The following is a 65,249-nucleotide window of genomic DNA, read 5'->3' as shown; positions in this document are numbered from 1 at the left end:
ACAAAGTGCCGAGGTATCAGGACTCTAATATAGACACGTCGCCAGGTGCGGCAAATTTACATTGATTGCGGCGTTGTCTGGCAACCATGTGTGTAAATGGCGTTGCCTTTGCCTGTCCACAACCCCGCGTGGTAGCTCCCAGCAGATCTACCCATTCTGAACAGTTTATGCGCGGTTCTGCCCCTCGCGCAACTTGCATCATTGCAATTTACCTATATGCGAATATATTTTACAATATATTGAGAACAATATATTTGTTTTTCAGTTTTGGATTATTTTATGTATGTTTCATATACTGTATAGTATGCGTGTGTATTTTCTGGTTTGCTGTGATGTTATCGAATGCTTCGCTGTGCTTTCATTCAGATAAATTTTGATATGAAATAACCACATGTACTGGACGTAATGTAACTTCCTTCTTTAATCACTGATTGAGTCACCTGTGACCAGTGGCGCCCTCTGTGTTATATAAATATACATAATAACATTCAGCAATAAATTGATATGAATAAATGAAAGTTTTTGTCTGTACATTAATCAACACTCACTCATGTAATGATATTTCTACATTTAAACATCAGGGTTTCATGTTTCTCATACAAAGATCGGATGCAGCTGCAGGTGCGAACACACAAGTTATTTATTTTCACCAAAACAAAAAAGGAACTAAGAAAAAACACAATGTAAAGTCTTTTTGTTAAGTCCTCCTGTGGAGTTTTCAGCAAGGTTCGAGACCTGTGACTTCAAAGTCTTATCAGTTCTAGGAAACAGGCAAACACACTTATTGTTGAGCAGGAGAGAAACAAACAACACATGTTAACACAACGGTGGATACACAGGGAGCTACGGGGTCAGCTGGTTTAAGTAGGGTAACACACAAGGGAAACACATGTGAATCTACTTTAGTGATATCAGTGAGACACTTACACATGCAGACACACTAGGGGGAGACAAAGTGGCGGCTCAGTAGTCCGGAGAACCAGATCTTTTTCCCTGAGGCCGCAGTGGCACAGGTGTTACACAGAGGACCAGAACCAGGTCTCAGATAATTTTCTGTCAAGCCAGATTTTGTCACAGCACCACGCAAAATTTACTAAACAGACTATTTTAAAACTTCGGCAGATTTACCTGCACCATAAATTGCATGTTGAGTGGAAGTAAAGTTATTATCAGTTATGTGCCAAATTATGTCACAGTGCTTTTTTTTTTTTATAAATTCAGCACTTTTTCCCCCAAGTGAGCATGGCTAAATGTGTGACTTCACAGAGCTGATTGACACAATAGTTAACTCTAGTATGCTGAAGACATGGAAACAACTATAAGGCACCTATAAGCCGCCAAAATCCTCAAGGAACAGATATAAAAGCATGACACAGCATGGACTGCCAAAAGAAGCCAAGTGGCCTCCTGTATAAAAACTGAACCTTTAAAGATAAATGGACAGATCAATGTATGTTTATTCTTCTTGCGGGATGTTTTAAACCAGTTTGTCTCCTATGTTCCAAAGCCCTGGCACTAATAAAAAGCAGTAATATGAAGCGAATATGAGCAAAGCTGCAAACTCTTATGCATTGAGCCTGAGACTCACACAATCACTCATCTTCACACACTCTCACACCACAATTGCAATTTCTTAATTTTCATATTCTTTTCAATTTCTTTCATATTCCAAACAATTGTTTGTGTAAGAGGCGAGCAACATCACGACTCTCTAGCCTCTTTTTGATGACTCAGTGGCTCCGCCACTTGATTTTCACCACATAAAGATAAATAATATTTGTATAATCCTATTGAAATTAACATTTATTTACAGCTGCATGAGGCATCAATCAGATGCGAAAGAAGGAATATTAATTAGAACAGTTATGAGTGAGAGTGTCCATTATTTTTTATTTACAGGAATTCACAATGATCTCAGTTTGCACCACATTTCAAAGATAATTTTAATATGTGAAATATACTTAGCTGAGGATGCAGCAGATAATATTAGCATGGACATTCTCTTTCTCCAGGGCTGGTTACTGTACAGGCCAGTTAGTTTTAGGCAGTAGCAGGAGAACGCAGTTAGTTTATTGCCAAGAACATGGACACTTACATCAGTACAGAAAATGCTGAATTGACACACATAATAGCTAAAACTGAAGCATAACAGAAACCAAACAGTTTAGCTGTGATGGTTTATGACTGCACTCACTCTGATAGTTTTAAAACTGAAATTGACACACACTTGTACCAGTATTAACTGTCTAAATTTACACTCAGATTGACTGTCTAAAGTCGCACTGCATAAGTGACTGGATGTGTTGCTGCTGTTAAAAGCTTATTTCCTGTTTTATTTATTTTAAAGCACAGTAATGACATTTCATCAGGAAGGCCTTAATGCAGTCACTACACAGTCATGTAACTACCAGACTCAACATACAACCTAAAAAAATTTAAAAGTTTACTAAAGGTTTTTTAGAATAACGTTAACCATGGATGCTGATTGTAAAATGATTTCACTCTGAAACTCTAGAATGATCTGCAGGTATAATTAGGTACTTAAGTGAAGCAGCTCCATCACACACCTGCCTGCTGCATCATCAGATGTTCATCAGAAAAAAAGGAAGACTGGTTAGTTAACAATATTGCGTAATATTGTGTAATATTACATTATTGCCATGTTTATTACATGTTATTACATTTAAAGAACAAATCATGCTGCTACAACTATTGTGCATAAACACTAAAGTCTCTGTTCAACAAGATGATTAGGAACTATTGCAGTTTTGTTATTGACTATTTTTATTATACTGAATGGATTTGCTATGTGTTTTGATGTAGATCCGACAGTAGTTTAAGCTGAATGCATGTGTATAGTAATGCACTTCTTATTGAACACTAATATGTTTTGTTCTTTTCACACTTTAAACACAGGAAGCTACTGCAGTTTGGTCTCTTCATTTACTGACAACATACAAAGCTAACCATTATTAGCAACAAATAAAGCTGCATTCCAGGGGGGCACAGGGCTGCTCCACAGTAATCAGGAGCAATGAGCTACACCTGACCTCCTGCTATTTAAAGCTGGGAGACACTGTATGAATTGTGTGCAATGTGTTAACTCACACTACTGTATACATTTTAATCAGCCTTCCTGTGTCACCTGAAGCTGCAACCTCTCTGCTTACACTGTATGTTTAAGCAACTAGGGAGATTCATGTGTACACTTGTTGTAAGCTGTGACAACAGTTTGAGGAGGTACATAAAGTGCTGGGCATGATAGTTAGAAGACCACATACTTTTAGACATATAGTCATTTTAAACAAGGCAACACAAGGGGCTTAGAGGTTAGCAATGTCCTCTTGCACCTCCAGGGTCTTGGTTTGATTCCCAAATTGGTTCTTTGCACATAGAGTTTGCATGTTCTTGGGTCCTTGGGTACCTCACCTCGTGCCCTAAGATGCCTGGAATAGGCTCCAGGCCCCCATGACCCTGTATACAGGATAAAGTGGTGTAGACAATGAACGAGAGTCTTTTTAAACTTTCCCAAGCTTCCAATATTGTTCCAATACTGTTGATGCCCACAGCTCATAATTCCAAATCCACAAAGCAGATCGTCCTGAAAAAGATGTTCTGCCTGTTGTAGCGACGAACAGGGCTCCCATAGAGAGAACAGTCAATGGATCACATTCCTGGATCCCCAGGAACTTAAAGCATAGGACCCGTTCCACTTTAGTTCCACTGCTGTAGATGGGAGAGTGTTCACTATTTTTGATTTTCAGAAATCCACAATCTCAGTTTGCACCACATTTCCAAGATAATTTTAATATGTGAAATATACTTAGCTAAAAATGCAGCAGACAATATTAGCATATGAAGCCCCTCTCCAGCCTGCATGTCGCCATCCCGATAATCTTATCTGATTCGATCATAAAGGTGCATCTGTGAAACAAAGCTGCAGGAAACTTCACAAGGTGCCTTGAAATAAACCCCAAAAACAAGGGTGAAAATTGGCGATCTAGTAAACAAAGCAGACAGTTTTACAGCTTCACCCCGTGTTGGGGGGAACCACCAAGTCACACCTGGACACTCATTGACCTCCAGAGCACATGCCTTTAAATGAACAAAGGCATACAGTATTTTAAACATCTTTAAGGTGTGCCAGTAGGGCAAAATGTATTTACATATATTTACTTAGTATCTTTTATTCCTGTGTATATGTTTGATTATTCTGCATAACTTTAAAGGTGTAATCAGAATTTACAAACCCCTTTTATTACAGTAAATAAAGGAAAAAAATAAGTGGGTAAAATATGTAATGTTAATGTGTTACATTAAATATGTAATGAACATGGGAAATTGGTAGCATGAACAGAGCTTTATTACATTATAAAAAGTATTAAAAACTTCAACTGGATGGCCCCCGAATCGATACAACTCTGACCCAAAGATAGAACATTACATATTAATGGTGAAGGATGCGTTGGCATTGTGTCCACATTAAAATTTCTACATTTATTGGTGAACAATGCGACCGTCAGTCGTTGCCTTTATTATGTAAACCCTACATATAATGGTGGAGAATGCCGGCAGTCCTTCGTTGTCATTATTACGTTAAAAAAAATAATTTAATTCAATTCAATTTTATTTGTATAGCGCTTTTAACAATTGGCATTGTCCCAAAGCAGCTTTTCGCAATCAAAAGAATTATTTAGGTTTGTATGGAATTTGAATGTGTATGAATCAAAATGATCAAATAGTCCCTGGTGAACAAGCCGAGGGCGACAGTGGCAAGGAAAAACTCCCTGAGATGGTAATAGGAAGAAACCTTGAGAGGAACCAGACTCAACAGGGAACCCATCCTCATTTGGGTAAAACAGAGAGCAGGAATTGATCTGCATTCATACTGTGTTTTAGTTGGCAGGCAGTTCAGCATAACAGTTGATGTTAATTGATGTTAATATGGAGTCCAGTTAGTTATTGAAAACTCAGGTAGACTTGTATAAAGTTCCAGATCTGAACTATTAAACAGTCAAGTCCTCAGAGAAACAGTTGCCAACACCAGTCGAGGGCAGAACCATCTTCTAGGTAGAGAGAACCATCCCCAGACATGAGACGCAACCCAAAGAGACACACGGGCATTCATGAAAAGACAGACATGAGGGCTCCCTAAGATGTAAAGCAACCAATCACCTCACTGTCAACAGACTTGAGTGATAAATCAGAGTGGGGAGGACAGGATCTAAACATACCAGTTCACCATAATACTCTACGTCTATGAGTACCCCAGATCTGCTCCTTTACCTAAGGCAAATCTATTTATAAAAATACTTGATTAAATAAAAAGGTTTTTAGCCTGGACTAAAACACTGAGACTGTGTCTGAGTCCCGAACACTAAATGGAAGACTATTCCATACTTTTGGGGCTTTGTAAGAAAAAGCTCTGCCCCCAGCTGTAGTTTTTATAATACGCGGTACTGATAAGCAGCCTGCATCCTTTGATCGAAGTAGGCGTGGTGGATCGTAAGACACTAGCAGTTCACTCAGATATTGCCGTGCGAGACCATTTAATGCTTTATATGTCAAAAGTAGTATTTTAAAATCAATGCGAAATTTCACAGGCAGCCAATGAAGTGAAGATAAAATAGGTGTGATGTGCTCGTATTTCCTGGTTCTAGTGAGGACTCTCGCTGCTGCATTCTGGACTAGCTGAAGCTTGTTAATGCACCTAGTTGAACAACCAGACAGTAGGGCATTACAATAGTCCAACCTGAAGGTAAAAAAAGTATGAACTAGTTTTTCTTGATTGGTTTAGCGACAATATATTTCTTATCTTGGCAATATTTCTGAGGTGAAAGAATGCTCCCACACGGAAAAAACCTATATAAAACATATATGTTTTAATATAGGTTTGATATAGGTTTTTAATATATGTGACATATATAAAATTGGCCGTTTTCCTATATTATATGTACATATATGTGTACATATATACGTTCATATATGTACCTATATATACACATGCATACATGTACCTATGTGCATATATATGCACCTATATTTTTACCTAGATATTAGTAAAATTATTAAAATCCATAGCTGTTAGACAACATAAATAAAAGCCCAAAATGTAGAAATTTTATTTTTTTTATTTTTTTTAAGAACAATCAAATAGTAAAAGAACAAAAATAAGACAAAAAAATTCAACAGGAAGAAAACATATATTTATTTTGAGGACCTTCTCAGCTTCGTGAGCTTTGAATTGATAGATGTGCCTGTCTGCCCTCGGGTGGCTGCCGGCCACTTCTTCAATGTAGCATCTAGAAAAGACAAAAATAATAAGACAGTATAATAATAATAAATTATTATTTATTAAAACGTTTATAAACATCTGTAAACTCCATAAGGCATTAGCTTAGCCACCGGGAAATATCATGTTTGTGCCACATACAGAAAGGCAGCATGTTAGCATGATTTACCTAAACTATGTAAATGGCATTGAAAGCCAATGTGTCACACAAGCTGACAAGAGCTAGCTGAAGTGAGGAAAATATTTACTAATATTAGTTTAATATTATCAGAATAAGAGTTTTATAAGACTTAATAACTTACCCAGTGTGTCCTCCTGGATTCTCTCTTCAAAATGCTCCCGTTCGTCGTCAGGGCCACACAGTCTTCTTCTGAGGTAAATGTAAACTCCTCCCACTTTCCAGAACATTGTGAAGAGTTTCCTTATCCGGGGGTGTGGCCTAGTATGTAAATTAGCTGACGGACTGATTTCCGTGTGATTGGCGTGTGGGCGTGTCCTGCCTCGGGTCATTAGCAGATAATGCTTCAGAAATTCTAAAATGTGTTTTTTATTTAGTTAGTTCCTAGTTATTGCCTTGATAATAGAAAATATGAGCGCATCATGTATGACAGTTGCCAAAGTGAGATATGAGCTAAAATGACCAGATCCTGCCATGAGCTATATAGGAGACATATCTTGTATGTACATATAGGGCTTATATGAGGATATAAAGAAGCAATACAGGAGACCTATATGGCCTGTATATGCACATATATGCACCTCAATTTTGCCTATATGCAGCATATATATATTATCATATATATGCATATATACTGCATATAGGCTTCATATATGCGCATATATCCCCATATAGGTGAGGATATATGTGCATATATACTGCATATAGGTGAGGATATATGCGCATATATCCTCATATAGGTAAGGATATATGTGCATATATACTGCATATAGGTTTCATATATGCGCATATATCCACATATAGGTTCTTTCCATGTGGGCTATCCTTGTAATATTATCAACATAAGCTTCAAATGAAATGCTGAAATCTATAATCACACCAAGGTCTTTTACTGTTGCACTTGATGGAACAGAAAGGCGATCTAAAGTTACAGAGTGATCTAGAATCTTACTTCTAGCTGTATGCAGTCCTATGACTAGAACTTTTGTCTTATCTGGATTAAGCAGAAGGAAGTTAATTAGCATCTAATTTCCTATGTCCTGCACACATTGCTCAACTTTAGTAAGCTGGTTTATCTCATCAGGTTTTCCTGAGACATATAACTGTGTGTCATCAGCATAACAGTAAAAAACTAATACCATGCTTATGCTGCCCAGCATGTAAAGAGGAAAAAAAGCAGTGGGCTTAAAACTGAACCCTGTGGAACACCAAACTCCACTAAAGAGCGTGCAGAATAATCACCATTTATGTCTACAGTACATACTGATAATGATCGGTCAAATAGGATCTGAGCCAGGAGAGGGCTGTACGCTTAATTCATACTACTTTTTCTAATCTGTGAAGAAGAATACTATGATCAGTGGTGTCAAAAGCTGCACTGAGGTCGAGTAATACAAGCATGGTTACACAACCTTGATCAGAGGCCAATAAGAGGTCATTTGCTACTTTAACGAGTGCTGTCTCTGTGATGTGATAAGGCCTAAATCCTGAATGATACAGTTCATGTATGCCATTTCTATGTAGATATGAGCATAGCTGCTCCGCTACTATCTTTTCCAGAATCTTAGAGATAACCCCAAGAAAAACTCACCACTGTAGAAAAATCCTTTACTGTTATAAAATGTATATTAAATAAAGGGGCTTCCCCCCTTTTCATGCCTGTGTGTAAGTGTGCAAGAGAGTGTGTGTGTGCATCATGTGTGTCTTATGCATTTGTTGATGCAAGCAATTTTTTTCACATACAGACGTGTGATAGAGTTCAGTGCTTAACGCTGATCTTAAATCGGTGAAACTTGTGTCGATCTTAAAAAATGCAGGCAAAAAGTCCTATATAACATTATATACAAATATATAAAATATAAATGATAACATTATTTTGGTATTTATATAACTGATGTACTTTTACAATGAAATATGAGTGAGTTTTGCAGCTCAAATGTCTTCACACTTCACAAGAAGTGACTGATGCTCCTCCTCTGATGTCTCACTTCCTCTAACTTACATTTCCAGACAGCAGCACATTTAATTCCCTACACATAGTACAGAGACTCAGCCTGTTAGTCACGCATTTGATGGTTTAGTGAGACTTTTATAGATAAAAGATGTCTTGGTGTTCTTCTGAGCAGGATGAGATGGTGGAGGTCATCTACAAGATTTCAGACAGTGTTGAAGGTCACGACTCTGACACAGAGGAGGAAAACGCTGATGCTGAGACTTGCCCAGAAGCACAACACACAGGTAATTCAGAGTTTTTGTAACATTCCTGCAGAAACCTGTTAAAGATTAGTTTAATGAGAAATGTGAAACTGTCTAAGTGTTGCCATTGAGAAGAGAGAGAGAGGAGTGGAGCAGAAGTGTAAATGGAGGAGTTGGAGGAGTGTAAATGGAGTGAATTCCAGACTGTTTAAGAGCTCTTTAATCCACTGGGTTAATTTTTATCATTTTTATATGTTGCTTTGGTGAATAAATCTTCAATATCATTTTAAAAAAATTCCTTATGAGCTAATTTTGAGTAGTCCACATGCATATTGCATGCGCCGAACTAGTTAGCATGATGGGCTAATGTTACCATGTGCAAAAGTGCTAAAGGGGTTATAAGATGTGATTTATGTGAAAGTGTGATTTAGGAGTGTTAAAGTACTTAAAAACTGTTAAAAAAGGTGGATTATTAATACATTTGAGACCTGTGTGTATGTTTTATAATAAAAGTGGTTAAATTAGAAGTTAATCATTTATATTGCCTTGTGTTTTGCACAAATGCATATATTGCCCTTATGTTTGTGTCTATGTGAACACGATGTCCTGTGAGAGTTTCTACTTTGTGCTAGTGTTGGGTCGTTCATGAAAGATTTGCTCTTTTTGAACGAGTCTTTAACGTGACTCAGGAGAATGAGTAATCTCGGAGGGTGATTCGTTCATCTTCCACTGGGCAAAAACTCCTTTTTTTATTAGGGAAAACTTCAGCCCTCTTTATATTTTGCCTGAGGTGGCTATTTAAAAAAAAGTTTAACCTTCCAAAGCAACAGATTATGGAGTTTCTTGACCTGCTTATACCTGCGCTTGCCAGACCAACGCGTAATTTTTACGCTCTACGTCCTGATGTCCAGCTGCTTGCTTTGCAAAAATTTTATGCTACATGGAGGTCGTGGGAGAAGGCTACGGCCTCAGCAAACTCTCCGTGTGGAGGTGTGTCCTCGCTGTTACCAACACCCTTCTGCACCATGCCGGGGATTGGATCCGACTGCCAGAAACATGCCAGGAGGTCCAGGAGGTGCACCAGAGCAGCCATGGCATTGCTGTCATTTAATGTTGCATACGAGTGTGCAATTGGACTCTAAAGGCTGCGATTTTGGTGTCTGCACAAGATCGCAGGTGGATTTGTCACATACACACATACACAGTAAGATATGCAGTGAAATGCTTAGACAACTGCTCGTGACCTTAAAATAAAAGATAAAGAATAGGAAATAAATCTTCTTCTTCTTCTTTGACTTTCAGCTGTTCCCTTTCAGGGGTCGCCACAGCGAATCATCTGCTTCCATCTAACCCTATCCTTTGCATCCTCTTCTTTTTCACAAACTAACTTCATGTCCTCTCTTACTGCATCCATAAATCTCCACTTTGGTCTTCCTTTAGATTTCCTGCCTGGCAGTTCCAACCTCAGCATCCTTCCTCTGAACATGTGCAAACCACCTCAATCTGGTCTCTCTGACTTTATCTCCAAAACATCTAACATCGGTTGTCCCTCTGATGAACTCATTCTTGATCCTATCCATCCTTGTCACTCCCAAAGAGAACCTCAACATCTTCAGCTCTGCTACCTCTAGCTCTGCCTTCTGTCATTTCTTCAGTGCTACTGTCTCTAAGCCGTAGAGCATTGCCGGTCTCACCACTGTCCTGTACACCTTTCCTTTCATTCTCGCTGATACTCTTTTATCGCACAACACACCAGACACTTTTCCCCACCCATTCCAATCTGCCTGTACCCGCCTCTTCACCTCCTTTCCACACTCTCCGTTGCTCTGGACCGTTGACCCTATGTACTTAAAATCCTCCACCCTCTTTATCTCTGCTCCTGTAGCCTCACCGTCCCTTTTGAGTCCCTTTTATTCACACACATGTATTCCGTCTTGCTGTGGCTAACCTTCATTCCTCTGCTTTCTAGAGCATACCTCCACCTCTCCACATTTTCCTCCACCTGTTCCCTGCTCTCGCTACAAAGCACAATATCATCTGCAAACATTATAGTCCATGGAGACTCCTATCTTACCTCATTAATCATCCTGCCCATTACCAGAGCAAACAAAAAGGGGCTCAAAGCCGATCCTTGATGCAGACCCACCTCCACCTTGAACTCTTCTGTTACACCTACAGCAAATCTCAACACTGTCTTAGCACTCTCATACATGTCCTGCACCACTCTAACATACTTCTCTGCCACTCCAGACTTCTTTATACAACACCACAGCTCCTGTAAGGATTTCTTGAATTTTGGTAGACCTCCTTTTGTCTACTCAGTGCTCAGCCTGTATTCTGTTTGTCCCGCCTGGTCAGGTGTTATAAGAACTTACACATGGTTTAACAGCACCCTGCTTGAGCAGTGAGCTTTAAATTTCACCTATTCCCAAGGCCTTGGCCTCAGAGAGTGGATATTGTTTGATGTACTGTACACAGGTTGCAAGTGATTTAATTTAGCTTTATTAGGAACACAGTGAACTAACCCCACCTCATCCTTATGTTCAGCCCACAGACTGCTTGGCCACATTTAAGGGCAGCAGGAAGAGAGCTACTTTGTGAAGAAAGGAAACAATTACTTACACGCATATTTGTGAGGTAGGAGAAAGGACCTGAAGCAGGCACTTCAACAGTGAGTTTCGCATGTCATGGACATGTGTAGTCTGCTCATTAAATCACGTCTTAGATTAAAAAGACAATCAGGCATACAGACAAAAACGGTGAGAGAGATGAATTCCCTTATCTAAAGGACATGATACAGTTACCTGAGGAGTGAAATAATTTTATTGAGCAACCCCTTCAATTAAAATTCTATGAAGGGCAATTCATTAACCTGAGATCACTCGAAAGTACAAAGTAACATCGCAGGGCTGGAACTCTGCGGGCATCCCTATGCATCATATGCTCCTACCTGCATCCCTGAAGGATTAGGAGAAAACACCTCGTTAGCATGATGCCACTGACCATCATTTAATTGAGTATACACATTTACTACATTTCTCATCCTGACAGTAATAACAATTACCAGACCTACAGGGTGTGCTCTGACCCTGTAGACCTCCTCTACCTCTTTATTCTTCACTCTCCACAAACAAACATGCAACTTGTTTGTTTTCTAAAATACAATCTCCTTCCAGTGTTCTAACACGCTTGCCTAATTTTTTAATAGACATTGTAGAACGATCTGAGAATTGCAACTTTAAAATTTTCATGATTTCAGGTAGACAATTATTCAAGAAGGTGGTAAAGAGAAGTGGGTTAGGGTTTTCTTCAGACACAGGCATACCACCCAAAAGAGTCTAGGTCTCTCAAAACCTCTCGAGAAACTTGAATGTAGTCTCACTCTTTTCTTGTCAACAATTACTTACCTGTGACAGATCCTAACTAGCTTGCTGACATGTGAGAGGATAAGTAGTTAGCTCATCTTTTAAGAGTTTCATAGCCTCATTAGAATTACCTCAAAGAAAGTGATATTCCTTCTTTTTCCGTCATCCTCCTTCATCCATGTCATAAATTTTTCCACTACAAATCAAATTCATATTCAAATTTTATTTGTCACATACACAGTCATACACAGTACGATATGCAGTGAAATGCTTAGACACCTGCTCGTGACCTAAGAATAAAAGAATATGAATAGGAAATAAATATGAAAATTAAAATAAAGGGTAAGTTTAACTAGGGAAGAATAAAATAAAAATATACAAATAATGTAAAAAAAAAAAAATGTAAAACGATAAGAGCAGCCGAATAAATGGTAATAAAAGAATGGTTATGTCCATGGTTGTGCAATCCACATCCACATATTAAAAGTGATTTGTGCAGTGCAAATATGCTTAAAGTGATTTGTGCTGGGGTGATTTAATGTGATTTGATGACCACGAAGTGTAGTTGTGCAGTGGCCAATAGTGTAAACAAATGTCCAGAATGTCCCGTGTGTGTGTAAAAAACATATGTGTGGGTCAGTACTGTGTGGTGGTGTGATTGTAATTGAGAGACCGTATTGCCTGCGGGAAGAAGCTCCTCCTCAGTCTCTCTGTGTTGGCCTTCAGGGAGCGGAATCGCTTTCCTGACCTCAACAGAGAGAACAGTCCATTGTTGGGATGGCTGAGGTCCTTCACTATCTTCCTGGCCTTAGTCCAGCACCGCCTGCTGTAGATTGAGTGCAGGTCAGGGAGCTCTGTGCGGATGGTGCGCTCAGCTGATCGCACAACCCTTTAAAAAGCTCGTCTGTCCTGCATGGTGCTGTTCCCGAACCAGGTTGAGATGTTTCCCGTCAGGATGCTCTCTATGGTGCAGGAGTAAAAGTTCCTGTGCACCTTGGAAGGCAGTCGGAAGTCTCTCAAGCCTGAGGTGGTAGAGACGCAGTCGGGCCTTTTTCACCACGGTGTTGATGTGACAGGACCATGACAGGTCCTGTGTGATGTGAACACAGAGGTATTTGAAGCTGTCCACTCTCTCCACTGGGCTCTCGTTGATGACAGGGGTCTGGTAGTTCCTCTCCCGCTTGGTGCTGAAGTCCACTACCAACTCCTTTGTCTTACTGACACCAGGCACCAGTTCTCTGGCACCAGTTCTCCAGATTCCTAATCTCCTTCAGGTAGGCCGTCTCGTTGTTATCAGAGATCAGGCCCACCACGACGGTGTCGTCAGCAAACTTAATGATGGTGGTGGAGCTGGTAGTGGCCACACAGTCATATGTGTACAAAGAGTACAGCAGGGGGCTCAGAACACAACCCTGGGGGGCTCTAGTGCTGAGAGTGATGGAGGCTGAGACGTGTCCGCCCATCCTTACTTCTCCTCACCTCTGTTCCCTTCCCCAACATGTTCCCTTCCCCATTGAAGTCTGCACCAATCACCACTCTCTCACATCTGGGGATGCTCTGCATCACTTCATCTAACTCACCCCAGAATTTCTCCTTCTCTTCTAACTCACATCCTACCTGTGGGGCATAACCACTAACAACATTGAACATCACCCCTTCAATTTACAGCTTCAGACTCATCACCCTATCTGATACTCTCTTCACCTCTGGAACATTCCTTAGAAACTCCTCTTTCAGAATAACTCCTACTCTATTTATTTTCCTATCCACACCATGGTAAAACAATTTGAACCCTGCTCCTAAGCTTCTGGCCTTTCTACCTTTCCACCTGGTCTCCTGGACACACAGTATATCCACCTTCCTTCTATGCATCATATCAACCAACTCTCTTCCTTTCCCTGTCATGGTCCCAACATTCAAAGTCCCTACTATCACTCCTAAACTCTTGCCTTTCCTTCTCTCTCTCTGCTTTCAGACACGCCTTCCTCCTCTCCTTCTTCGACCAACAATAGGCCAATTTCCACCAGCACCCTCTAGGTCAACAGCACCAGTGGCGGTGTTGTTAACCCAAGCCATGACCGATCTGATATGGGAATTGTATTTGTAATTCGCATCATTGATTTGGCAAATGTTTTACGTCGGATGCTCTTCCTGACACAACCCTCTGCATTTATCAAGACTTGGGACTGGCACAAGAAGACAATGGATTGCGTTTGCATTCATGAATAGGAATTTTTTTTTCTTAGTTAAATTTAGCTTTTATTTTATTATTTATATAAATAGGAAATAAATATGAAAAATTTAATAAAAGGTTAATTTTACTAGGAAAGAACAAAATAAAATATAAAATTAAGGTTCAAATAAAATAACTACAACAAAAATACAATACAGAAAATATATGAAGAATATATGAAAAAATATAGAACAATAAGAAGAGCTGTACAAGTAGGTATAGATTTATGTCATTTTTGTGTGTAATGAAGTTAGAATAAATGGTAATAATGGTTATCGCATCCATATTGATAAGTTAACCCATGTCGAAATAAACCTTACAGTATTGGAGGAATTTTGTGCAATGTTTAATTTGCATATAACGTGCTGTCCTTCTTAACGCTGTCATGCAAAAGGAGTAAAAAATTGATTCCTGAGCAATCAATGTCAGCAGTGCCGGTCCCAAGCTCGGATAAAATGAGAGGGTTGCGTCAGGGAGGGCATTTGGCGTAAAAAAGTTGTAGTGCGGACTGAATATTCCGCTGTGGCGACCCCTTGCCAGGAGCAGCCGAAAGACCAAAAATATAAGTCATTTAGTCATTAAAGTCGTTTTTTTACCAGAAAATAAAAACATCAGTAATTCTAGTGTTAATACATTCATATATACACAAAAATGCAGACTATTTTTACTCACTTTTTAACTCATTTTTACACATAGTGTTATTATATACAGTATAGCATTAATCGGTTTCCGTTTTGAGTAAAGTTTCGCTGCAGTCACCTGTCCTCACACAACTGTTTTCTCCACAGATGAGATGAACCGCTGTTTGCCAACATTAATGTAGTGTGTATTTTTGAAAACACTGTTACAACAACAAAAATATTATTATTATTATTATCATTATATAGATATTTGATTTATTTTACATTAGCCCATCGCATAAAACACTTAGGATTTACTGCAACAATTTTGGAAAAGCAAATAAAAATTGTCTATTCACCATTGTCCTTCAGTGTCTTAAAATGCACCTGGTGAAATTGGAACTTTACACCAAGTTTCTTCTTCAGGTTCGGTCAAAGTCGCGTACATTTCAGATAGATATCTATCTAATAGATAGAATTTTGCAATGAGCTTCATAATCTCAAAAATTTATTACCGTCTCTTTCACCCTTACATTTGATCCTTCACGTCTTTCTGCGCATTTTTTAATCAGCTTAGCAGACAGCAGCAGCGCAGAGTGAGAAACGGAGATCAAGGTGTGTGTTTATGGATAGATTGATCTGTTCAGTTCTTTGCTATAAATATAGTTAATAAAATATCATGAGGGAGTAATCGGTTTCCGTTTTGGTTTTTCCGTTAAAGTTTCGCTGCATTCACCTGTCCTCATACAACAGTTTCCTCCAGAGATGAGATTAAACGCTGTTACAACAACAACAACGATATTATTATATATAGATATTTGATTTATTTCACATCAGTCCGTCACATAAAACCTGCGCGGCTCCGCTTCCGCAGAACCCCAAAGAGGTGTAAAATTCTAAACAAATAGACACAGTTCTTATCTATCTATCTATCTATCTATCTATATATATATATATATATATATATATATATATATATATGGGTCATTCTAGAATGGCGGGTACATTTTGCGTCCCGGAGATAAACCTTTTATTATTTTTCAAAAACAAAAAAATTATTGAAAGAGTTTTAAAAAATTACACAAATTATTTTAAGCTATCACTAAAAATAATGTTTATAAGTGTATTTAGAAACATTGTGTCATAAAAATATTAAATTAAATACTCCCTCTTTACCAATTTTTGACTGTCTATGCCTCCTGAATCATACATTCAGCTTTAATTATTATGAAATAATTACGTCTAATTTTAATCTTTTTTGTGTCTTTACTCTACTAATTTATGTAAACAGTTGCATAAAACATCTATTTTCTGTATTATTTTTAATTTTAATAATAAAAAAAAAAAAAAATTGTGTCTGTCCCTACGTTCTGGTCAACTCTGTTAACTCTGTTATAAAAAGGCACAACAATCTTTAAAGCACTGATAAAAAAAGCATGTGACTTGCTCCAAGTGATGTCACTTCCTCTGGCGGGAAAATCTGGAAGGCACTGAGGTATGTCATTATTCCTTTCTCATTAATTTGTACAAAATGTGTAGGATACACCAATAGTACTGTAGATTAATTATTTGTCAAATCTGTTATTGTGATATTTTAGTGAATCTCTCATTCACTTTTTTAAAAACAATAATATTATGAAAATACATAAATTTCTGTTTTATACATGCCATGTGCTATCTGGTTTGACGTTAGCATCTTGAGCTAAAGCACAAAATGGTGGAAAATGTCAACTCTGTTATTGTCAACTCTGTTAGTGGTTAACAGATTTTTCTGTTCATACTTTGATTTTCAGAATAATTTCTAAAAATCTTACAAGTTTAAGATCAGCAAATATTGAAAATATTTATAATATATATATATATATATATATATATATATATATATATATATATGTGCATATAGAGTTTTTCCATGTGCCACCTGGTGGGAATTCTGTGAAGTAAAACACTTGGTTGAAAATTGCAAGGCGCGCACTTGCAGAATAGCGTGGAAGTCAGCGGGAAGAATTGCGTCATGTCACAAAAAAATCTCTCTTTTTTTAAATGCCCCATCTGTAAAATAAATGTCCTGCTCCCTTTTACACGTCCATGTGTGAGACTGCATATCCATGTGTGACGTACTGTCATTTTATGACAAAAAAAATTGTTGTTTTAAATAAAGTTACAGTAATTTTGTGTTTTGGTTCAGTGTTTTTTTGAGCGAATGAAAGTCCAGATGCAGTTAAAGGTTATGACCCTGACCCTAAACGCAGTGACAAAGAGATCCAGATACAGCCCTAAGTGAACATTCATGGCCATCAGTGCTTGTGTGTATATTTGGGTATCTGGAGTACTTACCCACAAACTAGGAAATTGAAACAACAGGCTGAATTCTATTCCACAGTGTACTTTAAAGTGAGCTCCCCTCCCTGCTCCCTGTGCCAGGATTGTCAGAACTTCCCTCAACAAAATTCCAGCATTCGGAGCACCCGGTGACGTCACCAATGGAAAGCTGTACATGTATGTGCTACTTTTAATGATACTTCTGAGCTGAGTTATTTACATAAATATTTACATATTAGTCTGTCCACTGGTGTTGCTCCAGAGACTTGTAAGCATGTAGCGATGCAACACTGAATAAAACTCCTAACCTGGTTTTGGGTTCTTCAGTGTATGAAATGTGAAGATATCAAAAAAAAAAAAAAAAAAAAAAGGGGAGTAAGACAGCATGCTGTATCTCTTTTCATTTTTTTTTTTTTTTTTGGTGTAGCTGTAGCTATTTCACTTCAGGACTAGCTGGAGGGACTTTTCATTTATTATTTTGAATCACTGCAGTAATTCTTAATTGAACTGACTTATTGCCTGGAACAATGCCTAAATAGTACAAAGTTTAGTCTTTTTTTATTTTATTGATTGGGGAGCCTGGGAAAAAATGTTGCCACAATTACTGGGATTTATTATATTCTGGTTTATGCTAATTCACTGCAAAAGTAATGCTAAATGAGAACTGACAACACATACTGTATAGGCTACACATTAACAAAAGATGGACAGAAAACAAGCTGAAATACAAATAAAAAATTGAAAAGGGGGGGGGTGAGAAAAACAGAATTAAAAGAAAGAAAAAAGAAAGAAAAGAAACAGTTTAGCTTCTAATCCCAACCCTTTGTATTTATACATCCACATGTTACATGCACATTAACCTACTACCTATCACACTGCCTTCATGCTCTTCCAGCTCAACACATATTGCAAAATAAACTAAGAAAAAAGTACAGACAAAAATGCACTTGGCTAAATCTGAGCGGTCACCTTTCCCCCCACTGCCCTCATGTGGCCAAAAATTGTGACCGCATGTAAGTGCAACATCTCAAATGTGAAACATAAATGTATTGCCTTTACACAAAATAACTACAACAAACGTCTCTATTAACTTTTTAGGAGTACATGATCTTTTAGAAACCTAAGTGAAAAATTCCTATAAATTTACCGCCTGGCTCCAACTGTTTTCCCCCCAGTACAGTCTGTGATTATAATAAAGTGACGCTAGATCTTATCATGTTGGATTTTAGTCATTAACAATTATTTTCTTTCCTAAACATGCCTGAGGTTTTTGAGACCTTGCTCCCCTGATAACTGGTTAAGCAGGTTCTAACAGCACAGTGCCATCATTCGTTTAGTTCATCTGCACTTTACATCTCGTTGCTGATGTTAATGACAGTCCAAAAGCTTTTAGATAATCCTTTTTGTTTTAATGTTAAGGAGTTAAGATCTTGATTTAATTTTACCTGCCTTAGCATTTTGGATAGTTTTAAAAACAAATGGCATCTGTTCTAAATCCCCAAAACATTTTTATCTTCTTGAAAGGTATGATTTATTTATTCAAGATATATTTAGGATTAAGTATACTAGAGCACTTATATAACCAATTTCACCAATATCAATACCAATATGAAGGAGATTATTGGGCAAATGAAATGTTTTTTGTCTGATTGATGTTATCCCTCCTCATTTTTTAAAAAGGTTTTTAACAAAGGGAAGTGTTTTTGCTTCAGAAAATGTAAAATATTATTCTGAACACTTGTGTTTTCAAATTTAAAGCATGCAGTGGTGCAACCCCAGATTTTAAAAAAATCTAAACTGGATCCCCTTATTCTGTCTAACGTCATTGCCATTTCTTTTAAAGTACAGGAGAAATTTATTTCTGTGCAGATAATTTTTTATTTCTGTGTATCCCTTTGCTTTTAGATCTCACAGCTGCATTTGATACTGTTAATTATTCCACCTTTATTTATCAGCTACTGTACATCACCAGGTGGGTATTACTGGTTCTGCTACAGGCTGGTTCAGATGGACCTGATGGACAGATGATGTTTTTGGTATTTGGACTCAGTGGAGCCTGTTTTAATGTGTTCCCTTAAATCATAAATAAAATCAACTGTTAGAAACCTGGGTGTTTTGCTGCACAGTGGTTTTAAACTGGACAAACAAATCAATTCTGTAATTAAATTTAGCTTTACTCAAATAAAGTATTTATCCAAGGTCAGGCTGTTTTAACAAAAAAAAAATCTATTGAAAAGGTTATATATGCTTTTATTTAAAGTCAGCTTGACTACTGTAATGTAATCTATAATGGTGTTGGCGAGGCCTCTCTTGCCCAGTCGCTGGTGGTCCAAAGTGCTGTTCTGTGTTTTTTTAAATAGCAACATGACATGAGTGCAATTTTTGAAAAAGAGAGATCAGATATGGATACTGGTTTGTCCTGTGGTTAGTGGGCAGGGCTTTAAATTTAACACTTCTGTTTCAAAATGCAAAATAAAAACCACCTTAAAGTTCAATGTGCTTAGACAACAAAGTCCCCAAGCATCCATCAAAGCTAGGTTGGAAATAAACATGAAAAAAAAAGTAAACCACACCTAAAAAAGTTATTACTATAGTCTAGGATTGTAATGTAAGCCCAGTGTAGCGCACTGCTGAAGGGCTTTGACAATATTGATGTTAATACTAAAGTGTTTGTGTTTTTGTGTCTATTTATCACAAGAAGGAGCCACTGCATGGAGCGGGTGTTGTACATTGACTGCAGTGTGTGAGCTGGGGCCTGTTTCAGAAAGGAGGTTAAGTGAAAACTCAGAGTTTGGTAACCCTGAGATAAGAGAAAGTCTGAGTTTTCCGTTTCAAAAAGGCAGACCCGAGAAAGCAGGGTAACTCAAGCCTGTTTCTAAAAGAGAGGTAACTATTACTCAGAGTCAGTTCCCATGGTAACATACTCTGTGAACCTAACCTGGTCGGGAGCAGGTTTTATTCTCTGAACTCGGAGTTTCTGTCTGGCTCCTCCCCTTTTTTAAAGACGCAGCGGTATTTCGCCGTAGCCTTAATCATCCATTGCCCACATTTCGGACACAAACCGAGAAGACAGTTAGGAGAATGGCTTGTCCTTTTTTGGAGGATCCCATAGATGAGGAGGCTGCATTAATACGAAGAGAATTACATTTACGTCGGGCAAGGATTTTGAGACCCAAAGTGGATTTTTTGTCTTTTTCCTGTACATTTTTGCTTGAACGTTACCGTTTTTCACCACCACAAAAAAAAAAATTAAAAAATAAATGAAATAAACACAAGTCACAACACTTTATTTGGTCTTCTTTATTTCCTAAAAATAAAAAAAATAAAAAACTGGTAAATTTCTATATTCTTTAAAAACTTTTATATAATCCACGAATCACAATACACCTTACCTGTAGCTTGTGTTTCAGGATCTCTATATCTGACTTTAGGATCTGTCAATCCAAGTATATCATTTCTTTATTGTTTTTTTTTATTTGCTTAAGTAGATGCAGTCTATATAACTCCTTTACGGGTAACTGAAAATACAGTAGTTTAGGGTTACATCATGTTGTACATTAAATAAAACTCATTTACTGTACATCACTGAACTGTGTTCATCTGTGCAGAAGAAGTTGATGGACCCTCCTCCTCCTCCTCCTCTTTCGCACTCTGGATAGTGGTGATGGGGAAGACAAGAATACGTTTATACTTGGATATACTTACATTCTATAGGTTACTGGACACAAAAATGTAAGGATTGTTTGATGTCTACAGACATAACATTATCTCTATAGGCCTCTCTGTATCAGCAGAAATAGTGTCATCATCCCCTACATCTTGAGAAGAGCATTTGGTTGAGCACACTTTATAATATTACTTAGCCTACTCAATACACCAGAAATTAGGACACTTACAACTGCCGGGGGTTCTGATAAGACAGGAGGCTCCAAAACACAGATATTGCCATCAGAATCTACTGACACCAATTTAAAAATGAAAGATATATATAAGAAATATAAGAAAGATATATACAGGCACTTGTGTCCTGTGGAGTGACTGGCTCTGATGAACACCCTGCAGGAATTCCCTCAGCCACTGGCCTTCCAGTGTTCAAATTCAGGGCCATCTCCTCAGCATTTGTGAGTGGTGGTGGTGCAGGGCCTCCCCCCCCTGTCTTGCGAGCCTCTGCCTTCTTTCTGTTGGCTGAAGAGACGTCAAATAAAACAAAAAAGAGCACGGTATGAAAACAGCATTACACATGTATTGTCATGTACATACTTAATGTCATTTGTAAAGAAAAACTACATCCATCACATGCTCAAACCTTACCTGATTGAATTATGTTTTTATATTTCATTTTCAGCTGCTGCAATGTTCTTTTAATACCTACAGGATTGCACCTACATGACAATTACAATTAGATTCAATAACATTTTAAGTTTTACCTTTGATATAACTGCAAAAAAAAAATAAAATAATTAGCTTTAATTAACTAACCTTCAACAGGAACATGTACTTTAACTAGAGTAATGGGATTATTACTTGTTCTAAAAACTATTTTTTAGTACTGCTAACATTCTAAAGGTTATATGTTGTATGCAGTCATATGCTATTCGTTTTTTCAAATTTGTTGTAGAAACTATGCAGTACCCTATTTTATGTAATTTAATGCAATTTCATCTGAAATTACTTTACAGTTATAGCCAGTTCCCAACATTTTCAAGTGAAAAGTCAATAAACGTCACACATTACTTATCTATTATACTGAATATTTAAATACTTTAAATGTAAACTTACGCATTAACTTGAGTAGCTATGTTTTCCCACGCTACCTGTCTCTGTTTCACCGATGCAGTGGTGTTACTTTTTTTTTTTTTTAATATGTGCTCATATTTGCTGTAAGTTTGCATGAGCATATAAAGTTCAAGTTTTTTCTGCTGTTGCCATGGTGACTCGTAATATCTGCGCTCCATTGATAATGGCTTTTTATAGTCACGGTGTACACGCTTAACTCTGAGTTAGTCCACTCTGAGTTGATTGACCTTACTCAGATTAGCTGTTCTGAAACCGAAAACTCTGAGTTTTTAATCTCTGGGTCAATCAACTCAGAGTTCAAGTTTTAACTCCGAGTTGTTTGAACCTCCTTTCTGAAACAGGCCCCAGGTGTTGTACATTGACTGCAGTGTGTGAGCTGGGGCCTGTTTCAGAAAGGAGGTTAAGTGAAAACTCAGAGTTTGGTAACCCTGAGATAAGAGAAAGTCTGAGTTTTCCGTTTCAAAAAGGCAGGTTTGTCAAACCCGAGAAAGCAGGGTAACTCAAGCCTGTTTCTGAAAGAGAGGTAACTATTACTCAGAGTCAGTTCCCATGGTAACTTACTCTGTGAACCTAACCTGGTCGGGAGCAGGTTTTATTCTCTGAACTCGGAGTTTCTGTCTGGCTCCTCCCCTTTTTTAAAGACGCAGCGGTATTTCGCCGTAGCCTTAATCATTCATTGCCCACATTTCGGACACAAACCGAGAAGACAGTTAGGAGAATGGCTTGTCCTTTTTTGGAGGATCCCATAGATGAGGAGGCTGCATTAATTCGAAGAGAATTACATTTACGTCGGGCAAGGATTTTGAGACCCAGAGTGGATTTTTTGTCTTTTTCCTGTACATTTTTGCTTGAACCTTACCGTTTTTCACCACCACAAAAAAAAAAAAAAAAAAATTAATGAAATAAACACAAGTCACAACACTTTATTTGGTCTTCTTTATTTCCTAAAAATAAAAAAAATAAAAAACTGGTAAATTTCTATATTCTTTAAAAACTTTTATATAATCCACGAATCACAATACACACCTTACCTGTAGCTTGTGTTTCAGGATCTCTATATCTGACTTTAGGATCTGTCAATCCAAGTATATCATTTCTTTATTGTTTTTTTTTATTTGCTTAAGTAGATGCAGTCTATATAACTCCTTTACGGGTAACTGAAAATACAGTAGTTTAGGGTTACATCATGTTGTACATTAAATAAAACTCTGGCATTTACTGTACATCACTGAACTGTGTTCATCTGTGCAGAAGAAGTTGATGGACCCTCCTCCTCCTCCTCCTCCTCCTCCTCTTCCACACTCTGGATAGTGGTGATGGGGGAAGACAAGAATACGTTTATACTTGGATATACTTACATTCTATAGGTTACTGGACACAAAAATGTAAGGATTGTTTGATGTCTACAGACATAACATTATCTCTATAGGCCTCTCTGTATCAGCAGAAATAGTGTCATCATCCCCTACATCTTGAGAAGAGCATTTGGTTGAGCACACTTTATAATATTACTTAGCCTACTCAATACACCAGAAATTAGGACACTTACAACTGCCGGGGGTTCAGATAAGACAGGAGGCTCCAAAACACAGATATTGCCATCAGAATCTACTGACACCAACTTAAAAATGAAAGATATATATAAGAAATATAAGAAAGATATATACAGGCACTTGTGTCCTGTGGAGTGACTGGCTCTGATGAACACCCTGCAGGAATTCCCTCAGCCACTGGCCTTCCAGTGTTCAAATTCAGGGCCATCTCCTCAGCATTTGTGAGTGGTAGCTTCAATTAACTGACCTTCAACAGGAACATGTACTGTAACTAGAGTAATGGGATTATTACTTGTTCTAAAAACTATTTTTTAGTACTGCTAACATTCTAAAGGTTATATGTTGTATGCAGTCATATGCTTTTCGTTTTTTCAAATTTGTTGTAGAAACTATGCAGTACCCTATTTTATGTAATTTAATGCAAGTTTATCTGAAATTACTTTACAGTTATAGCCAGTTTCCAACATTTTCAAGTGAAAAGTCAATAAACGTCACACATTACTTATTATCTATTATACTGAATATTTAAATACTTTAAATGTAAACTTACGCATTAACTTGAGCAGCTATGTTTTCCCACGCTACCTGTCTCCGTTTCGCCGATGCAGTGGTGTTACTTTTTTTTATTTTTTATATGTGCTCATATTTGCTGTAAGTTTGCATGAGCATATAAAGTTCAAGTTTTTTCTGCTGTTGCCATGGTGACTCGTAATATCTGCGCTCCATTGATAATGGCTTTTTATAGTCACGGTGTACACGCTTAACTCTGAGTTAGTCCACTCTGAGTTGATTGACCTTACTCAGATCAGCTGTTCTGAAACCGAAAACTCTGAGTTTTTAATCTCTGGGTCAATCAACTCAGAGTTCAAGTTTTAACTCCGAGTTGTTTGAACCTCCTTTCTGAAACAGGCCCCTGGTGTTGTGTGTTCTCCTGATGGCTGCTGTCACATTGTTGTGGATCAAATTCAACAACGTAGAACATGGACCCACTCACACTGCAAGACAGCCGAATTCATCCAATCATTGAGGAGCCAGTTTGTTGGTCATTCAGGTGATTAATCAGGTGCCGGGACGCTGCTCACACTGCATGTTAAATGACCGGTGATCAACCGCATCTGAAACTAAACTCTCACTCACTTACGTATTGTAAAAACCGCTTATCTTGTACAGGGTTACAGGAGGCCTGGAGCCTAGATTAGATTTTTGGGGTCATGGGGCCAGTACATCAGTGTCCTTTAACTTCCTCTCTCTCTCTCTCTCTCTCTCTCTGTGTGCATGCTGGGAGTGAGTCGGCGGAGTTGGATGTGTGTGGAGTGAAAGTGTTTGTCTGCGAACTGAGTGAGTCTTTTCTAACTTTTCTATCCTTCTCTTATTACCTGGTAAAGCTGTTGGTGATTGTTTTTGAAGGTTGCAATAGTAAAGGTAATAAACCGCGGTGAAGTTGGTTTGACGTTGGATATTCGAGCTCCGGCGACCAGATTTGTAGCGACGATTCGCTGATTTGTAGCGGGGATCGCTAACAGAGTCCGGCGAAAGCACGTCGCCTACTGCGCGACCGTCTGCAAAATACTGTCCGACTGAAATACGGATAATATTAATATTATAAACATTGATATTTAAAACAAATAAACGAATTATTGCTTCAAAATCTAATCTAAAATGTGTGTCCACTTGTCCTGCAAAAGGCACAACCTTTTTTTGTCAATATTATGACTTTTCATTTTGATTAACAATAAATATGTACTAATTCTGCATTTTATTTCAATACCTTCCAGGTCATGTGACCTATTGACTCAAAATTTATTCCAAAATGTGTGTCCACCTGTCCTGCAAAGGGCACAACCTTTTTTTTGTCAATATTATCACTTTTTACTTTTATTAATAATTAATATTTAATAATTCTACATTTTACTTCAATATCTTCCAAGTCATGTGACCTATTAACTCAAAATCCATTCTAAAATGTGTGTCCACCTGTCCTGCAGAGGGCACAACCTTTTTTCTGTCAATATTATCACTTTGCATATTTATTAATTTATTAATATTTATTAATTAACACTTTTTTCATACTTATTAATAATTAATATTTAATAATTCTGCATTTTACTTCAATACCTTCCAGGTCTTTTTTCAGTAGCAGTAGCAGTGATTAACCTTTTCATAGTGATGTGCCCACTCTTTAGGCTATAGCAAATGACATGTAGTCAAGCAGTACTTGCACAACTTCTTCAGTAGCAACCAGGGCTGGTTCATCTGTACGGTATAATGGAACTTGCAGGCATACAAAACTGAAGTACTGATCAAATGGTCGGTAGATCAAGCCACACCTCCACCAAGTTGCCATTGTTGAGCCCTTGAGCTAGGCCCTTAACCCTATCTGCTCCAGGGGTGCTATATCATAGCTGACCCTGCTCTCTGGTATGTGAAGAATTCTTTTTTGTGCGCAGTAATGTACAGTATGTGACAAATAAAGGCTTAACTTAAGTTAGGGTGTCTCAATGTGATACCCATGTACAGATTATTAGGGCCCAAGCACTATGACATCAGCCCTATTACAGTACATTACAGTGTGTAAAGGGCCATCTTGTTCTTCTAAAGATTGTTATTAGGAACCAAGCATATGAACATCAGCCCTACAGTTTGTCGTCTTAGTGTGTGAAGGGCCCCTTTTTTTTCTTATAAGAATTTTTTTTTTATTAGGGCCCAAGCACACTATATGTCGTCTGTATGTCGTCATGGTGTGTAAAGGAGCCCTATGTTCTTCTGTTGTCGTTGTTGGTCTTTTGGCTGCTCCCGGCAAGGGGTCGCCACAGCGGAATACCCTGTCCGCACTACAACTTGGCACAGGTTTTACTAGGATTATTATTTTTTAAGAGTCCGAGCACTATGATATCAGCCCTATTACATCATAGTGTATAAAGTTGTTTTTCTAAGGATTTTTTCCAGCCTCCAGGTCTTTTTGCTTTTCTAGCACGCCCTGAAAGTCATTAGTAACAGGTTAGAAACTGCTGCCATTAGGATGCAACTCCCAGGGCCCTTACACAAGATTTTGCTGCATAGCTTATGCACACTTGCATGTATACATGGAAAACCCCAAAACTTGATTCCAAAAATGTTGCGACACTGTACAAACTATGAATAAAAACAGAATGCAATGAAGTGGAAGTTTTAAATTTAAATATTTATTCCATAATAGAATATAGATAACATTTCAAATGTTGAAAGTGAGACATTTTTAAATGTCATGCCAAATATTGGCTCATTTTGGATTTTATGAGAGCTACATATTCCAAAAGTTGTGACAGGTAGCAATAAGATGCCGGAAAAGTAAAATGTACATATAAGAATCAGCTGGAGGACCAATTTGCAACTTATTAGGTCAATTGGAAACATGATTGGGTATAAAAAGAACCTCTTAGAGTGGCCGTGTCTCTCAGAAGACAAGATTGGGGGGGGGGTCTTGAAGGTCTTGACATAAAATTCCCCCCATTCTAAAATCATGTCATTATGTTATTGGTATGTCTTCTTTAAATGCATGTGTCCACTGTGTCTAATGTATTTCTGTGCAAGATGATTGGACCTGCTCATTATTGCTTGCAACTGTATTTCAACCTTAGTTATTAATAAATATAAGTATAAGTGACTTAGTGCAACCCTAGTGCAATTCAGTGTCTTCTTGTGCCAGTCCCAAGTCTGGAATGTAGAGGGTGGTGAACTTTGCAAAGAGGATGGAAATGGCAGTAGTAAATACCGGAAAATAGGGTGACATACAGTATAAGAGTGGAGGCAGAAGCACTCAGGTAGACTACATCTTGTGTTGACGTTGTAATCTGAAAGAGATCAGTGACTGCAAAGTGTTGGTAGGGGAGAGTGTAGTCAGACAACACAGAATGGTAGTGTGTAAAATAACCCTGGTGGTGAGGAAGGTGAAGAGGACAAAGGCAGAGCAGAGGACAAAGTGGTGGAAGCTAAGAAAGGAAGAATGTTGTGTAGTCTTCAGGGAGGAGTTGAGACAGGCTATGGGTGGTCAGAAGGTGCTTTTAGTTGACTGGACAACTACAGCCAATATTAGGGAGACAGGTAGGAGGGTACTTGGTGTATCATCAAGTTAAGGGAAAAGTTAAGGGAAAAGTGGACAAGGAGACTTGGTGGTGGAATGAGGAAGTCCAGGAGTGTATACAGGGAAAGAGGCTAGCTAAGAAAAAGTGGGAGACTGAGAGGACTGAAGAGAGTAGACAGGAGTACAGAGAGATGCAGCGTTAGGTGAAGGTAGAGGTGGCAAAGGCCAAACAAAGGGCATATGAGGACTTGTATGCTAGGCTAGACAGTAAGGAGGGAGAGGGGGATCTGTACAGGTTGGCAAGGCAGAGAGATAGAGATGGAAAGGATGTGCAGCAGGTTAGAGTGATTAAAGATAAAGATGGAAATGTACTGACAGATGCCAGGAGGGTGATGGGAAGATGGAAGGATTACTTTGAGGAGTTGAGGAATGAGGAAAACGAAAGAGAACAAAGAGTAGAAGAGGTGACTGTTGTGGAACAGGAAGTAGCAAATATTAGTAGAAGTGAGGTGAGAAGGGCATTGAAGAGGATGAAGAGTGGAAAGGCTGTTGGTCCTGATGACATACCTGTGGAGGTATGGAAGTGCTTAGGAGAGGTGGCAGTAGAGTTTTTGACAAGTTTGTTTACCAAAATCTTGGAGAGTGAGAGGATTTCAGAGGAATGGAGGAGAAGTGTATTGGTGCTGATTTTTAAGAACAAGGGAGATGTGCAAAGCTGTGGCAATTATAGAGGTATAAAGCTAATGAGCCAGACAATGAAGCTGTGGGAAAGAGTAGTGGAAGCTAGGTTAAGGGCAGAGGTGAGCATTTGTGAGCAGCAATATGGCTTTTTGCCTAGAAAGAGTACATCAGATGCAGTATTTGCTTTGAGGATGCTGGTGGAGAAGTACAGAGAAGGTAATGAAGAGTTGCATTGTGTCTTTGTAGATTTAGAAAAGGCGTACGACAGAGTGCCGAGAGAGGAGCTGTGGTGTTGTATGAGGAAGTCTGGAGTGGCAGAGAAGTACAGTAGTTGATCAATTGGAATGGTTATTACCGTCGCGCTCACCGCCGCGTAAAAACGTCAGCGGCCAAAATAAATCAGTTGCATTTCAAAGTAATTCGTAAATCGGCCGCCAGGTGGCGCAAAGTGACATTTTCGCTCGTTGCCGTAAATACAACAGTGACTGTTATACAGCGTATCTCTGTATCGGTTTATTGTTATTTAAGTTCTGGATTATTTCAGGTACTTTAAACACATTGTTGGGTTACTCATGTTGGCTCATATGAGATGTAGTTTACAAATGAACACCTGGTTGGGTTATTTTGACCCATCAACTGGTTTATTCATTATTCTTTCCTTTCTCCAAATATCAGCCTGCAGAATGTTTGAAATATTACTGTTTATTGTGTTACAGGTGTAGTTTTTAGAGTTGTTTAGGCAGGAATGCGTGTGTATACAGCTCAAAACCTCCATCAGTTATTAAAGATAGCGGCTATTTAGAAAACATGCCCAGTGATTTCTGAGCTTCAGGAAATCTCCTGGCGCTCTGCGCATAACACCGGGCCAACTCATGTCAGAAAGAATTTATAAACGGTTTCTAAACATGGGCTATTGTTTTTTTACTTATAATATTTGTTAATTTAATTTAAATCAGGTTTGGGCTCAGGACTTCGATTCGGCATCGTAATTCTCCTCTTTAATTTACTCCATAGTTTTAATCAGCGCTCAGCCGCATGCAGGGAGTTTTCCAGAGCGCACCGGCAGAAGTAGACTAATGATTATGAACACGTCGGGAAAACAGCAAGCAGACTGACTCTGACCATTTAAAAAAACGTTTGCGTTCATTTTCTGACGCGCTCAAGTTCATCAAAAACAATACAGAACAGCGCAGCTTACAACACTTACAAAATCACAACACTTACAAAATCACAACGTTTTTTCGTTATTGTGAGTGCGCTTAAATAAAAGTTGAGTCTTATAAAGGCCATGTAGTCTTATATAGTTTTATTATATAGTTTTTGCACATTAATCTGACACAGTTTTTTCAGGCTGTCACGGCGTGCGCCCAAATCAATATCGCTCCTCGCTCACTAGTTAGGCGGCCTCTCCTTCAGACATGCGAAGCAGCGGGACCGCAGAATTACACATGACTGGTGAGCTATCGTTGCTATCGATGCCCGGGCTTGCACCCCGCGCTATAAAATACTCGGGGTTTGTTGGGTTAAAGTGGATTTTAATACGCGCTGTGTATGCAGCGCGCGTGCAACAACGCGGAAGTGCGGCATGCAAGCAGGGCAAATGGAACGCGCCCCAGGAACTTCAAAGGAGCGAGAGGTGGGAGGGGGCGGTACGGCCATCCGCGGAGAGCAGAGTCAGCGCGAGCAGACGGATGGCCATTGCACTCACTCCTCGTAGTAAAATCCACTGTAACCCAACAAACCCCAATCATCACCAGCCGTGCCTTATTCCGTCATGTCATGTGGGCATTATAAGCTTTGTATTGAAAACTTCTAACTAAAAAGTGGCAGCTGGCACGCCTAAAAATAGACGCAGGTTATTTTTTTAATAGTCTAAATAAAAACCCTCCGATTTAATTTCCTATAGTCTAACCAGCGCTCAACCGCACGCATAGTTTTCCCGAGCGCGAGGAATTTTTTTGTGCTAAATAATGTTTATGCAGTATAAGAATTCCTATTAATCCTGGGTTGTTCTTTTAGTGTCACTATAGTGCTTTACAATGCCAGACAACATTCAAATACAAATTATTCACCCTCCCCAGGTGTGAATCGGCTGTTCTCACCTATACATTCAGAGGAACTGAAATGCACTTCTCCCCACTTTAAAAACCTCTTGAATCTGAGGCTCTTCTGGAGACTTTCAGTGATTTCAATTTGTGTAATTTTTATCTCCTGGATTCTAGATTCTAAAGTTGACATTGTTACCTTTTTTAATCATTGGAATGGAAGAACTTGTTATTTTCCTTATGATAGCATAAATTGCATTGTTTTTAATCAGTCTATACACAATAATATTCTTTGGGGTTTTTTTTTTAAACGGGTATGGGGGCTATCTTGGTTCAATAATCTCCGTGCCTGGTTTAGGTTTAGTATTCAGTGCGCATCTGTTATATTACAACTATCATAACACTCAAATACCTTTTATTGGGGGTTAAGTGACTGATGTGACATTTTTCAGCTGAGCCTTTGTTTCACTGAAAACGACCGCGACACCCCTCTCTCTCTCTCTCTCTCTCTCTCTCTCACACACACACACACACACACACACAGAGCCGACCAAATCATTAGCACGTCCCTCCCCCAAACAGCACAGACATTTACTTTCTATCCATTTACTTACACCTGAACTGAGTTGTTTGAGTAACATGGGTCGAACCTGTTACAAATCATAACAGTCTACTGCATTTCATTCTTATAATAACGCAAAAACACAAGCGGGGCTGAAAGACCGACATCTGCTGACGCAGTAGAACGTCCTAACACTGTTTTAATTTTATGGTAATTTATTTCAGTTAATAAATCTACTATAAATTTAAAGAACACAAGAAATAAGATGACACAAATCCATACACGCTTTTTTTCTAATTACAAGTGATAAAATCAAAAGGCTCACTGTGTTAACATTTATTGTGCTTAAATTTGATCCTAATAGGATTTGATTTAATTTGAATTTTAGAACAGTGGCAGCTGGAACACCTAAAACAGATGCAGGATAATTTTTTTATAATCTAAATAAAAATGCTTTTTTAAACGTGGGCTATTGTTATTTACATGCAATATTTGTTAATTTAATTTAAATGGGGTTTGGTCTCCGGAATGTTGAGCTTCAGGATCCTCTTCTTTACTTTCCTACGTAGAATCAGCGCTTAATCGCACGCGTTAAGTTTTGTAAATTCGTTTAATGTTTAATAGTAAATAATGACCCCCGTTGCGCTGTACCACCGCTCGGAAAACCTTATGAAATACAAGTTTAGGACAATTATGAGGATCTGCCACGGCGTGCGCGTGTGATGAGTGTACGCCCAAATCTACTATAACTACTCCCTCACTCCGTAGGCTCCCTGAATAGGCAGCAAATGGACGCAGCCGCCTATTTGTGCCGGCTGCCGATAATTAACGTTAATATGATCTCGGGCTTGCTCCGCATTATAAAAGCAAGGCGCGGAGGTTTGTCTGAGGTCTGGGAAGTACGTGATGTAATGGAGAATATAAAAAAAAAGCATGTCAGTGGGGAGATGTGACGCGGCCCAGGCGCTTTAAACAAGGACACTAGAATTCCGCCCTTTGATCTCCGCGCTGAGGACAGCGCGAGAAAGAGCTGCGCGAGCTCCCGCGGCATCTTCATTCCCGCACCGTGCCCGCCCTCGCAGCCCCGCTGCCGAAGAGGAAAAGTGTGGTTAGGTTTTTGCGTCAGCGAGAACTCGCGCCGGCCATCGACAGCAGGAGAAGCGCCGTCACGAGGGAGCGTGCAGGAGCGCTTCCTCCGCGTGCTCAGTTCTGCCACTCGCACCAACCCTCAGCATCAGCTGTGTGCCCGCATGCCAGTGTGGCACAGCCCCCGGAACTGCACATGCACAACCGTTATCCCATTCTTTCCATTCTCCCTCCTTCAACACTTTCCTTCCCCATTTTACCTAAATAAATTACCCTTTTCCCGTAAGACCTCGCCTCGTGTCCGTGCTTTATGGTGCCGCCCGTGCAACATGGGTCGAATCCGTTACAGATCATAACAGTCTACTGCATTTCATTCTTATAATAACGCACAAACACAAGCGGGGCTGAATGACCAACATCAGCTGACGCAGTAGAACGTCCTGACAATGTTATAATTTTTATGGTCATTTATTTTAGTTAATAAATCTACTATAAATTTAAAGAACACAAGATATAAGACGACACAAAACCCTACACGCGTCTTTTCTAATTACACGTGATAAAATTTAAAGGCTCACTGTGTTAACATTTATTTGGTTTAAATTTGATCCTAATAAGATTTAATTTAATTTAAATTCTACATTTGTATCGTCATTTTAGTTCTGTGATTATAAATTTGTTTAACTACAATGTTTTACTTGATTTTATCCGCTACTACCTGCAGTTCTAAAACTCTGTCTCATTAATCCAGCAGAGAATGAACTAAGGCATGAGGCGTCAGCCTGTAGTTATATAGCGCCACTCAACGGTAAAAGCCAGCAAACGCACAAAGCCAAACGGTACCGCCGAGCGCGGCGACGGTAGGACCTACATTCCGATTGATTAACCACTGTATGAGCAAGACGGAATACATGTGTGTGAATAAGAGGAGTCCAAGAGGAACGGTGAGGCTACAGGGAGCAGAGCTGAAGATGTTGAGGTTCTCTTTGGGAGTGACAAGGATGGATAGGATCAAGAATGAGTTCATCAGAGGGACAACCCATGTTAGATGTTTTGGAGATGAAGTCAGAGAGGGCAGATTGAGGTGGTTTGGAAATGTTCAGAGGAGAGATTGTGAATATATCGGTAGAAGGATGCTAAGGTTGGACCTGCCAGGCAGGAGGTCTAAAGAAAGATTTACGGATGCAGTTACAGAAGACATGAAGTTAGTTGGTGTAAGAGAAGAGGATGCAGAGGATAGGGTTAGATGGAGGACCGCGGTGAAGTTGGTTTGACGTTGGACGTTGGATATTCGAGCTCCGGCATCCAGATTTCCAAATTGTGGCGGAGATTCGCTGATTTGTAGCGGGGATTCGCTAACAGAGGCCGGCCAAAGCAGCTCGCCTTCTGCGCTCGTTAGGGACCGTCTGCAAATTACTGTCCGACTGAAATACGGATATTATTAATATTATACACATATTTAAAATAAATAAATAATCTATTGCCTCAAAATCCATTCTAAAATGTGTGTCCACTTGTTCTGGAGAGGGCACAACCTTTTTTTGGCAATATTATGACTTTTCATATTGAGTAATAATTAATATTTAATAATTCTGCATTTTACTTCAATATCTTCCAAGTCATGTGACCTATTAACTCAAAATCCATTCTAAAATGTGTGTCCACCTGTCCTGCAGATGGCACAACCTTTTTTTGTCAATATTATCACTTTAAATTTTTATTAATAATTAATATTTAATAATTATGCATTTTACTTCAATACCGTTCAGGTCATAAGACCTATTCCCTCAAAATCTATTCCAAAATGTGTGTCCACCTGTCCTGCAAAGGGCACAACCTTTTTTTCTGTCAATATTATCACTTTGCATATTTGTTAATAAATAATATTCAATAATTCTGCATTTTACTTCAATATCTTCCAAGTCATGTGACCTATTAACTCAAAATCCATTCTACAATGTGTGTCCACCTGTCCTGCAGATGGCACAACCTTTTTTTGTTAATATTATCACTTTAATTTTTTATTAATAATTAATATTTAATAATTATGCATTTTACTTCAATACCGTTCAGGTCATAAGACCTATTGCCTCAAAATCTATTCTATAAGAGATGTCCACCTGTCCTGCAGAGGGCACAACCTTTTTTTGTCAATATGATCACTTTAAATTTTTATTAATAATTAATATTTAATAATTATGCATTTTACTTCAATACCGTTCAGGTCATAAGACCTATTCCCTCAAAATCTATTCCAAAATGTGTGTCCACCTGTCCTGCAAAGGGCACAACCTTTTTTCTGTCAATATTATCACTTTGCATATTTGTTAATAAATAATATTCAAAAATTCTGCATTTTACTTCAATACCTTCCAGGTCATGTGACCTATTGACTCAAAATCTATTCTAAAATGTGTGTCCACCTGAGCTGCAGAGGACAAGTGGACACATTAAATTATCAATATTATCACTTACATTTAAGTCACTTATACTTCTTCTTTGTCTTTCGGCTGTTCCCTTTCAGGGGTCGCCACAGCGAATCATCTGCCTCCATCTACCGCGGTGAAGTTGGTTTTATATTGGACATTCGCCACACATTCAAGATTATCTCATCTGTTTATAAAGAAATAAATACCCCAAAACGACAATTCGCATATTTTCTTACTTTCTTAGTAGACAGAGAAGTTATTACAAATAAATGTATTTTTTATCTTCTCCTGTTACAGCCTGCTGGACCTAAATCTTTCAGAAACGCAGCTTATCGCCGCTTTATAGCGATGGATTCACTAAGGGACCGTCTAAAAAGTGCATGACCAAGACCTAACCGTACAAAGGAATACACAAAATTACACAGAAATACCTCACAGGACATCAAACATATTACACTGTTAGGCTATAGTATGGATTATTTGTTTATTTATTTATTTGTTTGTTTAATTGATTAATAATTATTTTAAGGTACATTATGAAACAAATGATTATACAGACAATTCCTGTGCCAAAAAAGAGATTTTGTTAAATGAGAGTCGGGTGTGTTTTATTATAAAAATAATAATAATAATAATTGGAAAGGTATGTATGAAAATGAATGCACTTTGGTACAGTCTAATATGAGTTGCAAAAAATGACAATTAAATGAAAAAAAATTCAATAACTTTTTTGCTATAAAAATTTCACATGTAAAATCAACTGTACTATAATCCACTTCATCATTGCTAATAACTACAACCATCTCCTTTGCAATATTCAGTTTGATAATTTTTTTATTAATTTCTTACATAAAAATATGAATTTTCAATAGCTTTTTCGTTAAGTGGATTACACATGTAAAACCAGTTGTACTAAAATTCACCCTATTATTGCTAAGAACTACAACCAATCCCTTCGCAATATTCAGTTTAATATTTTTTATAAAAAAAATTTCTATAATATATATTAATTTTCATTTTTTAAAATTATGAATTTTCAATAGCTTTTTCGTTAAGTGGGTTACACATGTAAAACCAGTTGTACTATAATCCACTCCATCATTGCCAATAACTACAACCATTCGTTTTACAATATTCAGTTTAATATTTTTTAAATTATTTTTTTATTTAAAAAACTATGAATTTTCAATAGCTTTTTCATTATGTTGATTACACATGTAAAACCAATTGTATTATAATCCACCCTATCATTGCTAATAACTACAACCATTGGTTTTACATGTGTAATCCACATAACGAAAAAGCTATTGAAAATTCATAAATAAATAAAAATAAAAAATTTATATACATTATAAAAAATTTATAAAAAAAAATATTAAACTGAATATTGTGAAGGGGATGGTTGTAGTTATTAGCAATGATAGGGTGGATTAAAGTACAATTGGTTTTACATGTGTAACCCACTTAACGAAAAAGCTATTAAAAATTCATATTTTTTATGTAAAAAATTAATAAAAAAATTATCAAACTGAATATTGCAAAGTGAATGGTTGTAGTTATTAGCAATGATAGAGTGGATTATAGTACAGTTGATTTTACATGTGAAATTTACATAGCAAAAAAGTTATTGAATATTTTTCATTTAATTGTCATTTTTTGCAACTCATATTAGACTGTACCAAAGTGCATTCATTTTGATACATAACGTTCCAATAATAATAATAATTATTATTATTATTATTATTTTTATAATAAAACAGGAATTGTCTGTATAATCATTTGTTTCATAATGTACCTTAAAATAATTATTAATCAATTAAACAAACAAATAAATAAGTAAACAAATAATCCATACTATAGCCTAACAGTGTAATATGTTTGATGTCCTGTGAGGTATTTCTGTGTAATTTTGTGTATTCCTTTGTACGGTTAGGTCTTGGTCATGCACCGGAAAGCTCCGGGGATTGATGGTATCCCTGTAGAGTTTTATAAGTCATTCTGGGCTGTTTTACGGGATGACCTGCTAGATGTGCTCAATGACAGCTTGACCAGAGAGTTGCTGCCTATGAGCTGCAGGAGAGCAGTAATCTCCCTGTTGCCAAAAAAAGGTGACCTCAGAGATATAAAGAACTGGCGGCCTGTGTCACTCCTTTGCTCTGATTTGAAAATTTTATCCAAAGCTTTGGCAATCAGATTAAGGGAGGCACTTGGTTGGATCATCCACGCGGACCAGACATACTGTGTACCTAAAAGATCTATTTTTGATAATATATACTTAATAAGAGATATTTTAGATATCTCTAAAGTATTGGGTGTTAATTTTGGTCTCATCTCTTTGGACCAAGAAAAAGCCTTTGATCAGGTTGAGCACAATCACCTCTGGCAGACGCTAAGAGAGTTTGGTTTCAGCCCGAGTTTTATTAAAATGATCGGCGTGTTGTATAATAACATTGAGAGTGTACTTAAAATCAGTGGTGGCCTGAGTGCTCCTTTTAAGATCACAAGGGGCATAAGGCAGGGATGTGCCTTGTCAGGCATGTTGTATGCCTTAGCGATTGAACAATTGTTAGTGAGGTTAAGAGAAAAAATGGAAGGTTGGAGTGTACCACAACGTAATTTTAAAGTTAAGTTGTCGGCTTATGATGATGATGTTATTGTTATTGTGAATAACCAAGAAGAAGTTGATAATCTTAGTGTCACGAGCCAGTCCGATCGCCCTAGTACCTCCAGGTCATAACTTCCATTCATGTTGTTTCTCACTCTTCCAGCCAATTACCTGAGCCACCTGTCACTAATCAAACTACTCCCCTGCCGCTTTAAAAGAGAACTGGAGACTTTACTCGCCGCCGATGTATCTTACATGCGTGCCTCCAGTCCTGTCTTGATGTTACCTTTTGATCTGCATATTCAGTGTTTGACCCTGCCTGTTTTTTGGACTTCGTTCTTGTCTTGCCCTTTGGATTGACGCCTGCAGTTCGGATCTCTCCCTCTGCATCTCTGGATTTACGTCACCCCTGCTTGTGTGTGTGTGTGTGTGTGTGTGTGCGCGTCCATGCATTCGCAGCACTTCCGCGTTCACGGACAACGGACAAGTGTGCTTACACCAACAATTCAAACCTCTCTCACCTCATGCCGAAATACTTAATCAAGCATTAGTTACTGCCACTGCATATGCTCTGTGTTCGTACAAAAGCGCATTCATCACAAGCGATTCTTTGTCGGACTTTGCTTCCGGGTTTTTCGGGATTCCGCCTACGTCATCGACCAGCCCCTCCACGTCATCAGGGATTCCCCTTCTGTACCCGGAACTCCCCAAACACTCGCTGAGTTACCACAGCAACACACTGCCAGTTCTACTAGCATTACCAGGTGCTTTATCTTTTACATTAAAAGAACTTTAAGCCACTTAGTGTGTTTTGAGTCTGCTTTTGGGTTCATTATTCCCTAGCCCTGACAGTATACATCGGCCATGACGAACCCAGCGGATTTGGAACAACTCAGACAGACACTTTCACAACAAGGAGCCCTGCTAGGGTTCCACCAGCAAAGCATCAAACAAGTCACTCAAACACTCTCCTCTATCTCCTCACAATTGGAACAACTCCTAGCTCCATCTTCCTCTATGCTTTCACCCACCATTTGCCAAGAGCCAAACCTCCCGCATCCACCGGCATACGATGGCAAACCCGGAACCTGCCGCTCTTTTGTCTCTCAGTGTTCCCTGTTTCTGGAACTCCAAGCATCATCTTTTCCCACAGAGCGGTCTAGAGTGGCATTCATGATCACACTCCTGACCGACCGGGCACGCGAGTGGGGAACTGCTGTTTGGGATGCCAACGACCTATGTTGTTCTACTTTCAAGATGTTCACAGAAGAGATGAAAAGAGTGTTCGACCGCTCCAACTCTGGCAGGGACGCCGCCAGGCAACTACTGAAACTCCGCCAAGACTCTTGCTCTGCTTATGATTATGCAATTGAGTTCCGCACACTGGCTGCATCCACGAATTGGGACACCCAGGCGCTCTATGATGTCTTTCTTTATGGTCTTTCTGAGGAGATCAAAGATCACCTGCTCGTCCAGGAGCTGCCCAGCGATCTAAATGGTCTCATGGAGCTAGCAGGACGTACCGATGCTCGGTTATCTTGCAGACGCCACACTCAGTCTCTATTCTCGCCCAGATCCAGGTCCTCAGCCTCACCTCGGCCTCTTTTTCCACAGCCTTCCAGGTCTGACCCTGAAACCATGCAAGTGAATCCAATCCGCATCTCTTCAGAGGAGCACCAGCGAAGGCTCCTATCTGGTTCCTGTCTTTATTGTGGACAGCCTGGTCACTACCGCCTCCAATGCCCGTTAAAAAGCCAGACTCCTCCGGTTAAACTGGGGACACTGGAGGGGCCGGGCTGTAACCTTTCCCCTAACTCATGCTCACTTTTGCCAGCCATCGTTGTAACACATGGCAAGCCTCATATGGTTTCTGCTCTAATTGACTCCGGTTCGGACCAGAATCTCATTTCTGCATCAATGGTTAAGGACATCAATCTTCCAACAACCCTCCTTGACAATCCACTTGCCGTCCGGGCCCTGGATGGGACCTCTCTGCCTGCCATTACCCATCGTACCATCCCAGTTACTCTACAGGTTTCCGGTAACCATACCGAAGATCTTCCCTTCCTAGTCATGCACAACACCCATGCACCCCTTGTCCTCAGACGACCCTGGCTTACTCGTCACAATCCCCGCATTGACTGGATAAAGAATACTATCCAGGAATGGAGCCCTTCATGTTTGACATCCTGTCTCAAGTCAGCCCGTTACCCATCTACTACAGATTCCACCGACAAGGACTTCCCTGACCTATCTACCGTCCCTGCTGAATACATAGATCTCAAACTGGTTTTCAGCAAGTCACGAGCCCTCTCGCTACCACCTCACAGACCCTATGATTGTGCTATTGATCTCCTTCCAGGCACCACTCCCCCCAGGGGAAGGCTATATTCGCTCTCTTCAAAGGAAAGAGAGGTTATGGACAAATATATTTCAGAGTCTCTTGCTGCTGGGATCATCCGCCCGTCTTCATCTCCTGCTGGGGCTGGTTTCTTTTTTGTAGTTAAGAAGGACAAGACGCTACGGCCATGTATTGATTACCGCGGTTTAAACGAGATCACAATCAAGAATCGGTACCCGCTTCCCCTTATGTCAACGGCGTTTGATCTTCTACAGGGAGCCAATTTCTTTACAAAGCTTGACCTACGCAACGCTTATCACTTAGTCAGAATCAAGGAGGGAGACGAGTGGAAGACAGCATTCAACACGCCATCCGGTCATTACGAATACCTGGTAGTGCCGTTCGGCCTAGCCAACGCTCCAGCTGTTTTTCAGTCATTGGTTAACGACGTGCTCAGGGACTTTCTTAACATCTTTGTGTTTGTCTACTTAGATGACATCTTAATTTTCTCTCGGTCCCTAGAGGAGCACAGATCGCACGTCCGCCAAGTCCTCCAGAGGCTCCTAAAGAACCAACTATATGTGAAAGCAGAGAAGTGTGAGTTTCACTCTCAGTCGACTACCTTCCTTGGTTTTATTATCGCCCCATCAAAAATCCAAATGGACCCAACCAAAGTAAGGGCAGTAACTGACTGGCCTAGGCCAGGGACCCGAAAGGACCTTCAGCGCTTCCTGGGATTTGCTAACTTTTACCGTAGGTTCATCAGGAACTATAGTTCAGTAGCTGCTCCACTCACTTCTCTAACATCCTCTAAAAGACCCTTTCAGTGGTCTAGTCAGGCAGAAGAGGCCTTTTTCAAACTCAAAGATCGATTCACTTCAGCACCCATCCTCACACAGCCAGATCCCGCCCTCCAATTCATAGTGGAGGTTGATGCCTCGGACTCAGGCATAGGGGCGGTACTCTCTCAGAGGTCACCAGCTGATGATAAAGTGCATCCTTGCTGTTTCTTCTCCCGTCGCCTCTCTGTCCCCGAAAGAAATTATGGGATCGGTGACCGGGAGCTTCTGGCTATAAAATTAGCATTAGAGGAGTGGAGACACTGGCTTGAAGGGGCAGAAATCCCGTTTCTCGTCTGGACGGACCATAAAAATCTTGAATACCTCAAGTCGGCAAAGCGTCTGAATTCCCGCCAAGCTAGGTGGTCACTGTTCTTCTCCCGCTTTAATTTCTCCTTGTCCTACCGACCGGGTAATAAAAACACCAAGCCCGACGCCCTCTCTCGTCAATTTGCCTCGGTTACAGATGATTCCCCTATATCAACCATTTTGCCACCCCACTGCCTAGTTGGTGCTACTTCCCTGGACATCGAGACTCAAGTCAAGCAGGCATTGAATCAAGATCCCGGCGCACCAGAGGCACCACCAGGCCGGCTCTTTGTTCCACCCACAGTACGCTCTCAGGTCTTAGAATGGGGCCATAACTCACGATTGGCCTGTCATCCTGGTGGGTCCCGGACTTTGGCACTTATCCGGCAGCGTTTTTGGTTGCCTTCCATCAGAGAAGATACAGTGGTTAATCAATCGGAATGTAGGTCCTACCGTCGCGGCGCTCGGCGGTACCGTTTGGCTTTGTGCGTTTGCTGGCTTTTACCATTGAGTGGCGCTATATAACTACAGGCTGACGCCTCATGCCTTAGTTCATTCTCTGCTGGATTAATGAGACACAGAGTTTTAGAACTGCACGTAGTAGCGGATAAAATCAAGTAAAACATTGTAGTTAAACAAATTTATAATCACAGAACTAAAATGACGATACAAATGTAGAATTTAAATTAAATTAAATCTTATTAGGATCAAATTTAAACAAAATAAATGTTAACACAGTGAGCCTTTAAATTTTATCACGTGTAATTAGAAAAGACGCGTGTAGGGTTTTGTGTCGTCTTATATCTTGTGTTCTTTAAATTTATAGTAGATTTATTAACTAAAATAAATGACCATAAAAATTATAACATTGTCAGGACGTTCTACTGCGTCAGCTGATGTTGGTCATTCAGCCCCGCTTGTGTTTGTGCGTTATTATAAGAATGAAATGCAGTAGACTGTTATGATCTGTAACGGATTCGACCCATGTTGCACGGGCGGCACCATAAAGCACGGACACGAGGCGAGGTCTTACGGGAAAAGGGTAATTTATTTAGGTAAAATGGGGAAGGAAAGTGTTGAAGGAGGGAGAATGGAAAGAAAAGGATAAAGGTTGTGCATGTGCAGTTCCGGGGGCTGTGCCACACTGGCATGCGGGCACACAGCTGACGATAAGTGTTGGTGCGAGTGGCAGAACTGAGCACGCGGAGGCAGCGCTCCTGCACGCTCCCTCGTGATGGCGCTTCTCCCGCTGTCGATGGCAGAAAAAACCTAACCACACTTTTCCTCTTTGGCAGCGAGGCTGCGAGGACGGGCACGGTGCGGGAGTGAAGGTGCCGCGGGAGCTCGCGCAGCTCTTTCTCGCGCTGTCCTCAGCGCGGAGATCAAAGGGCGGAATTCTAGTGTCCTTGTTTAAAGCCCCTCGGGCGCGTCACATCTCCCCACTGACATGCTTTTTTTTATATTCTCCATTACATCACGTACTTCCCAGACCTCAGACAAACCTCCGCGCCTTGCTTTTATAATGCGGAGCAAGCCCGAGATCATATTAACGTTAATTATCGCCAGCCGGCACAAATAGGCGGCTCCTGTCCCTTTGCTGCCTATTCAGGGAGCCTACGGAGTGAAGGAGTAGTTATAGTAGATTTGGGCGTACACCCATCGCACGCGCACGCCGTGGCAGATCATCATAATTGTCCTAAACTTGTATTTCATAAGGTTTTCCGAGCGGTGGTACAGCGCAACGGGGGTCATTATTTACTATTAAACATTAAACGAATTTACAAAACTTAATGCGTGCGATTAAGCGCTGATTCCACGTAGGAAAGTAAAGAAGAGGATCCTGATGCTCAACATTCCGGAGACCAAACCCCATTTAAATTAAATTAACAAATATTGCATGTAAATAACAATAGCCCACGTTTAAAAAAGCATTTTTATTTAGATTATAAAAAAATAATCCTGCATCTGTTTTAGGTGTTCCAGCTGCCACTGTTCTAAAATTCAAATTAAATCAAATCTTATTAGGATAAAATTTAAGCACAAAAAATGTTAACACAGTGAGCCTTTTGATTTTATCACTTGTAATTAGAAAAAAAGCGTGTATGGATTTGTGTCATCTTATTTCTTGTGTTCTTTAAATTTATAGTAGATTTATTAACTGAAATAAATGACCATAACATTAAAACAGTGTTAGGACGTTCTACTGCGTCAGCAGATGTCGGTCTTTCAGCCCCGCTTGTGTTTTTGCGTTATTATAAGAATGAAATGCAGTAGACTGTTATGATTTGTAACGGGTTCGACCCATGTTACCCAAACGACTCAGTTCAGGTGTAAGTAAATGTCTGTGCTGTTTGAGGGAGGGACGTGCTAATGATTTGGTCGGCTCTGTGTGTGTGTGTGTGTGTGTGAGAGAGAGAGAGAGAGGGGTGTCGCGGTCGTTTTCAGTGAAACAAAGGCTCAGCTGAAAAATGTTAGGCACATCAGTCACTTAACCACCAATAAAAGGTATTTGAGTGTTATGATAGTTGTAATATAACAGATGCGCACTGAATACTAAACCTAAACCAGGCACGGAGATTAATGAACCAAGATAGCCCCCATACCCGTTTAAAAAAAATAAATAAATAAAAATACCAAAGAATATTATTGTGTATAGACTGATTAAAAACAATGCAATTTATGCTATCATAAGGAAAATAAGTTCTTCCATTCCAATGATTAAAAAAGGTAACAATGTCAACTTTAGAATCTAGAATCCAGGAGATTAAAATTACACAAATTGAAATCAATGAAAGTCTCCAGAAGAGCCTCAGATTCAAGAGGTTTTTAAAGTGGGGAGAAGTGCATTTCAGTTCCTCTGAATGTATAGGTGAGAACAGCCGATTCACACCTGGGGAGGGTGAATAATTTGCATTTGAATGTTGTCTGGCATTGTAAAGCACTATAGTGACACTAAAAGAACAACCCAGGATTAATAGGAATTCTTATACTGCATAAACATTATTTAGCACAAAAAAATTCCTCGCGCTCGGGAAAACTATGCGTGCGGTTGAGCGCTTTTTAGACTATAGGAAATTAAATCGGAGGGGTTTTATTTAGACTATTAAAAAAATAACCTGCGTCTATTTTTAGGCGTGCCAGCTGCCACTTTTTAGTTAGAAGTTTTCAATACAAAGCTTATAATGCCCACATGACATGACGGAATAAGGCACGGCTGGTGATGATTGGGATGATTGGGAGGAGTGGATTTTACTACGCGGTGTGAGTGCAATGGCCATCCGTCTGCTCGCGCTGACTCTGCTCTCCGCGGATGGTACCGCCCCCCTCCCACCTCTCGCTCCTTTGAAGTCCATGGGGCGCGTTCCATTTGCCCTGCTTGCATGCCGCACTTCCGCGTTGTTGCACGCGCGCTGCATACACAGCGCGTATTAAAATCCACTGTAGCCCAACAAACCCCGAGTATTTTATAGCGCAGGGTGCAAGCCCGGGCAACGATAGCAACGATAGCTCACCAGTCATGTGTAATTCTGCGGTCCCGCTGCTTCGCATGTCTGAAGGGGAGGCCGCCTAACTAGTGCGCGAGGAGCGATATTGATTTGGGCGCACGCCGTGACAGGCTGAAAAAACTGTGTCAGATTAATGTGCAAAAACTATATAATAAAACTATATAAGACTACATGCCTTTATAAGACTCAACTTTTATTTAAGCGCACTCACAATAACGAAAAAACGTTGTGATTTTGTAAGTGTTGTAAGCTGCGCTGCTCTGTATTGTTTTTGGTGAACTTGAGCGCGTCAGAAAATGAACGCAAACGTTTTTTTAAATGGTCAGAGTCAGTCTGCTTGCTGTTTTCCCGACGCGTTCATAATCATTAGTCTACTTCTGCCGGTGCGCTCTGGAAAACTCCCTGCATGCGGCTGAGCGCTGATTAAAACTATGGAGTAAATTAAAGAGGAGAATCATGATGCCGAGTCGAAGTCCTGAGCCCAAACCTCATTTAAATTGAATTAACAAATATTATAAGTAAAAAACAATAGCCCATGTTTAGAAACCGTTTATAAATTCTTTCCGACATGAGTTGGTCCGGTGTTATGCGCAGAGCGCCGGGAGATTTCCTGAAGCTCCGAAATCACTGGGCATGTTTTCTAAATAGCCGCTATCTTTAATAACTGATGGAGGTTTTAAGCTGTATACACACGCATTCCTGCCTAAACAACTCTTAAAACTACACCTGTAACACAATAAACAGTAATATTTCAAACATTCTGCAGGCTGATATTTGGAGAAAGGAAAGAATAATGAATAAACCAGTTGTTGGGTCAAAATAACCCAACCAGGTGTTCATTTGTAAACTACATCTCATATGAGCCAACATGAGCAACCCAACAATGTGTTTAAAGTACCTGAAATAATGCAGAACTTAAATAACAATAAACCGATACAGAGATACGCTGTATAACGGTCACTGTTGTATTTACGGCAACGAGCGAAAATGTCACTTTGCGCCACCTGGCGGCCATTTTACGAATGACTTTGAAATGCAACTGATTTATTTTGGCCGCTGACGTTTTTACGCGGCGGTGAGCGCGACGGTAATAACCATTCCAATTGTTCAACTACTGTACACGCCAGTTTGTCAGTGCCTGTGACACCTGCGCTCGGAACAAGTCTAGTAATAAACCACCAGCAGGCCTTCTCAGACCGCTCCCGGTTCCCCATAGACCATGGTCTCATATCGCGTTGGACTTTGTCACAGGACTCCCAGAATCCGAGGGTCACACCTGCGTCCTAACTGTTGTGGATCGCCTCTCTAAGGCCGCTCACTTTGTTCCCCTACTCAAGCTCCCCTCAGCCAAGGAGACGGCTGAGCTACTCATCCGCCATGTCTTTCGCCTCCACGGCCTGCCCACAGATATTGTCTCTGATCGTGGTCCCCAGTTCTCTGCCCGGTTCTGGACAGCATTCTGTAGACTCATCGGGGCTACCCCTAGCCTTTCATCGGGCTACCATCCTCAGACCAATGGTCAGACTGAAAGAGCCAACCAAGATCTTGAAACGGCCATTCGCTGTATGACCTCCCAAGATCCACGTTCCTGGAGTCAAATGTTGCCATGGATTGAGTATGCACACAATTCGTTACCCACAGCCTCCACTGGGCTCTCACCGTTCCAGTGCAGTCTGGGCTATCAGCCCCCCCTATTTCCCACCCAAGAAGAAGAAGTGGCAGTTCCGTCAGCCCAGGCCTTTGTTCGCCGTTGCAAGAGGACCTGGCTGCGGGCTAGGACCAGACTCCGCCACTCGACATCCCTCTTCAAACTTCACGCAGATCGCCGACGTTCAGCTGCTCCAAACTACCGTGTTGGGCAAAGAGTCATGCTTTCCACCCGCAATGTTCCCATTAACACTGTCTCCCATAAGATCTCGCCCAGGTTCATCGGACCATTTACCATATCCAAGATCATCAACCCATGCACAGTCAGACTACTCCTACCATCCACCATGCGACGCATTAACCCCTCGTTTCACGTCTCCCAGATAAAGCCTATAGTCTCATGCCCATTAAATCCACCCACCCGCCCTCCTCCTCCCCCTCGGCTTATCAATGGCGGTCAGGCATTTACAGTTCGCAAGTTGCTGAGGGCACGATGCCGCGGTAAGGGGCTCCAATACCTAGTGGATTGGGAGGGCTACGGTCCCGAAGAGAGGAGCTGGGTACCATCTAGGTTTATCTTGGACCCCACTCTTATTTCTGAATTCCATCAAAAACACCCGGAAGCTCCTTTAGTAACGCCAGGTGGCGTTCGTAGGAGGGGGGGTACTGTCACGAGCCAGTCCGATCGCCCTAGTACCTCCAGGTCATAACTTCCATTCATGTTGTTTCTCACTCTTCCAGCCAATTACCTGAGCCACCTGTCACTAATCAAACTACTCCCCTGCCGCTTTAAAAGAGAACTGGAGACTTTACTCGCCGCCGATGTATCTTACATGCGTGCCTCCAGTCCTGTCTTGATGTTACCTTTTGATCTGCATATTCAGTGTTTGACCCTGCCTGTTTTTTGGACTTCGTTCTTGTCTTGCCCTTTGGATTGACGCCTGCAGTTCGGATCTCTCCCTCTGCATCTCTGGATTTACGTCACCCCTGCTTGTGTGTGTGTGTGTGTGTGTGTGTGCGCGTCCATGCATTCGCGGCACTTCCGCGTTCACGGACAACGGACAAGTGTGCTTACACCAACAATTCAAACCTCTCTCACCTCATGCCGAAATACTTAATCAAGCATTAGTTACTGCCACTGCATATGCTCTGTGTTCGTACAAAAGCGCATTCATCACAAGCGATTCTTTGTCGGACTTTGCTTCCGGGTTTTTCGGGATTCCGCCCACGTCATCGACCAGCCCCTCCACGTCATCAGGGATTCCCCTTCTGTACCCGGAACTCCCCAAACACTCGCCGAGTTACCACAGCAACACACTGCCAGTTCTACTAGCATTACCAGGTGCTTTATCTTTTACATTAAAAGAACTTTAAGCCACTTAGTGTGTTTTGAGTCTGCTTTTGGGTTCATTATTCCCTAGCCCTGACACTTAGACTATTAATTGATGATTTTGGAAAGCTGTCTTCAGCCAAGATTAATTAGACTAAAAGTGAAGCAATTATTTGTTGGGAATGGAAAGCTAAACACCTTCCTAATCTGCCTGCTGGTCTTGAATGGAAGAAAAAAGTCTTCAAATATTTAGGAGTATACCTTGGAGAAGATTCAGTTTTGCGAAAAAACTGGGAAGGTGTTTTAGAAAAAACAAAAGGAAGACTGGACAAATGGAAATGGCTGTGGCCTAAAATGTCATTTAGAGGACGTGTTATAGTCATCAATAATTTGGTGGCTTCAACTCTCTGGCATCGCTTGCCATGTATTGAGCCACAAGTGGTCTTCTTGCGAGACTACAAGCTCTCATTGTTGACTTCTTTTGGACCAAGTTTCACTGGGTACCACAGAGTGTGCTTTATCTCCCTAGGGAGGAAGGAGGACATGGACTAGTACACCTAGCCAGCAGAGGAGCTGCTTTTCGTTTACTGTTCATTCAAAGACTCTTAAATGGACCAGAAGATCTTGTATGGAGAGGTGTTGCTAATCTTATTTTGAGTCAAGCTGGGAGCCTAGGAGTGGATTCTGCTCTGTTTTTAATGGATGCAAACAGGATTCAGCTAAATGGACCAACACCTTTTTATAAAGGTGTTTTTAAAATATGGAGCTCATTCAAAAAAAGAAGAGGGGATCTTAGTTTGTTATTATACTGGTTATTAGAAGAGCCAATTGTATTTGGAGGTAGACTTGATGTATTAAGTGAGATTGGAACCGTATTTCCTTCACCATAACTTACAGCAGAAGAAAAGTCCCTACTTGTAAGTTTACAATGTGTACAATTACATCTGGAATATGCAGGAGTTTTGCAGTTCAAATGCCTCACACTTTGAAAACAAGAAGTGACTGATGCTCCTCTGATGTGTTATTTCCTCTAACTTTATTTATTGGCAGCAGCACATTTAATTTAATTTCATGTTTCATTGAGACTTTTTTAGATTAAAGATGTCTTGGTGTTCTTCTAAGAGGATGAGAGATCGCACGATTGCAGACGATGATGAAGGTCACGACCCAGAGGAGGAAGACACTGATGCTGAGACACACCCAGAAGCACAACACACAGGTAATGCAGTGTTTTATTACAGGGAGTGGAGATGATGGTGGATATCTGTGAGAATGTAAACACTGTTAAAGGGAACACAGAGAGGGAAAAAAAAACTAATGTTAATTCTTATTTAACTGTTTTCATTGCATTTGGCTCTGAGCTCCCAGTACACAGGTGATCTGCACTCTGTACTGCACACACACACAGCACTGCTGCTACTGAGTCATTGCTCAACACACACCACAAGCTGCTGCTGTACCTCAGGCTGAAGTAAGAGCTCCTCTTTGTCAAGTTGTATGGGTCACATCAGTTACATTATCTGACTATGTGACAATAATGGGGGCATGCGTGTTGTGTTAGCCAAAAATAAAGTCGCTGCTTATGAATCATGGAACAAATGCCCCACAAGCATTCTTTAAAAAAAAATAAAAGATAAAAAAAAACATCTAAAATCACAGGACTCAATGACTACAGACCAGTTGCCCCAACATCTATGGCCATGAAGTCTTTAAAAGAATATTGTAGGCTTATCTAAAGGACATCACTGGACCCTTACTGGACCACCTGCAGCTTGCTTAAGGTCTGTGGATGATGCAGTCAACATTGGACTGCACTTTATCCTGCATCGTCTGGACAAACTAGGGACTTATGCAAGGGTCTTGTTTGTAGATTTCACATCAACTTTTAATACAATCATCCCAGCACTGCTCCAAACTAAACTAACCCAGCTCTCTGTTCCTAGCTCTGTCTGTCAGTTGATCACCGGCTTTCTGACAGACAGGCAACAACTAGTGAGACTGGAGAAATTCATGTCCAACAGCCACCGGAGCCCTCCAGGGATGCATTCTCCCCCCACTGCTCTTCTTTTTCTACACAAATTGATGAATTGATTGGAAAAGAAAAGTCAAAGTGTGAGAATATCCATCTCAAAATAAATGGAAAATTTATTGATGACTCCTTTGCAATAGCAACCAATTTTAATGAATATTTTTTAAACATTGTCCAAAAACTGGCTCAGAATTTTCAAAATGTTCATCCCACTTTCATAATTAGTGGCAAATCAGATTTTAACCTTAGTCCAATAACTACAACTAAAGTTGAAAAAATAATTGCTGCGCTAAATAGCAGCAAAGCAAAAGATATTTATGGACTTGATACTTCTTTTCTTAAACAATATAGGGACATCTCTGATCCGGTGACAACAATAATAAATCAGTCAATTAGTGAGGGGATTTTCCCAGCAGCTTTAAAACCTGCGATTGTCACCCCTATATTTAAGTTTGGTGACAAACAAGAAATGAACAATTATCGTCCAATAAGCATCCTTCCAGCAGTATCAAAAGTGCTCGAGAAGACGGTGGCGGAGCAACTTATTTTCCACTCTGACTCGCAAGAGCTCTTAAATCCAATGCAATTTGGTTTTAGACAGAAGTATTCAACAGACTCTGCCTGTTGCTACTTCCTGGAAACTGTCAGGGCATATGTGGATCAGGGAAGGGTGGTGGGAGCGGTCTTCCTTGATCTGTGTAAAGCTTTTGACACAGTCAATTATCAAATACTCTACAGTAAATTAAATCAATATAGTCTCTCTGAGCACACCCAAAAATGGATAAGATCTTATCTGAGTGATCGAAAAACAGTGTGTACGAGTAAATAACATTCAAATAAGATAAGTTCACATAAATAAGATACAAATAATAGAAACAGCAACATGGTGGCATAGTTCATGGTGGACTTGCACCTCAAGTGATGAGGGATCAAGTCCTACCTTGGGTCTCTGTGTTCATCATGTTTGGTGGGTTTCCTTTGAGAACTCCTACAGTCCTGTATGTCCCTGACATGTATTGACACCCTATACAGGTTATACTCAGCCTCATGCCCAAAGTCTCCTGGGATAGGCTTCAACATCACCCTGCCTACGTGCTCTTCCAGCTTAACATACATGTGCAGTAGAATCAAAGTAAAAAGTGTTGTGCAATGCCAGACTTTTTAGCATGTAGTTGTGCAAAAACTTTTGAGGCCTCTTAGATGCCTTAAAAGTACTGGAAAAATTGTTTCTGTACAGCTTCAGTCTTACTTAGATACACATGGTGCCCTTAAAGTGTTCCAGTCTGGTGTTAAAGGCCTCAACAGTACTTAATTCACCATCCTAAATGTTTTTTATGACCTCTTCAAATCTCCTCACGATTTTTTTGCCTTTAGATCTTTAGACATTTTTGCATTTGACCCTGTAGATAATTCCAGCGTCATTTATCATCTGCAGCAGATTATAGCTGATAGACAGAAGTTTTTCTGCTGGTGTACTGCTCTCTTTATATGTTTTGCTTTCTCAGCGTGTAATATAAATAAACAGCAAGCCAAACTCTGTTCAAGAGCCAGGATATGAGCGTCTTGCTCCTTTAATAGTTCAATGTGTGGTTTACACAATCACTCTACGGCCAATGAACCGAGTAAAACTGTAAATAAAATGAAAGAAATACAGAAAATTATTTAACCGTAGCAACTTATCTGTTTAGCAAGTAAAACACAGATACATCGCTGGTTGGAAACATTCTCCATGCAGATCACTAGTGCAATGTGAGATTGGCAATCACAACATAGTTGATTATACCATCCTTAAACTGAACATACAATTCTGCAATATAAACTGGACATAATAATGATTCAAATGAACTTACAACCAGTGCTTTCAAAAGGATTTAGAAGAAAGGTGCGGCACAAACATGTCAAGGTTCGCTGTATCTAGAGCTCGCTGTTTCGCTAGTTTGCCGTTTTCTTTTACCTAACATGCGTCACTCATGAAAACACCTCAAATTAAGAGTCCACACTGCCACCTAGTGGTCGGCGAAAATAAACTTATACTGAACATTAAAGTATCACAAAATACAACATTGGTCAATGCAAACGTCCATTATAAATTGCCCACACCCTCTAACAGAGGCAGAACAGCTGGCCTTGGTGACTCTGTGGGTCTATCCTCAGCCTTTATTATTTTCACTTTACTTACCGCCACTAGGATCCTTTATTAGGAAGTAAAGGTTTTAATTTCATGAAATAGAGTCAAGCCAGAGTTACATCACCATGAACTGAAAGGCTGACGTCAAAGAATTAAGTCCCTGGTCCAAAATCCACACCTTTATCCTCAATTATAATGTGGCTACAATTCAACTGACCTTTGAAAAAAGCTAAGTTTGAAAGGGTACAGGTGAAGTATTCAACAACAAGAACACTGTAACAACAACAGTTAAGCATGGTGGTGGTGGTGGTTTAGCTGCCAGTGGAGATGCAGAAATGCACAAAGTGGATGAAATAATGAGGAAGAAGAATGACCTCGGAATTATCTAGAGGAACTCGAACTATTAGGTGCTTTGGACAAACCTATGGGACAATGGCTCCAAACACACAGTAAAGCTAATTTTGGAATGTACACAGCTACAGTATCTCACAAACGTAAGTACACCCCTTAAATTTCAGAACCCACTTTATTATATGTTCTTAAGAGACGATACTGTAGAAATGAAAATTGAATATACTTTAAAGTAGTCAATATGCAGCTTGTATAGCAGTACAGATTTGCTGTCTTCTAAGAATAACTTAACAAGCTGACTTTACTGTCTAAATAACTGGCAATGAAATTTATTACATCCCAAGTGAACATGTCAAAACTGTGTCCAGAATGTCAATACTTGTGTGATATCAGGAAGCTGCTGGATGTTAGACACATGGTGTTTCGCCACCTTCCGCTTGAGGATGTCCCACAGGTGCTCAAAAGGGTTCAGTTCTGGAGACAAACTTGGCCACTGACAAACACATGAACATGATAAATAGAACATGTGAATTTGCATGGCTAAATATATACAGCTTTTATCACTTAGGGTGTACTTTTGTTGCCAACAATTTTGACAATAATGTATATTAATAATAATGTAATGTATGTTGAGTTATTTTCTGAGGACAGTATATTTGTACTGTTATACAAGCTGCACATTGACAACTTTAAAATATATCAGTTTCATTTCTAAAGTATTGTCCTTTGAGGAGATATACTAAAATGTTTGCTGAAATTAAACCGTGCTATTAAGGTAGCACGGTGGTGTAGTGGTTAGCACTGTCGGTTCAATCCTTACCCTTGGTGTGTGTGCATGGAGTTTGCATGTTGTTCCTGTGCTTAATCTGTTTTCTCTACATGCTCTATAATTGTCATTTCCAATCTACTAATTTTGTGTGTGTTAATGTGTATATGTGTGCCTTGTGATGGATTAGCACCTTGTCCCATATCCCGCTTTAAGCGTTCCGTGATAAAGCAGTATAGACGATAAGTGAGTGAGTGACTGAGTATTGCAAGCCCAGTATTACCAAGACTCTCATGTTCAAGTCAGTACATTTTAAGCCAATCCAAAGCCACGCCCATCACTGTATGCATTTAATAAATAAACTTACTGAGATATCCAGCTCACTGCTGAATAGCTTTCATATTACTGTGAGACTAAACAAATGCTAGATGTATATGAGAAAAGACATTAATGTGTGTTTGTGTACATTTACCTCTAGGAGGAGACACTGCATGGAGCTGGTGTTACAGAGTGACTGCAGTGTGTGCGGTGCTGCTGTGTGTTCTCCTACTGGCTGCCGTCACAGTGCTGTGGATCAAATTCAACATCCTAAATACAGAATACAGTCAGTTACATATCAATAACCTCAACCTGACTATAGAGAGATGCCAGTTACAGACCAGTTACAACAACCTGACTATAGGGAGAAACCAATTACAGACCAGTTACAACAAACTGACTATAAAGAGAAACCAGTTACAGACCAGTTACAACAAACTGACTAGAGAGAGAGACCAGTTACAGACCAGTTACAACAAACTGACTAGAGAGAGAGACCAGTTACAGACCAGTTACAACAAACTGACTATAGAGAGAGACCAGTTACAGACCAGTTACATCAACCTGACTATAGAGAAATGCCAGTTACAGGAGGAGAGGACACTCTGTGATTTGAGTAAGTAGATTTATTATTACATTTTCTGCCCAACAGTTAAATGTTCTCAGTGGAAACTCATGAGACGTCTTAAAACAAGAGCATCGAGATTTAACTCACATCCTCTCACATGTTCCTCCGTAAAACTTTCACCAAGATCTTAGAATGAAAACATCTCATTATTATCGGTGATATTTTACAATCCTGATCTATAACTCAAAGGTAACTGTGTAATGAGTAAGAAAAAATTAATGAATAGTTCTTTATTAACACACAGATTACTAACATTAATTACTACTTCTGTAACTAATTAGTAAACATGCTTGTATTAGTTGACTATTACCTGTGCAGTAATTACTGAGTATTAATCAGTCTTACATTTCTCCTGGAGAACTAATAGCTAACTTTGTCTGTATTGTAATAACACCTGATTAATTACTGATCACCTCAACATTAATTCCCAATCACTAAACCTTACCTTCCTCCTGGAGATAATATACGTACCGCCGCCGTTTCCACACCCAGTGTCTAAAATATAAATGTCTATATAAGTGCTTATTGTCCATACATAGAGTTCTCTTTAGAGGGAATGCATGTAAAAACACAGTGTGCATAGTCAAAGTGCAATATGTTATATATTATAGATAATAAAATTAATCATGTTAGCTCTCCTTTCAACTCGGCAAACCAAAGTGCAAGAGAAACTTTTCTTATCTTACATACTAATAAAGTAAAGACATGAAAGGTCGAATCCCAAATATTTTTCTCACATAGTATACCCTATGTGGTACAAAAATAAATTATAGCTGTACACAAGTAATAGATCAGAAACTATGATCTCTTACTTGATCTATTAATAATAATAATAATAATAATAATAATAATAATAATTTTTATTTATATAGCGCCTTTCCAGAGCTCAAGGACACTTTACAATGAGTAAAAACAAAAGAAGATAATACAAACAGACATTTAAGTACTGTAGTAAAAAAAAAAAGAGGCAACAAACAGACAAAAAAATAATAATAATAAAGTAAATAAATTATTATTACTTGATCTGATCTCTGTAAATTCTCTATTTATCTCCACAGCCAAAGGAAAGTGTTTTATCTTTAGCTCCAGTCTTTATTTCATGTCTAATGAGATTAAGAGCTGGACTGAGAGCAGACAGGACTGCAGGGACAAAGGAGCAGACCTGGTGATCATAAACAGCAGAGAGGAACAGGTCTGTGTGTGTGTGTGTGTGTGTGTGTGTGTGTGTGTGTGTGTGTGTGTGTGTGTGTGTGTGTGTGTGAGAGCGAGAGAGAGAGAGACAGAGAGTAAACGCTTTTTATTATGTTGTTATTTACAGGAGTTCATCAGTAAACAAAAGGTGAATGGTCAAATTTATGTTTGGATTGGTCTGAGTGACAGAGAGACAGAAGGAGAGTGGAAATGGGTGGACGGTACACCACTAAACACTGTGTAAGAAACTGAGATTATTCTGTGTCTCATTTTAGGTGCAGTACAATTAACAATGTTAAAAATGTTCTCCTGCTGGGAAACTACAAAGATTATTCCTTATTATATTTTTATTGATGTCGTGTCCCAATGTACATCTCAGTAAACAGAGGCTGAGAGGATTCAGTTAAATGTGTGGAATTGAAGGAAACTGAACACTGATCTGAGTCTGATTCTCTGGGTTTCAGGTTCTGGGCTTCTGGGGAACCGAATAATATACATGGTGATGAGGACTGTGTTGTGATTTATAGTGATGACAGTGGGAACTTCTGGAATGACAACAAATGCTCTGTGAAATTAAACTGGATCTGTGAGAAACATATTTCACAGTAAACTTTTTTTTTTACAGTGAAAAGACATTTCTATATGAATTAAGGTAAATATATACAGTTAAATAGTATCTTTTTACCTTTAAATATTTTAATGACGGTTGCGTCTCAGTGTATGTTATTGTTGTTTTGTTAGAGTGAACTCAGTAATCAGTCACATGGCTCTACAATTTTCTGTACAGATATTATATTATAGATATTACAGATATTATATCTATACAGTATTAATTATGGATATAAAAATAATATTTTACTCATATGTTAAAATATTTTAAATATATATTAAGGAAAATACATTTGTTTTTCTTTTTTTTCGGATTTATAATCATCTTGTTATTGCATGTTTTGCTATAATTTCATTTTGATGTGGTCAACCTCATTTGCTGGACTAATGTAACTGCCCTCTTTAATCACTGATTGAGTCACCTGTGGTTCCCTCAATCAGTCATATACATAATAACGTACAGCAATAAATATATATGAACAAAAATACAGTTGTGTATACATTGATCAGAATTTACATTTTTTTAAAGATATCTTTACATTTCATTGTCATGGTTCCTCAGTCGGCGTGAGTGTTTTGGTGGCATAACTGCAGAGGCAAGCTGGCGGTTCAATAAAGACTTTTATTCAACTTAAACACAAGCACAAAAGTAAAGCTCTTCTTTAGGAGCGCGTATGAAGCTTAAATGTACAGCTTAACAAAAACACACCCGACATGAACCATAAATATAATAACAACAACAAAAGCTAGACGCCTGACTGATGTTCAGTCAGGCTATTTATAATTAACTTTTTTATCTTCCTCGGTTCAGGTGAATGCCTACGTGACCTGACCGAGGTGTAACCTGGTTACAGAAGTTCAACCTAGACAAACTACAAAACATGAACCAACACAAAAAACAGACTTTGGGCACTTTGGCGCCCTCTAGGGGTTTACCCTTACAATCATAAAGTTCCAGAAAAAAAATCTGTCTGTCTGTATGTCTGTCCAGCCAGATTTTTTTCACAGCATCATGCAAAAGTGGCTGGACAGAATTTAATGGGACTTTGGCATCACTTGTACTATAAATTGCATCAAAATGTTAAGTAGAAATAAAATTATGAGCAGTTATGTGCCAATTATGTCACAGCATCTAGCACCTTTTTACTAATTTAGCACTTTTTTCCTCAAGTTGGGCATGGGCATATACATGTCACTTAACAGAACCAATTAGCACAATAGTTTACTGTGTACAGTATAGACAGAATATGCTAAAGACAATAAAAATGACTGTAATGCATTTGCAAGCCACTAAAATCCTCAAGGAACAGATAAAAAAGTGTGACACAGCATGGCCTACTCCAAAAAAAAAGGGAAAGTGGACTACTGTAAGTAAACTGAACCTTTAAAGATAAATGGACAGATCAAGGTATGTTCATTTATTTGGCGGGAAGTTTAAAGCCAGTTTGTTTCATATGTTTCAAAACCGTGACATTAATAAAAAGCAGTAATGTAGAGCACCACTATGAGTTAAGCTGGCAATTATTATGCATTGAGCATGAGACTCAATCACTCATCTTCACGCACTTTCATACTACATTTGCATTTAATTATGATTTCATATCCTAAGCAATTGATTGTGGGAGATGTGAGCAACATCACGGCTCTTTAGCCTCTTTTTGATGAGACAGCAATAAACAGCTTTGTTTTGAAGTCACATCCCCTGTTCCTGTTTGCATTTCTTCAGCGGACTTTTCGGACAAGGCTCCACCACTTTGTTTTCACCAAATGAAGAGAAATAAGGTTTGAGTTATCCTATTAAAATTAACAGTTATTTACAGCTGCATGAGGCATCAATCATGCAAAAGATGGGATACTAATTTAAACAGGTATGGTGAAAGGACAGATTCTCTGAGACGTGGCCACCCATCAACTTGAAGGATAAGACACATTCCACTTTAGTTCCACTGATGTAGATGGAAAAATGTCCACTATTTTTGATTTTCAGGAATCTATTGCTGATGCAACAGATAATATTAGCATGGACATTCTGCTTTTCCAGGGCTCGCTACTAATTTATTAATTTACCTAAAACATAGAGTGGCTGTCTAAAGTTGCACTGCATAGGTGACTGGATGTGCTGCTGCTGTGTTGAAAGTCTATTTCCTGTTAAATTAATCTTAAACATGCATTAAGACAAGTGAGAAACTGGTACACTTAATGCAGTCACTACACACTCACTACACAGTCATGTGACTACCAGACTCACGATGGGCTTTCATCACTTTCACTTGAGATGGTTGTATTTAAAAGTCTCTCAGTGTCTCTGAATCTTTTAAATCAGCAGAAGCCTGATCCGAAGCAAGGCTGGATTGAGATGGATTATATTGGTTTTACTCTAAGAGTGAGGGACATGATGTGAAATTACTACGAAGGTATTAATTCCTGAATTTGCAGCTACTTTTTTTCTCAAACAGTGAAAATTTTACTATAATCAAAATAATTAATGTTAACAGTGTGTCAATTAGCAATAAAGTAGATGATTTTTAAAAGGAAATTATGTTTTTTCAATCTATTTATAGTGACATTTAATGCTGTGGTACACCTGTACATTTTTGTTTTCTGTGATCCCTTACATAACGGCAGCTCTGTATCCCTCATGATGCCCTCAGAAGCCTCATTGTTATTTTTTCTTTAAATTTAAAAGAGAAAATATGCAGCTTGGCATAGAAATGAGAAAACACAACACACACAGCCCTATGTCCTGAAAACTTACTGTTACAAAGTAAATATTAAATTTACTGTTAGTGTACCTCTGTGTGAGTGTGTGCAAGTGTGTTTGTAACTGTTAGTGATCTATATTGTGTGAGGGTTTGCCACTAGAGGGCACTGTTTTGTTTTCGTAGTTTTAGTTTGTAGACTCGGTTCTACCCAGAAGGCACCTCGGTCAGGTGATGCGGGTGCTCACCTGAACGAGGTAGCTCATTAGATCTCCTATAAATAGCTGTTTGGTCTGGGAAACTTGGTCGAGCATTGTTTACTGTCAAATTTATGTGGGCATTTTGGTTAATTTAATTTGTATTTTGGTTTAAGTTTTGTTATGTAACCTGGGTGTATGCTAAAAGGCTCTAGTTGTGGTCATGTATGTTTAATATTAAGTGTGTTTCTGTGTTTGTGGAGCTGATTCGGTCTCGTGAAGTGTTGTCTGTATCAAGGTTGTTGTAAGTACTGTTTTTGTAGCTCCCTGTATGTTTAGGTTACCTGTATGTCTACGTCTTTATCTGTTGAGCCACATGTATGCTTAGCCACTAGCAGGTTAAGCTTCTAGCAGGGTTAGCCGTTAGCGGAGTTTGCCTCTAGTAGGAATTAGCCTCATGCGTGCTTAGCCTCTTGTGTCTCCGTTCCCGTGGTAGGTCAGTAACTAACCCGGCTAGGTCGTCAACCAGAGTAACAATAACCAGTGTAGCTACTAACCCAACTAACTACTAACCTGTTCAGTCATAGTCTCTCCTGTCCTAGTCCTGTCTCGTCTCGAGTCCCATCCTGTCACCAGTCTCGTCCCATCTTGTCATTTCAGCTCCAGATCCTAGCCTTTTGTCTTGCTCAGAGCCCTTGTGAAGCTAGAGAGCCCTTGTAATTCTAGAGAGCTTATGTATTTTATGTAAAGCTAAAGGAGCCTTGGGTCAAGCTAAAGAACTCTTGTGAAGCTAAGAGAGCATATGTATGCAGTGGTGTTAAAAGTATTCACATTCATTACTTTAGTAGAAGTATAGATACTAGGGTTTAAAAAGATTTCTTTAGAAGTTGAAGTATCAACTCAAGCTTTTTACTCAAGTAAAAGTACTGGTTTCAAAACTACTTAAAGTATAAAAGTAAAAGTAACGTGAGGGGGGGAAAAAAGCGTTAAGTATAAAAGCTTAGGCTGTGCCACGGGCCTATATACTGCACCAACACCTCATTAAAAAAAATAAATTAAAAATGTATTTTGTTTTTTTTTATGCGATGGATCGCGTACCAACCAATAGGGTGTCGGAATGGTATGTTTATACTTCTCATCCAACCACAATTAAATTCGCTCCATCCGGATGGCGCAAGTTATCCGGATGTTTTTTTTTTTTATTATTTTTTAAATGACAAGCTAAAATAAAATAGGAGTAACAAGGCTATTTTTAAAATGTAAGGAGTAGAAAGTACAGATAATTGCATGAAACTGTAAGGAGTAGAAGTAAAAAGTCGGCTGAAAAATAATTACTCCAGTAAAGTATAGATACCCAAAATTTCTACTTAAGTAAGGTAACGAAGTATTTTAACTTTGTTACTTGACACCTTTGTATGTAATGGAAAGCTAAGAGAGCCTATGTAAGTGATGAGAAAACTAGAGTATATGTTAAGCTCTGGATCTTGTGTTGGTAGTTTGAGTTCTTGGTTTTTGTTTCTTTATTATTTCAAGTTTTGGGTTATTTTGGTCAAATAAAAGTCTGTTTGCTATCATCCCCTCTGCGCCTATGCCTACCTTTTAATCCAAAGCAAGTAACTTCAGCCATTATCCCCCAATCGTGACAATGTTGTTGTTGCTGGGATTATCTTTCTCTTTACAATAAAGCTATATGTAGCTGCTTGTGAAAAAATAAGTACCAGATCTATTGTCATAATACTTATGACAAAATTCAACTTTCTATTAATTTATAAATGTATCTTTAAAGCAACAAGTGAGGACCTAATTGCTTTATGTAATTGTGTTATGGGGAAAAAATTTGTGAATTCATGCAATGTGTCCATCATTTTATCACACTAATGCTATTTTGACATTTATATAGCTGTTGACATTTAGCAAGAACATTTACTGTATGTGTGAGAACTGCAGCTGAAATGTTTTCACACTCTGACCACAAGAAACCACTGATGCTCCTCCTCTGATGCGTAACTTCGTCTGACTTGTGGTCAGAGGGACATTTAATTCCTTTTACTTAGAGCACAGAGCCTCAGCCCGTCAGTTACAATTATGAAATTTGCATGTGTGTGTCTTTGTGTGTGATCACCATAGCAGAGTTTTAACTTGGGTAAATAATTAACTAAATAAAAAATAATCTAATAAATAAACAACTGACAACACAACACAGTACCATACAACTGACCTCCTACTCCTGCTAAAGCTTGGTGACACTTAGTGAGTTTCAAGCAACCAGGGGTGATCTGATTTAAACATGACCACATGCTGACTTTCCTCCCTCCAGATGTTTTGCCAGGTCTCTACTGCAGCTGCTGGTTCTGAGAAACTGCAAAGCACAAACTCCTGAGGAGCTCATTATCCCAAACCCACATTATAGATCTGTCCTGAAGTTTCTTCCATGGGGCAAAATTTACTGTTACAAAGTTTAAATATTAAATAAAAGTCCTGACCCTTTGCATGCCTGTGTGTAAGTGTGCAAGAGAGTGTGTGTGTGCGTGTGTTTCATGTGTCTTTATGTGGTTGTTGCTTTGAGCTATTTTTTTCACATATTGACGTGAAAGAGCGGTGGTTAATGCTGATCTTAGATCAGTGGAACTTGTGTCTATCTTAAAAGCATTAGGCAAAAAGTCTAACAGCTTTGTGGAACAAAACAGCAACAGCTTTGATATATGTAACAGAATATAATGCATTGGTGTAATATACACATTATTATAACACACTCATAACATTATTTTGGTTTTTATATAATTGCTGTACTTTACTAATTACATCTGGAATATGTGTGAGTTTTGCAGCTCAAATGTTTCACTCTTAGACCACAAGAAACCACTGATGTCCCTCCCCCTACGTGTAACTTGCCTGAGACTCAGCCTGTCAGTCACGTCCACACAGAGACACTTTTTTTAAAGACTTTTATAGATTAAAGATGTTCTGGTGTTCTTCTGAGCAGGATGAGATGGTGAAGGTCATCTACAAGATTGCAGACGATGTTGAAGGTCACGACTCAGAGGAGGAAGACGTTAATGCTGAGACACGCCCAGAATCACAACACACAGGTACAGTATGTTTACATTTGCTTGGCCAAAAGTGTTACAAAGTGCAGAGGTGCAGTAATTTTATATTTTATTACAGTGAGTAAAGATGATGGTGGATTTCTGTAAGGATGTAGCTACTGTTAGATGTTACTTGTTACTTAATTTTTTTTCAATGTACAATACAGCACCAAAGATGTAAGGCCAACTGAAGGGTTTTTTTCTGTCTTAATTGTCCTGTTCATCAGGTTGTGGTAAAGTGTTGGGAATTACATTTCCCAGCAGCAATAGTGTAAAAAGCTTTTCATTATTATTATTATTTTTTTTATTTTATTTATTATTATTTATTTATTTATTTATTTTACATTTACATTTAGGCATTTGGCAGATGCTCTTTAATGTTTACATTGGATACACTAGGTTAATAACTAAGTGCCATTAGTCCAACACAACTGGGAAGAGTTTTTTTTTTTTTTTTTGAGGGGGGGCTAGTCCAAGTACTGGAGAGAACTTTAAACAATATTTAAACACCATTTTTCTTTACTTACATGTCTCTCTACATAGGATATGAGAAGTAATTCACTATTTGACCACTAGATGTCATTTTTGATTGAACCAAAGAAAAGATTAGTTATACCAAGACTAGATGAAGTAAAAAAAACTAGTTATACCAGAGCAGATATACAAAATTCTATTACTTTGCTGTTAAATATCCTATATGCCCAAAAGTATATATACCTTGGCTAAAGATATTGTGGCTGAATGAAGACAATTTCCCACAGTTACATTCTAAAATCTAGTGTAAAGCCCAGCAGAAGAGTGGAGCTTATTATAACAGCACAGAGAAACTGCTTCTGGAGTTGGATGTTTAACTGTGAGTTTAACAGTTGATGGTCATGCGATGACCTTTTTGCATGCCCATATGTGAGACTGCATAAATGTTTAACACTTTTTAAATAAATAGCGTTTAACACTAAGCTTAGACCAGTTGCACTTGTGTTTTACAGTCTCACAGTAAAGCTGCATAAAAGCGTCTAAAAAAGTAACTCTACAATTAATCCCATGTCTACTGCAGGAACATGTCGACTAATTCATATGACAAAAGTCAACAGTGCTGTAAATAAACTCATCTTAAAAGCAGCAGGTGAAAAACCTAATATTACAAGTAACACAATATGATATATTGATCCATGATGTACTGTACATACAAAAGAATGTATGAGTGAAATGTACAGCTCAAATGCCTTTACACTTTGACCACAAGAAGACAGTTATGTTCCTTTTCTGATGTGTAACTTCCTTTACTGGGAGCAGCATATTTAATTCAGTGTACACTAGGAAGAAGTGCAGCATGTACCTCGTGCTCTCACAGAGATGCAGTAATTTAGTGTTTTAGTGAGACTTCTATAGATTAGAGATGGTTCAGTGTTCTTCTGAGTGGAAATAGTGGTGGATATCTATGAGAATGCAAATGCTATTAGAGGTCACAACCCCGACCTTGAAGACAGTGACACAAAAAGACCCAGACACAGCCCGGAGTGAAGACTCAGCCATCAGTGCTTGTGTGTGTATACTCGGGTATCTGGAGTAACTACCAGAAAAAATGTTATTGTGCATTTTTGTTTACAGATTATTGGTCTATATAATAGTAAGGAGTTACTGATTAAATTATTAAACTAATTTTCAGTTCATGTCCTCTCTCCTGTTACTGTATGCCATGTGCAGAATACCATGATGTATTTAAATTTCATATACAGAATGAGACACAAAGCTAGTAAACTTTCAATTGCTGAATTTTTCCCACCAATTTGCACTAATATCCCTACACTGCCTTCTGTCAATTCCCAGAGTGAACATTCACAGCCATCATCAGCAGCTCTCTCTCAGTTTTGTATCATTAAGGAGTCGATCTCTCAGCTGGTTTATGACTACCAAATACTTTTTAATATTTATCTTACTCGAAACAGAATCCTCTCTCTTCTCCATTGCTATCGGGAATGTTTGCTCATCTCTGACACACACTGGTTCCACTGTCTAGGATGAAATGTTAAAGATGTCTACACGTAGATGCCGAGGTATGACAATATTTTGGTTTTGGTGATTTTAATATTCACATCAATTTTAAAACAAACCTTAAGTTAGTGATTTTTTTTTTTCTATCTTATTAATTGTGTAGGACCAGGGTTCTCACAGTGCTTTAATGTTATGATTTAGAAAAGGATACAAACAAGCACACTAATAAACGAATAAATAAATTTATGAATTAATTTATAAATAAATAAATCAAGAAGATACAAATATTAGGAACAGCAACATGGTGGCATAGTTCAAGTGCCTAGGGATCAAGTCTCCGTGTTCATCATGTTTGGTGATGGATTGACACCCTATACAGGTTGTACCCTGCCTCTTGCCCAAAGTCTTCGGGGATAGGCTTTAACCCTCTTTAAAAGGGGCAACAAAAGTAGAATACACATTTGCATAAGTTTATCAGAAAAAAGCAGAAAAAAAGGAATAAACAACAACAAAAAAAGACTGTCGTCAGCTATTTTGACAATAATGGCTGTATCTTGAGCTATTGTTAGAGGACAGTAAATTCATACTGTTATACAAGCTGTACATTGACTACTCTAAAATATATCCCAGTTTTAGTTCTATAGTGTTGTCCTTTAAGAAGATATTGTGGCGTGGGCGGGGCGGCGGCTGACGACCAGCATGCCTTGCGGGGATGTCAGTGTGTTCACCCTGATGGGGAAAGGTGTTTGGGTTAATGGCTTCGGCCCTGTTTGTGTGTGTAGGGGGGTGACGTGTGAAATGTGCTCCAGTTCAGGCTGACGCTGAATTGGATGTAGGCTCCTGAGTGAAGGTGCTGTTCATGCTATACTGCTGTGTGCCTAATAAAGTACTCCCAGCCATTGCATTGGGCAGCAAATAAGCTCACTCGTCTCTCCAGCATTCTTTCCGGCGTGAAAACGCTACAATATACTAAAATGTTTTCTCAAATTAGAGGGGTGTACTTACTTTTGTGAGTAGATGTATACATAAAACAGTTTTTAAAAAAGTTATTGTAAGACCAGGCAGCACGGTGGCATAGTGGTTGCACTGTTGCTTTGTGCCTGCAGGTTCCATTTTCAATCCCTGCCTTGGGTCTGAGTGCATGGAGTTTGCATGTTGTTCCTTAATGGGTTTCCTCTGCATGCTCTGGTTTCCTCCCAAAGACCTGCAGAATAGGCTACTTGGCATTTCCAAACTGCCCACAGCGTGTGTGAGTGTTTGTATGTGTGTACCCTGTGATGGATTGGCACCCTGTCCCATACCCCGGCTTGTGTCCTAAGTACAGACGATGAGTGAGTGAATGACTAAGTGAGTATTGCAAGCCCAGTATTACCAAGACTCTCATGTTCAAGTCAGTTCTTTTTAAACCAATCCAAAGCCACGCCCATCACTGTATGCATTTAATGGCCTGAGATATGCTACAGCTCACTGCTGAATAGCTTTTATATTACTGTGAGACTAAACAAATGCTAGATGTATATGAGAAAAGACAAACATGTGTATTTGTGTACATTTACCTCCAGGAGGAGACACTGCATGGAGCAGGTGTTACAGAGTGACTGCAGTGTGTGTGGTGCTGTTGTGTGTTCTCCTGCTGACTGCCGTCACAGTGCTGTGGATCAAATGCAACACCCTGACTATAGAGAGAGACCAGTTACAGAGGGAGAGAAAGGAATACCTGAGAAAATGTTGTGTTTTAGGGTAAGTAGATCGATTTATCATTACATTTTCTGCCCAACAATTAAATGTCCTAAGTGGAAACTCACATGACGTCCTAAAACAAGAGCATCGAGATTTAATATCCTCTCACATGTTCCTCCATAAAATTTTACCAAGATCTTGATTAATATCGGTGACACTGTACAATCCTGATCCATAACTCAACTGTGTAAGGAGTGAGAAATAATTAATAGTTTTTCATTAACACATGGATTACTAACATTAAGTTCTAGATAATATGGGAAAAATGAACCAGAGATTCAGTTGTTCCATGGTCCAGCTCCGGCCGTTATTGCATGATAATAAAGGTCGTAATCTTCTGGAAGCAAAGCCTGACTCCATGTATTTTTTCACGACAATAATTACTTCATTAACTAATTAGTATTCATTAGTAATTAGTTGACTATTACCTATGCAGTAATTACTGAGTGTTAATCAGTCTTACATTTCTCCTGGAGAACTAATTACTAACTTTGGCTGTATTGTAATAACACCTGATTA

General features: G+C 39.2%; 1 protein-coding gene across 1 annotated transcript; it reads left to right on the top strand.

The window, feature by feature from the left end:
• The first annotated feature begins 24,840 nt into the window (after nt 1-24,840).
• On the top strand, nt 24,841-55,485 carry LOC128508779 (C-type lectin domain family 4 member M-like). The gene is made up of 6 exons (XM_053480259.1): nt 24,841-24,894; nt 48,081-48,215; nt 52,749-53,204; nt 54,275-54,408; nt 54,535-54,647; nt 54,872-55,485. Exons 2-6 carry the CDS (start codon nt 48,098-48,100, stop codon nt 55,014-55,016), a joined length of 966 nt encoding a protein of 321 aa, XP_053336234.1. The 5' UTR covers nt 24,841-24,894; nt 48,081-48,097; the 3' UTR covers nt 55,017-55,485.
• The last annotated feature ends 9,764 nt before the right edge of the window (nt 55,486-65,249 follow it).

Source organism: Clarias gariepinus, chromosome 20 (assembly GCF_024256425.1).
Source record: "Clarias gariepinus isolate MV-2021 ecotype Netherlands chromosome 20, CGAR_prim_01v2, whole genome shotgun sequence".
NCBI lineage: Eukaryota > Metazoa > Chordata > Actinopteri > Siluriformes > Clariidae > Clarias > Clarias gariepinus.
The sequence above is the reverse complement of the archived record's forward strand: the minus strand, read 5'-3'. Positions and strand labels throughout refer to the sequence as shown.

Bases quoted from the DNA above. Each gene is read 5' to 3' on its own strand.
- LOC128508779 (XM_053480259.1), top strand. From the start codon at position 48,098: ATGTCTTGGTGTTCTTCTAAGAGGATGAGAGATCGCACGATTGCAGAC. The intron at 48,216-52,748 runs GTAATGCAGTGT...ATTTACCTCTAG, and splicing joins CCCAGAAGCACAACACACAG to GAGGAGACACTGCATGGAGC. The intron at 54,648-54,871 runs GTAAGAAACTGA...TCTGGGTTTCAG, and splicing joins GGTACACCACTAAACACTGT to GTTCTGGGCTTCTGGGGAAC.